Source organism: Pelophylax lessonae (genome assembly GCF_965119305.1).
Source record: "Pelophylax lessonae genome assembly, chromosome: 5".
Classification (NCBI taxonomy): Eukaryota; Metazoa; Chordata; class Amphibia; order Anura; family Ranidae; genus Pelophylax; species Pelophylax lessonae.
The window spans coordinates 278,163,908-278,235,996 of record NC_138772.1 but is presented as its reverse complement, the minus strand read 5'-3'; positions in this window follow the sequence as shown (position 1 = coordinate 278,235,996).

Sequence of the window (72,089 nt, the reverse complement as noted above, 5' to 3'; positions counted from 1 at the left end):
ATTCCCAAGGATACGGACAGGGTAGGGCACAGGATCCCAGGACCACATCAAATGGTTAACAGGAGTAGCAGGTAAATGAGCGGCTTCAAGCTGCATCCATATTGGGCGTGGTTCTTTAGAGTGAAAATGAATCAAGTGGGTAAGTTGAGCAGCGTAAAAGTACTTTATCAGGTCGGGGACCCCCAGACCCCCTCACAATTTCGGTGGGAAGAGAGTTTAAGGAAAGAAAATTGCTTAATGTATGGCCAGCTTTACAGTCCCGATGCTAGGCGGCATGTGGCCAGACTTGTCAGCCCACACCTGACAAGGAAGAAGGAAGGAGCTGGGAGGCTGCCTAACAAATAAATTGTTAATTCAGTTTCTTGACTGGTTTATTCTCCTATACACTGCACATATTTGTGGGCACAGTAAAGACCTCAGGTAGAATTGCCCCTGCTGAAGGATTAATTAATTTAGATATATAAAGGTACCTAAGGAATTCATCTTCCTACACTCAGGCTAAGCTATAAACAATAAGAAAAGAGCTTTTAAAAAATATAAAAATGAAGGAACACTATCATTGTTTAATTATTACAAAGAATATAACAGAATATGTAAATAGGAAATCAAGGACGCAAAAATTCAAAATGAACGACAGATTGCAAAAGATATTAGGACAAACCCCCAAAAAATTCTTCAAATATATTAATAGTAAAAAGGTCAGGTCTGAGCATGTAGGCTCTTTACAAAATAATCTGGAGTGGGTGACTGGGGACAAAGAGAAGGCACATTTATTAAATGCTTTCTTCAGCTCTGTGTATACAAGGGAGCATGGGGGAGCTCATGACCATAGTGATGATGGTATTGACACCGCCCCAAATGATCCACAATAGCTCAAAAGTGATATGGTCCAGAAATATTTAGACAGACTAAAGGTGGATAAAGCACCTGGACCAGATGGCATCCTAAAAGAATTGAGCTCTGTCATTTCAAAGACTTTGTTTCTAATTTTTAGGGACTTGTTAAGGACTGGAATAGTATCATTGCATTGGTGTAGGGCCAATGTGGTGCCTATATTTAAAAAGGGATCAAAGTCTTTGCCAAGTAACTATAGACCTGTTAGTTTAACTTCTATAGTCGGGAAGATACTGGAGAATTTAACAAAAGACCACATAGGTGAGTTCTTGCTGGAAATAAATATTTTAAGTAACAGACAGCATGGGTTCATGAAAGACATAAGTTGTCAAACAAACCTGATTTCTTTTTATGAGGAGGTAAGTAAAACCTTGGATAGAGAGGTGGCTGTGGACGTAGTATACTTGGATTTTGAAAAAGAGTTTGACACAGTTCCCCACACACGGCTAATGTGTAAGATAAAGTCTACAGGCTTGGAAAGATCAGTTTGTAAATGGATAGAAAACTGGCTAAAAGAATTCAGAGAGTAGTGGTTGATGATTCTTACTCTGAATAGTCTAAGGTTATCAGTGGTGTACCCCAAGGTTCAATGTTGGGACCCTTACTTTTTAATATCTTTATAAAGATACAGGATCTGGGATTAAAAGTACCATTTCAGTCTTTGCAGATGACACCAAGCTATGCAGTGGAATTACTTCCTTACAGGATGTCTCCAACTTACAAGCAGACCTCAATGCCCTGTTTCATTGGGCAACTCTGTGGCAAATGAGGTTTAATGTTGATAAATGTAAAGTTATGCACTTGTAGGCTAAGAATATGCATGCATCATACATACTAGGGGGAGTAGAACTGGGGGAATCTATAGCGGAGAAGGATCTGGGTGTTCTGGTAGATCCTAAGCTTATTAATAGCATGCAATGCCAAGCTGCGGTTTCCAAAGCAAGCAAAGTCCTTGTATTAACAGAGGCATGGACTCCAGAGAGAGAGATATAATTTAGCTCAGGTATAAATAATTAGTAAGACCTCATCTGGAATATACAGTTCAGTTTTGGGCACCAGTTCTCAAAAAGGATATCAGGCAGTGGCGGAACTACCAGGGTCGCAACAGTCTGTAGATCTGAGGGGGGCATGCAAGGAGAATAAAAATAGCATTTTTGCTTGCACAAGATTAGATGATAGAAATCAGCAGAGCTTCCCCTCATTTCAGATCTTCCCCTCAGATCTACAGCAACTGCATTTCCAAGTTGAAGTGCACAGTGGATTTGCCTTTAGTAAATCAACACCCATGTCATTTGGTCAATGGCAAAAAATGTCCTGAGACTCTAGAGGTAGGGCTTCTCTCTATAAACCCGAGATCAATGAAATCTATCAAAAAAGGTATAATTAGGTGTTTAATGGTGGCAGGTAGAGCTTTCATTTCAAGATATTGGAAATCCCCAACAATACAGGAATGGGTAGTGGAAATTAATCATATAATGCAGATGGAAGAGCTAGTAGCCACAGCAAACAAAAATGACTTAAAACAGAGTTCCACCCAAAAGTGGAACTTCAGTTTCAGAGCGGCTCCAGCAGACGTCCTCTGACGAAACGCGTAGGGCGGGTCCATTGCGTCATTACGTCACTTCCGGTCTCGGACTTGGGAGCCGTGGAACGCGGAAGCTTCCCGGCGTCTCTCTACACTGATCCGAGGCAGCTTCACCGTGAGTTTTTACTGCTTTCTGCATCGGTTTAACCTTGCATACTACTTGATGGGGCTCCCCTTTCTTTTCTTTCCGTGAGATTACCAGCCGGTGCCTTGCGGGACAAGGAGAGGACCCCACTAGCCACCCCTCTTGGGACCACTTCATGTGAACAGGTCGTATATACCTCACTTAGTGGTCACCTGGGGTACTACAACACCTACACTTCTAAGGAATACAGCACTTCAGTATTCACTTTGGTCACCTATATCCATCACTTCACCACCAGGGATTTATGTATTATATATTGTTTAAAAAATATAATAAACCTAAATAACACCAAAAAAAAGCTCTATTTGTTTCAAAATTTGATATAGAATTAATTGGAGTACAGTGTTGCATGCCTGAGTAATTGTCATTCAAAATGTGACAGTGCTTAAATCTGAAAAATGGCCCATGCTGGAAGGAGGTGAAACAGTCCAGACTTGAAGTGGTTAAGTAAACTGAATATATAAACATATTACAAAGAAGTTGAGAAACACTCCTCTGTAAACACATGCACTGCCAACACTATCATAGGTAACACCGGACTGTAAATACAGTTTATTAGCAAGGTGTTCCAATGTTTCCAGGTGAATGTTCATAATTGTCCTGCTGCATTCTCATGGTTGCTATGGGTAAGGAAATAAAACTTACGATAAGCCTAGCCTATCTAACAATTTTATGCTTGTTTCCGGTCATGTTTTTTACCCTCTACCTTTGATATTGTTATCTGGTACACAGCTTTTGGATCCAACATTAAAGTGTTACTAAACCAACAACAGTAAAATCAGTCTGTATATGCAGTAAAGCTTGCTTGTTATACTTACAGTGGCACCTAAGGGGTTAATCCTGCTCACTGTAAAAAGGCTGTTTGATCCTGTCTTCTTGGATTCTTCCCTTCTTTCACTGTCCCAAAACCATCCAATGATAAGACAGAGCCTTTGGAATCACTCTGCACATGCTCAGTTTGGTGTGTATTGCTAGAGAGTTGTTTTTTTGGGAGGGTGCATGGGATCAGCACTGTCCAGAGAGAGGGTCAGGGGTCCTTCAAGCGGAGTTCCGAGCACAAAAACAATATTTTTTTTTTTGTGCCCCTCCGCTAGGTATGCCTCACCTGAAAAGGAATTGGATAGTTATTTTTTTTTTTTTTGTTTACTTACCTTGCAATTGAAGATCGAAGATACTCACCTCAGAGTACTTACTCCCTCGGAGCCGTGGCTCACCCCGTCACTTCCTGCCTCGCTATGATTCCTGGGAGCTGAACGTCACAGCTCCCAGGAATCAATGCGACGGCACCGGCCCCGCTCGTCATTTCCGGGCGACGCCGGAAGTGACGAGAGGGGCCGGTGCGGCGCATTCTGGGACAAGAAGACGTGGAAGAAGACACAGAAGAGGACCGCGCCGGCTTCAGCTGCCCACAAAAGAGATGGAAACGCTGTGGAAGAAATTTTATAAGTAAGTATTTCTTCTATAAGGTAAGTGCGAACCGGGACAGATCAGAGGCTAGCCATTGTGGAATGTGCTAGCCCTGACTGTCCCGGGGGTATGTTTATTAAAATGACATCTGTGCCCGGAACTCCGCTTTCAGGCTCATAGCACAGTCAAAGGAGAATGAAAACTCCTCCTACAAGCTTTAACCAGACACAGATAGAAGTCACAAGACTGCTAATGAGTAAAGGTTTTTAGCAGTTTATATTTACTACAATATTTACATTTTCTTTGTACTGTGGGGGACCGGATATATTGAATGAAGGGTAATGGGTTTAGTAAGACTTAAAGCTTAAAACTGTTTGAAAACCAAACACCAACAATTAATTATTATAATTGCAAAATTATCAGGAAATATGCACTCCTACGATGAGCAATTTTCAGGTGAATATGTTTATGCAACATCTATTGCTGCTTTGTAGCCAGACGCAAAAAAAGTTTCAGGTATTCTTTTGTGAACATTTCAACCCTAAAAATCCTTTTGATCTGATGCAATTAGCTTCTGCTTATGCTCATGGTCACACCGGTGCGACTTGTCATGTGATTTGATCATTTCAAATTGCATAACAAGTTGCACTCTTTTGTCCACAATAAAAGCGGTCAAATCGGTGCGACTATGATTACATTGGCAGTCGCACCGATTTTGTAAGTCGTTTCTGCACTACTACGTTTTGTAAGTTCAGGTGCGACTTGCATAGATGACTTAGTCGCACAGATGACTTCCAGGTCGCACCTGAAATCGCACTGACATGCAACTTTGAAATTGTGCAGCTTCAAGTAAAGTCGCACAATTTCAAAGTCAGATTCAGTGTGACTGGAGACTAAAGGGAATCCTTTTATGCATACTGTGAACAAATAAACTAGACAAGAAAGCATTTCTAAACTACAGGTAGATAAATAATTTAGGTGGTACCTGCCGTCAAATCAGTGCTAGATAATTGTTAAAGTTAGACTTTAGTAATAAAATATTTCTCATAGTAATACTACTGCTAAAAAGACAGCAAAGATATTTCTGTTAAATCAGTTAAATTTGTTTTGTCAGTTATTGTGATGTGTTTAAGTGAAAATTTAAATCAACAGGACCCAGACTTATATTATTATTTCAGGTACTTATATAGCGCTGTCAATTTATGCAGTGCTTTACATATACATTTTTATCAGTCCCTACCCTCAAGGAGCTTACAATCTAAGGTCCCTAACTCCCATTCATACATACACATTAGTAGGGCCAATTTAAGCCCTGTACACATGCACAGATTGTTGGCCGATCGATCGGCCGTCTTTTGTCCAGTGTTGTTTGTTGGTTGAAATGTGCTCTAGACTTGCACTGGACTTTTGTTGGCCAACAAAAACCAACTTCAGAAGTGATGGTTGACTTTCCCTGTGTTTTTTCTTCTCTGAGCATGCCCAGTCTTGCTCATCTGATTTTTGTCTGTCGAAATCTGTACTGACTGAGGAACAATCGGCCGTTCTGTTGTTGGCCAACAAAAAGTTTATAGCATGCACACCAGATTTTTTTCGTCCGAAAAGTCGCAGTTGGTTGTCGGAAGCATCATACTAACAAGCCTACAATCGGCCGATCGGACTTTTGCCGACAATTTACGGCCAACAATCTGTGCATGTGTACAGGGCCAGAAGCCAATCAACCTACAAGCATGTCTTTGGAGTGTGGGAGGAAACCCACGCAGGAACTGGGAGAATATGCAAACTCCATTCAGGTAGTGTCGTGGTTGGGATTTGAACCAGCAACCCTTTTGCTGCTAGGCAAAAGTGCTAACCACTACACCACTGTGCCGCCCCAGTGATTCTTGTTATCTTCTGCTGCCCAATTCCAAAGTGAACACAGGAGGTCACTTTCTTGGTACAGGCACCATTTCCTTAATTAATACAAGGTGTTTTCTGATTTGACAAGGAGGGGATTGTGGCATCACTGTGGCGGCTCCACTGCCTATTGACCACAGGTGATCGCTCACTAAGCACTGCCACCATTCAAAGAACACCTTGTAATTTTTTTTTTTTTTTTCAGTGAATACAAGGCATTCTCTGATTTGAAAAGCTGGAGAGAAGGGCTGGATGACGTCATAAACTCCACCTCGTCCAGTTACACAATGCTTTGCATTGACTGATAAAAATGCAAAGCATTCTGTAAGTAGGTTCACCGACCCCGTTTTCACTATGCAGAGGGACAGCCACAGCACAGGACCCAGAAGACAGCAGTGATCGCTGCACTAGTGGTGCCTACTACAGGGATTCTCAGCTTCCACAGGGATCAGCCAGGTATAAAATATGTATACTTACATATGCAAAAAATTAACTATGCAAAAAATTATACCTGGAATTTAGCTTTAAAAAAATCATGGACTCCTATGTGCATTGCTATTGGTGTGTCAGTCCCTGTCCACTTTTATTCCACCCCCCTCCAAGTTTGGATGAGTGACTTGCATGGGGACAACATAACTAAATGAACACCTCATATATCCAATATATGTCATAATTGTGTTTACATGGACATATGTGTAGCACCCCTTAGTAGGCGACCCGTGTTAGGTTCATTTAGTTTTTGGCCTCCCTGTAATCAGGGAGAGCAGTAATTGTTTGTTAGTGTCTTTTCTGGTTCTGCTGGTGCAGAGTGAGTTACTTTTCCCTGCATTCCATTGAATTCCACTGAGATATAGTGGGTGAAAGAGCTTTGACCCTGGCCTACATATTCATGCCTCTTCAGCCCATCCTTGGTCAGGAGTGTAAGTGACCAGCAGGGGGCTGAGGGGGATATAAATAGTATGGGGCCTAGAACAGCTTCCTTTTGTTCCTGGCGGAGTAAGCCTGAAGGCTGAGGCAGCCCTGGGAAACTACCTGCAGTTTCAAAGAATTGTTTTTGGGGTCCTGGCTCCTGCTTGGGCTGGGGGGACCTCTGGCCTAGCCTCCTGAAAGCATGCAGAAAGCTCGTCCAATGCCCCCCTTTTCTCCAACCCTCCCTTTTACCTATGCCCCCCCCCCTTATCCCCTCTGACCCCCCCTCTCACCAACCCTCCCTCTCACCTATGTCCCCCCTTATCCCCTCTGACCCCCCCTCTCACCAACCCTCCCTCTCACCTATGTCCCCCCTCTAACCTATGCCCCCCCTTATCTCCAACCCTCCCTCTCACCTAAGCCCTAGTTCACACTGATGTGATGCGGGAAACGCACAAGATATGCTACATTTCCCTCCACCGCAAAGCAATCCCATTTTGTCCATGCGATCCGATTCCAGTGGATCTAAAAAAGGGTCCTGCACCTTTTTTGTGCTTGTGCGATGGGTTTCGAGCCATACAAAATGAATAGCTCAAATCGCACTGCACAGACATTGCATATGATTTGCACAGGAATGCGTGTGAGTCCAGGCTTAAAGGGTACGTTCACATTTCATAGTATGATACATGTTACACCCATATTCAGGGTGTAACATGTAACATGTTATTAAATGCACCAGATACCCCCCCCCTCCCCCAGGAACTACCACGGCACTGTTGAGCACTGTGGTAGTTCATTGAGCCTCAGTTCACACTAGATGCGGTGAGAATTCACAGCAAATTTTTCTGCGGATTCCGCACCGCATCAAAATCGCAACCCTGTCATGCAAAATGATTGGGGAGTGTATGTTCGGTTAACAACACCGCTAAATCTGTTTGCAAAATGTAGTGCAATGGGTGTGAATACCAATGCGATCCAATTCTGGTGCGGACAAAAAATTATCCTGCATGAGTTTAGTACGAATGCCTTGCGATTGTAGCCTTACAAATCTTTGGCTCAATTCGCACCCCAGAGACACCGCATGTAATTCTCACAGGAATGCTCGTACGAGGTATGAGCACACAGTTTACACACCAGGGTTGATTTACTAAAGGCAAATAGACTGTGTACTTTGCAAAGTGCTTTGTAAATGAGCAGAAGCTTTGCTGACTTCCATCATGCAATCATGTGCAAGCAAAAATGCTGTTTTTTTTTTCTTTTTATTTCCTTGCACATGATTTACTAAGCTTTGGAGCAGTTGCACTTTGCAAAGTGCACAGTCTATTTGCTTTTAGTAAATCAACCGCACAGAGTCTGCAAGAGCAATACATAGTACCCGCGATCTGCTGATCGTGGGTGCAATGCTTCGAAGGCTCCCAATAAAAAAAGAATAAATATACATTTTTTTTACCTGAAAAAGATGTGCATTTATAATTTTTTTGAAAAGGTGAACTTATCCTTTAAGGAGATGGAGGGGGGATATCTAGTGATCAGTTGGGAAAATTCAAAAAGGCAATAGAACTTTATCAGGGCTTTAAACTTAATAAGATTTTTTAGGAAACAGCATTCATCTGTTCACGGTGTTTATTAATAAAACTGTTCTCACTAGCACCGGCTTCTGTATACCCAACCTTGGCAAGAGCTTCAGGGCACTGGAAACACTCAGTTGCTTGGAGCTGAAAAGATTAATTGTACCATTCTGATCATTGCCAGCTGTGTTATATCCTATGCTATTACTGCTATTTTGCTTCTCTTGTGTCTGCATTACTAGGGCTTCCACATCCATATAATACTTTCAAAATTAACTGATTTTATTTGTTTTTTGCAGCATCCCTGCCAGGAATCTAAATTCACTTGTTCACATCAGCTTGTCATTTGCATTGTAAGGCCTCATGCACACAGGGCATTAAAAATAACGAGCTGCAAAGCCAGTACAGATGCCAAGAAAAAGCACCTGTAAAAACATGCTTTTAAAAGCGTTTGCATTGGCGTTTATGCGCGTTTAACTGCGTTAGCGTTTAGCAGCCCTCTTCTATTTTCCACTCCCAAATCCAATTACTGCAGCTTAAAAACACTTGACCTGGCTTAACGCTATATACAGTGTTTACCTGCATCAGGCGTTTTTACATGTCTTTATCAGTTTTGCACATCGAGAGACTGACATTTTTGCCCATTCCTCCTTGCAAAACAGCTCAAGCTCAGTGAGGTTGGATGGAGAGCATTTGTGAGCAGCAGTTTTTAGTTCTTTCCACAGATTCTCGATTGGATTCAGGTCTGGACTTTGACTTGGCCATTCTAACACCTGGATATGTTTATTTGTGAACCATTTCATTGTAGATTTTGCTTTGTGTTTTGGATCATTGTCTTGTTGGAAGACAAATCTCCGTCCCAGTCTCAGGTCTTTTGCAGACTCCATCAGGTTTTCTTCCAGAATGGTCCTGTATTTGGATCCATCCATCTTCCCATCAATTTTAACCATCTTCCCTGTCCTTGCTGAAGAAAAGCAGGCCCAAACCATGATGCTGCCACCACCATGTTTGACAGTGGGGATGGTGTGTTCAGGGTGATGAGCTGTGTTGCTTTTACGCCAAACATAACGTTTTGCATTGTTGCCAAAAAGATCGATTTTGGTTTCATCTGACCAGAGCACCTTCTTCCACATGTTTGGTGTGTCTCCCAGGTGGCTTGTGGCAAACTTTAAACAACACTTTTTATGGTTATCTTTAAGAAATGGCTTTCTTCTTGCCACTCTTCCATAAAGGCCAGATTTGTGCAGTATACGACTGATTGTTGTTGTAACGGACCGTTTCAGCAGACAAGGGGTTAAAATCCGTTTAGGCGATATGCCCCTTGCTGAGAGACAGGCACAGCTACTGCAGAACATCAAACTCCCAAACTGGATACAAAATAGCACTCCAACCTGGAACCTCACGAATAGCTGCTAGCAGACGAACAGAAAAAGCATACTTCAGCTTACACTCCTAGCAATCAGTCTCCAACAGCATACAGTGAGTCCCCCCAAGAACGAGACAAGGCTCCGTGTGAGGCTCAAGCAGTGGACTCTTTATTGAGGGCTACCTGCCCCTGTATTTATGCAGGTCTCCCACCTGGTGGACACTCCCCTAGGGGACCAAATGAAAGACTGTGACACAGGCAGACATGTATCACATTACAGACTCACAGAAGCAAAACATCCCCAGATAGCTCAGGTCTGCTCATTAACATGTTCATCAATAGTTTCAGACCCAACCAACTCAGTTAATCAGTAGACATTCCTCAGGAGGGGGCTGCTGGAAACCACCCCCCCCCCTCTCTGCAGCTAAAGCTAGTTTTCACAGCGACCTCTATCCTGGAGACAATGGAATATATAATTAGGTTTAGCTTCCAGGATAGAGGCAAGACTCCATTACACACATGGGGACCCGAATACAGTATTATGCTTTAAAATATATAAAGTTACTTTTTATACATTAAACATAGACATGTTACATATCCCCAGATAGCTCAGGTCTGAGTGCACATTATTAGGTGAATGGCACTCAGACCCCACGAATACAGTTTAATCGCCATGGAGTCAAAGTCTTTTAAAGTCTGGTCCATAGTTCAAAGGCAGCAGGCGGGCAACCAGGCTCCTCCAATGCAATGGGGCGAGATTGGTCTCGTCACATCTCTCCCCCTTTCCAAAAAGACTAACAGGGTACCTGACCTCCTGCTGGTCAGTGCCCTTGTTAGTCCAGCAGCCCACCCACAAAGCAGAAAAAACAGTACAGCCCACCCACAATAAATGGTCACTACACCTGGGTAGAGGAGAAACTTGTCCATGTCCAGGTGCCTCACCACGGCTGTGTAGGGGACTGGTAGGCTGCCTTGGTGGGTTGCTGAGTGGGCAGAGACCAGCGGTACTCTGTCCTGGTGCCAGCACTACCACCGGAGTAGTCTGGTTGGAGCCTGGTTGCTGGAGACGGACTGTCTCCCCCTTAGGTGCATAGCTCTGCTGCGGAATGGGGAGACCGGTTGTCTCCCCCTTGGATACACAGCTCTGTCGTGGGGGGGTAGGACCGCCCATCCCTACCCCCTGTGTGGTAAGTGCAGAGACCACGGTCCCATCTGCACCGGTGGGGGGCTTACAGTCTCCCCCTGGTACATTAAGCTGCCGCTGGGGAGAGGGGGTAACAAGCTCCTCTCCCGATAGAACACTCTGCCCATTAATGATCCGCTGCTGGGGAGAGGTGGTAACAATCTCCTCTCCCATACATACTTCCAGTCTTTGCGGAGGGAGACCGACTGTCTCTCCTCCCAATACAGAGTTCTGCTTCTGGGGAAAGGAGACTGGGCTCTCTATTCCCTGCTGGATACTCTGCCGCTGGGGACTGGAGACTGGGCTCCCAATTCCCGGCACATCACACTGCCGCTGGGGAATGGAGAATGGGCTCCCAATTCCCTGCTGTATCTCCCGCTGGGGAATGGAGACTGGGCTCCCAATTCCCAAAAAATCACACTGCCGCTGGGGAGGGAGGACACTGCTCTCCTCTCCCTGCACTTCACACTGCCTTCCTGGCATATCACTCTGCTGCTGGGGGGCAGGAACAACTACCTCTGCCCCCTGTAACTCAGCCAGCCGCTGGGGAGGGAGGATGCTGCTCTCCTCTCCCTGTACTTCACACTGCCATCCTGGCATATCACTTTGCTGCTGGGGGGCAGGAACAACTACCTCTGCCCCCTGTAACTCAGCCTGCCGCTGGGGAGGGAGGACGCTGCTCTCCTCTCCCTGCACTTTACACTGCCGCTGGGGAATGGAGACTGGGTTCCCAATTCCCTGTAGGACCGGTGGAGAGACCTCGGTCCCATCTCTACCGGCCACCTGGGGTTCTTCCCAATAAAACTTTACCATCTCGTCCCCTCTGAATGGGTCTGCCTCTGAATGGGTCTGGCCTTCTCATAGTATTGGAACAGCTGCTGGTAGCCCTGTTCTAGCTCCATCTCCCGGGTCACCAGGTGGACCAGGTCTTGCTCAATTTCGTGAGTGTCGTCCCAGTCATACCTGCTCTCCCTCCACTCTAAGAGATCACTGAACCGGGCTTGTGTAGGGCTCCCAAACTCCAGCTCTGAAAAAGACTCCCATAACAAGCCAGGACCATCAAACCCCTCTCCCTCTGGCTTGTCATGCTCGGCTGTCCAGGGCAGGTACTGTGCCCCATACCACCAGAGCGCCTGGTAGGCATCCTCCAGCCACATCTCCTGCCATACCCGGAGCTCCAATTACTTTACCCATTCCTCCAGGGGCTGCTCTCCCAGGAAGGGCATCCGCAGGGCTAGTCGCTTCTGCAGTCGCTGGTCTTCCTTGGGGAGTCTCTCGCCCCGCTGGTATTCCACCATACCCAGTGCCTGGTACCAGATGCCTTTACGGACTGCATCTCGGTCATCCATGGCACCCTCATCAAACTCCACTGCTGGTTCCATGCTGGTGCTGTCAGGGTCGCTGTACTGGGACATGCGTTGCCCTCAATTGTAAAATCCAGAGCAATGGTGTCTCCTGTAGCTGTCCTTCTGGCTGTAGGAACGATCCCGCCGCTTGCCACCAATTGTAATGGACCGTTTCAGCAGACAAGGGGTTAAAATCCGTTTAGGCGATATGCCCCTTTCTGAGAGACAGGCACAGCTACTGCAGAACATCAAACTCCCAAACTGGATACAAAATAGCACTCCAACCTGGAACCTCACGAATAGCTGCTAGCAGATGAACAGGAAAAGCATACATCAGCTTACACTCCTAGCAATCAGTCTCCAACAGCATACAGTGAGTCCCCCCAAGAACGAGACAAGGCTCCGTGTGAGGCTCAAGCAGTGGACTCTTTATTGAGGGCTACCTGCCCCTGTATTTATGCAGGTCTCCCACCTGGTGGACACTCCCCTAGGGGACCAAATGAAAGACTGTGACACAGGCAGACATGTATCACATTACAGACTCACAGAAGCAAAACATCCCCAGATAGCTCAGGTCTGCTCATTAACATGTTCATCAATAGTTTCAGACCCAACCAACTCAGTTAATCAGTAGACATTCAGGAGGGGGCTGCTGGAAACCATCCCCCCCTCTCTCTGCAGCTAAAGCTAGTTTTCACAGCGACCTCTATCCTGGAGACAATGGAATATATAATTAGGTTTAGCTTCCAGGATAGAGGCAAGACTCCATTACACACATGGGGACCCGAATACAGTATTATGCTTTAAAATATATAAAGTTACTTTTTATACATTAAACATAGACATGTTACATATCCCCAGATAGCTCAGGTCTGAGTGCACATTATTAGGTGAATGGCACTCAGACCCCACGAATACAGTTTAATCGCCATGGAGTCAAAGTCTTTTAAAGTCTGGTCCATAGTCCAAAGGCAGCAGGCGGGCAACCAGGCTCCTCCAATGCAATGGGGCGAGATTGGTCTCGTCACAGTTGTCCTATGGACAGAGTCTCCCACCTCAGCTGTAGATCTCTGCAGTTCATCCAGAGTGATCATGGGCCTCTTGGCTGCATCTCTGATCATTCTTCTCCTTGTATGAGCTGAAAGTTTAAAGGGACGGCCATGGTCTTCGTAGATTTGCAGTGGTCTGATACTCCTTCCATTTCAATATTATCGCTTGCACAGTGCTCCTTGGGATGTTTAAAGCTTGGGAAATCTTTTTGTATCCAAATCCGGCTTTAAACTTCTCCACAACAGTATCTCAGACCTGCCTGGTGTGTTCCTTGTTCTTCATGATGCCCTCTGCGCTTTAAACGGACCTCTGAGACTATCACAGTGCAGGTGCATTTATACGGAGACTTGATTACACACAGGTGGATTCTATTTATCATCATTAGTCATTTAGGTCAACATTGGATCAATCAGAGAATCTCACTGAACTTCTGGAGAGAGTTTGCTGCACTGAAAGTAAAGGGACTGAATAATTTTGCACGCCCAATTTTTCAGTTTTTTATTTGTTAACAAAGTTTGAAATATCCAATAAATTTCGTTCCACTTCATGATTGTGTCCCACTTGTTGATTCTTCACAAAAAATTACAGTTTTATATCTTTATGTTTGAAGCCTGAAATGTGGCAAAAGGTCGCAAAGTTCAAGGGGGTCAAAAACTTTCGCAAGGCACTGTATATTGTCTCTTCTGGCGGAGATTGCTCGGCTGGAGAATTTGCATAAAATTAATTTACAGGACTCGTTACTGGCAGAACTCACTAAAGTTAGATCTGATCTTAGATTGGCCCTGTTAGATAATCATGATAGGTATATCCTGAAATTAAAAGCATCCTCCTATTCCCAGAGAAACAAAGCAGGGAAATGGTTAGCCAGACAGTTGCATCAACAACGCACTAGAACCCGGATCTCCCAACTGGCTCATCACGCCAAAGGTACCTTGGCTATTAGCCCACATGACATAGCACAGAACTTTAGCGATTACTACTCCTCATTGTATAATTTGCGGGAGGACCCTGGTGTACATCAGCCCTCTCTAGAGGAAATTAACACTTTCTTGGACAAATTGAGGTTACCCGCAATAGATGCATCGACCCTAGAATTAGTAAATAGACCCTCAAGAAATCACCAAGGTAATTAAAGATCTTCCATCCCATAAAGCGCCAGGTGCAGACGGCCTGTCCTCAGAGTATTATAAAGCGTTCTCAGACATTCTCACTCCTCACTTGTCTAATTTTTTTAATGAGGCAGTCTCCACTGAGCAATTTCCCAAGGAAATTATGGAAGCTATTATTATTACTCTACCGAAACCGGGGAAAGACCCCACTCTCCCTCAACACTACCGGCCTATATCTTTACTAGATTCTGATGTGCAAATAGGCTCTCGGAAGTTACCCCGACTCTTATAAGTCCTGAACAGGTCGGCTTTGTTAAAGGCAGACAAGCACCGGACAGCACTAGGAGGATGATTAGTTTAATTCACCAGGCTGGGACCCGTCAATTGCCTTCCGTGCTCCTTAGTTTGGATGCGGAAAAGGCTTTTGATTGGGTCCATTGGCAGTACCTGGACAGAGTGTTATATAAATTCGGCATTTCAGGCCGGCTTTACTCTGCCATAATGACCTTATACAAAAACCCTTCTGCAAAGGTATTTACCTCTGGTTCTTTATCTAGATCTTTTGACCTTTTGACCTTTTGACCTTTCCAACGGCACCCAACAGGGCTGTCCGTTGTCCCCAATCCTATTCACTTTAGCCATCGAGCCGTTAGCGGCAGCTATTAGAGCAGACACTCTTATTAGAGGGATAACAATAGGTAACCAGGAGCACAAAATAGGGCTTTTTGCAGACGACGTTATTCTGTCGCTTTCCGATCCACAAACATCTCTCGCCCAAGTTCAACAAGTAATAGACACCTTTGGCCAAGTATCATACTACAAACTTAACGCAACCAAATGCCAAGCACTCCCACTTTATTTAACCCATTCAGATAACTTGGCCCATTTGAAAGCTCAATTCCCCTTTCAATGGGAACAAAGCACCATTTCCTCTCTAGGCATCCAGCTGACACCATCCACCTCTGAACTATATGAGGCTAATTTCCCGCCTCTACTCCGTAACATAGAACATGATATGAAGCAGATAAATAAAGCACAACTATCCTGGCTAGGTAAAATGGCTGCATTTAAGATGCAGCTTCTTCCCAAACTTATATTTTTTCTGCACCCTCCCAATATCACTACCATCTAGTTTCTTTGCGAAATGTAATACCCTTCTTAGGACCTTGATATGGTCTGGCAAAAGACAGAGAATAGCCCTTAAAACGCTGGTGAGCCAGAGAACCCGCGGAGGCGCGGGGCTCCCCAACATCCCCTTTTATCATACCGCCTCACTCCTTGACCAAATGCAATATTGGCTACAGGAACCACCGGACAAACTTTGGGTTTTCATGGAGAGATCCCTTCTAGTGCACCAGGATCTAGGGGCACTATTAGCTGTCTCATCCTTGTCCTCCTCGACCCACCGCATCCATCATCCTACTATTATGGCCACACTAACTGCCTGGCGATCCTTACTGTCCATTCGCCATCAGACCCTTGAAAGGCGTAATTTAGATATTCCATTGGGGGCTTGCAAATGGATCATTCCATCTTTCTCGATGTTAGATTGGAAAAAGAATGGCCACAACTATTGGCTCAGCGTTAAGGATAGCTCTCTCCCCGCAGACTGCTTTAAAACTGCACAAATTCGCCATTTTCACAAAACTAACAAACTCGCCTTCCAGTTATCCATCCCTGCTACGGCATGGGACTTCCTTAGGGGCCACACTATATCTGGCACACGGGGCATATCTTTTTTTTACAACTTGTATATGAATACCCAAGCACCTTCATTGGGCCCAAGTAGGACTAAATGGGAATCTGAATTCCAATTGACCTTTACAGATTCACAATGGCATAAGGACATCACGGTCAACTATAAATTGTCTAAATGTATTGATCATTGAGAACAATTTCTGAAAATATACCATGGATGGTACTTAACGCCTCATAGGCTATCTAAAATTTATCCCTCCTCCAGTGCGTTGTGTTGGAGACGGTGCAATAAGGTAGGAACACTGTATCATATCCTTTGGGATTGCACCTTTGTTCCACCCTTTTGGAAGGAAGTGGAGGTTTTGCTTGGAGTTTTTCTGGGCACGACCTTCTCTATCTGGCCGGCTTTGGCACTTTTGAACTTGGGAATAGATCTGATCCCTCTGAAGTACCAGACTATAGTACTCCACATCTTGTTTGCTGCTAGATTGACCATCACTCACCATTGGAAATCCCCTGAGTCACCAAAAATTCAGGAACTTCTTACTTCACGGGTAAACACACAATGTCATTTTGACAAGTTACTAGCTGTTAAAGATCATAGAATGACTATGATTTAGCAAACAATGGATTCACTGGTTAAAGCATCCTAATGCCGCTCCTGGTCTCAAGCCCAATTAGCCTGCTTTGATTTACTACCAAAGAGTATTCCCTTTTACTTTACCTTTCATGTATTCTCTGTTAGTGTCACAAATAACACCTTGTAGAACTATGTACATGTCAATCTAATATATGGTTGTCTGCGTATGTTTAGTTGTCAGAGGGTCTACCCCCAACTGGAAACAGTGTGTACCCATTTGGGGTGTTAAAGGGGGTTGGGGGTGGCCCTATTAGAGAATGGCCATCAGCGACCCCATCTTATAAGTATTAATGCTATTCGTATATTTGGATTGCTTAACCTCCTGCCGTCCGCGCTACAGCCTATATACGGCTGCAGCGCGGACTCGAATTTTCGGGAGGCCGTTTTTAAACGGCTTCCCAGTGACACGCCCCCCGCGCGCTCCCGCGAGCGCGCATCGGGGGGAATCTGTGTCGGCCGTGTCCCTTGGACACAGCCGATCACAGATCGTGGTGAATGGCCAATCACAGCGGCCATTCACCACGTGATCAAGCCGTCCAATGAGAGATGATCTCATATGTAAACATATGAGATCATCTCTCATCGCCGGCGCTCCTTCCTCACACAGAGCCTGCGTGTGAGGAAGGAGGGAGAGCTGCACAGCGCCGGGGACACAGAAAAAAGTAATCAGGGCACCGATCACCAGTGCCCTGATTACCAGAGGTACACCAAACACACCTTCAATGCCCACAGTGCCCACCATCAGTGCCCCCCATCAGTGCACACAATCAGTGCCCATAGTGCTGCCAGTCAGTGCCCATCAGTGCCTGCTCATCTAGGCACTGATGAGCACTGACTGGCAGCACTATGGGCACTGAGTGTGGGCACTGATGGTGCTGCTCATCAGTGCTGCCCATCAGTGCCACCCGCCAGTGCCCATCAGTGCCACCCGCCAGTGCCCATCAGTGCTGCCTGCCAGTGCCCATCAGTGCCGCCCGCCAGTGCCCATCAGTGCCGCCCGCCAGTGCCCATCAGTGCTGCCCGTCAGTGCCACCTCTCAGTGCCCGTCAGTGCCACCTCTCAGTGCCCAGCAGTGCCGCCTATCAGTGCTCATCAGTGCCGCCTATCAGTGCTCATCAGTGCGGCATATTAGTACCTCCTCATCAGTGCCACCTCATCAGTGCCCATAAGTGCCACCTCAGCAGTGCCCATAAGTACCACCTCATCAGTGCCCATCAGTGCAGCCTATCAGTGCCCATCAGTGCCGCCTCATCAGCGCACATCAGTGAAGGAGAAAAATTTATTTATTTTCAAAATTTACTCGCAAAAAATACGAAAAACTTTTTTTTTTCAAAATTTTCTGTCTTTTTTCTTTTTTTTTTATAAAAAATAAAAAACCCAGAGATGATTAAATGCCACCAAAAGAAAGCTCTATTTGTGTGAAAAAAATGATAAAAATTTTATATGGGTACAGTGTAGCATGACCGCGCAATTGTCATTCAAAGCGTGCGAGCACTGAAAGCTAAAAATTGGTCTGGATGGGAAGGGTGTTTAAGTGCACAGAAGGCAAGTAGTTAATGCTGTAATGGCTTATCTACATGGGCATGAAGTTAGATTACATAACTGCACCTATGTGCTACTGGCCATAATATCAATGTTTTATGAGTTTGCTTTCCTCTGTTATTATTGTGATTTCATTTCCCTGTTTGTTACTATTTGAAATAATCTTAATAAAAACTATTTAACAAGAAATGTATGAAGGCGACTGCCTGAAGAAAACATGCAAATTTCCACAATCATTGATGATATGGGTTGTATGTCAGGTAAAGGTACAGGGGACATGACAGTCATTAAATCTTCAATAAATGCACGCGTTTATATTGAGATTTTGGACACTTTTCTTATTCTGTCAATTGAAAGGATGTTTGGTGATGATGACATAATTTTTCAGGATGATAATGCATCATACTATAGGGCAAAAGCCGTGAAAACTTTCCTTCAAGAAAGATATATAATGTCAATGGCATTGCCTGCAGATAGTCTGGACTAGTGATAAGCCAAACACCCCCCTGTTCGGTTCACACAAGAACATCTCGAACAGGGGAAATGTTCTAGCGAACATGCAAACTCTATTAAAGATTATGGGACACGAACAAGAAAAATCAAAAGTCCTAATTTTAAAGGCTTAAATGCAAGTTATTGGCCCAAAAAAGTTTATGGGGACCTGGGTACTGCCTTGGGAGACATGAATCAATGCAAAAATTTTTTTTTAAAACAATCGTTTTTACAGGAGCAGGCCTTAATGTGCCTGTAAAGTGGCGCATTTGTGCAATGTATGGAGCTTCTGCAGCAATACTGACATTTCTAAAGGAAGAAAATGTCATTTAAACTTGCCGGCTCCCGGCAATACAGATAAAAAAATGAGAAAAGCAGCATGGGGTCCCCCCAGAATCCATACCAGGCCCCTCGGGTCTGGTATGGATTTTAAGGGAAACCCCACGCCAAAATGAAAAAAGAAAAATGGCATGAGGTTCCCCCTAAAATCCATACCAGACCCTTATCCAAGCACAAAGCTTGGCTGGCCAGGATGGGGGTGGGGGCGAGCGAGCACCCCCCCGAACCATACCAGGCCACATGCCCTCAACATGGAAGGGTGGGTGCTTTGGGGCAGGGGGGCTTTGCCCCCCCCCACCCCCAAAGCACCTTGCCCCCATGTTGATGGGGACAGGGGTCTCTTCCCCACAACCCTGGGCTGTGGTTGTGGGGGTCTGCAGGGGGGAGGCTTATCGGAATCTGGAAGCCCTGTTTAACAAGGGGGCCCACAGATCCCGGCCCTCCCCCCATGTGATTGAAAATTCAAAACTACAAAAAGTGTACAAAAAAAATAAAGACAAAAGGCAGTTTTGGACAAGTCCTTTATTAAAAAATAAAAATAAAAAAATAGTGTCCCCCGCTGATCAGTCGCCCGCCCACCTGCCCACCCGAAAAATAGAAAAAAAAAAGCTCCTGCTTCTTCGGACGCTTTCCGCGCTATGAGCTGTTTTGAGTTTGACAGCTCTTTTATAGGGATATGACGTCACAAGCCGTCCCACAATGCACAGCTCAAGTGCAGTGAATAAATTACTGATGCCGTGTAAATTATTCATTGCACCTGAGCAGTGCATTGTGGGGCGGCTTGTGACATCAGATCCCTATAAAAGAGGTGTCAAACTCAAAACAGCTCATAGCGCGGGAAGCGTCTGAAGAAGCAGGAGGGTCTTTTTTTTTTTCTATTTTTCGGGCGGGCGATTGATCATCAGGGACACAATTTTTTTATTTTTTAATAAAGGACTTGTCCAAAATTGGCTTTTGTCTTTATTTTTTTTGTACACTTTTTGGGTGAATGGGGGCCCCCTTGTTAAAGGGGGCTTCCAGATTCTGATAAGCCTCCCCCCGTGGACCCCCACAACCACAGCCCAGGGTTGTCGGGAAGAGACCCCTGTCCTCATCAACATGGGGGCAAGGTGCTTTGGGGTGGGGCGGGCAGAGCCTCCCTTCCCCAAAGCACCAACCCCCCATGTTGAGGGCATGTGGCCTGGTATGGTTCAGGGGGGTTGCTCACGCGCCCCCAACCCCATCGTGGCAAGCCAGTCTGTGTCTGGTATGGATTTTAGGGGGAACCCCACACCATTTTTTTTTAATTATGACGTGGGGTTCCCCTTAAAATTTATACCAGACCCAAGGGGCCTGGTATGGACTGGGGGGGACCTCACACCGTTTTTTTCAGCAATACTGACATAAACTGATATAAACTGAAGTGCTTATATATATATATATATATATATATAAACTTTGTGGTATACACTGCACTATCTGGTCTCAACAAACTGTAAAAAGCAAAAATCTCCCTCCCTACCAGCAATGTATTATTACCTATAGAATTCCACTTATAAATCACCTGCTGGCATTGGGATTCGAACCCACAACCTCACAATTGCAAGCCTGGTATACTACCACCTATGCCACCATCAAGCAGGCTTAGGCTGAACACACTCTCCCTGCCTAACTAACTAACTAACCTCTATCTCACCCTACACACAGTGGATGAGATAGAAGTTAGAGAGTGTGTTCACCCTAAGCAGGCTTGACGGTGGTGTAGGTGGTAGAATACCAGGCTTGCAATTGAGATGGTTGAGGTTTGAATCTCCTGGCCAGCTAGGTGATTTTATTGGAATTGGAATCAGAGGTCAGAGTCCATGATAATGCGGGAGCTTGAAGTTCCCACGAAGAAGCCCATTTATTCCTCATTCGACGAACGAGCGAACAGCCAATGTTCGAGTCGAACTTACGTTGGACTCAAACTCGAAGCTCATCCCTAGTCTGGACCTCAATCCAATTGAAAATCTATTGTGGAAATGAAAGAAAATGGTCCATGAAAATGCTCCAACCTGCAAAGCTAATCCGGCAATTGCAATAAAAAAAAGTTAGAGCCGGATTGATGAAGAATACTGTTTGTCAATACTTAAATCCATGCCTCAGAGAATTCAAGCTGTTATAAAAGCCAGAGCTGGTGCAACAAAGCACTAGTGGTGTACTGTAGTGTTTTTTATTTTAATAATTCCATAATATTCTCCTCAGAATTTTGTGAGTCCATATTTTTTTTCCTCTGCTTGATCTGTCAAAACAGTTGCAATTGATTACAGTTTTTCTTTTTTTTTAAAGTGTTTTCTTAACCACTTGCCAACCAGCCACTGTAGTTTTACTGCAGCAGGTCGACTCTGTCCCGCAAAACGACGTGATGCCAGGCACCCGCAAACACTCCCCGTGGAGACAGAATGGTGGTCTGTAGTAATGTCACTGGTCCCCCCAAAAGTGTCAAAAATGTCAGTTAGGTGTCTGATCTGTCACCGGCAACGTCGCAGTCCCGCAAAAAATCGCTGATCGCCGCAATTACTAGTAAAATAAAAAGAATTCCCCTAGTTTGTGGACGCGATAACTTTTGTGCAAACCAATTAATATACGCTTATTGGGATTTTTTTTAATCAAAAATATGTAGCAGAATACAAATTGGCCTAAAATGATGAAAAGATTTAATTTATCATTTTTTTTATTGGGAATGTTATATAGCACAAAGTAAAAAATATTGTTTTTTTTTTTCAGAATTGTCGATCTATTTTTGTTTATAGCACAACAAAAAAAATTGCAGAGGTGATCAAATACCACCAAAAGCAAGCTCTATTTGTGGGGAAAAAAGGACATCAGTTTTATTTGGGTACAGCATTGCACGACCGCACAATTGTCAGTTAAAGTAATGCAGTGCCGTATCGCAAAAAATGGCCTGGTCATTAAGGAGGTAAAACCTTCCGGTCCAGAAGTGGTTAAGCCAGAAGGTTGGAATGTTAAATGAAAATAGTTTTGAGGCATGTGCCAATTGGGGACCGCCTAATGTAGATATACTGGCCTCCCTGCACTGGATCTCGTACATGTATGTGAGCTGCTTTTTCCGGGTAGGGGGCGCACATGCACCACCCCAGCTGTGCTGCTGTTTGCTGCAGCAGAAGCTGAACAGCGGGTCCAAGCCAATGATTTATGGCTGGCACCAACTGATCATCTAAGTGAATAACCGCAGAGGGCTCTGTGTTAGTAAACAACACAGAGCTCTCTTCTGTCAGCGGTGATGTGCCCTATTTCTTCTCCCAGCAATGCAGGGAGTAAAATCCGGCACATTGATTAGTGAAAACATTACACAGCACATACAGTAAACATTGTTAGCACACAGTTAGCCATTTGATTGCCCCTAAATGTTAATCCCTTCCCAGCCAGTGTCATTAGTACAGTGACAGTTTATATTATTAGCACTGATCGCTGTATTAGTGTCACTGGTGATGTCAGTGGCAGTCCCCCCCCCCCAGCCAGGGCCGGCGCAACCACAAGGCGGACCAAGCGGCCGCTTGGGGCGGGCAGGTCCGCAGCCGGCGATGGGGCGGAAAAAATAACCTTTTTTTTTTTTTTTTTTTTTTAAACTACTTTATTATCCGGAGTTGCCGCAATTTACAATTAAATGTCCAGCGCTCGGGCAGACGTGGTGGCCGGTGGGCGGAGCAGTGCGCCCCGACCCGCCCATTCTGTGACAATAGCGAATGAGAATTCGCTATTGTCACACGGATCCTCCTCCTGGCCAATCAGGGAGCGGGTCCTCCCGCTTCCTGATTGGCCGAGAGGCAAACACCGTGCCATTGGACGAGGAGAAGGCGCCGCGGGAGAACTGAGCACTCGGAGACGCGGGGAGCCGGGGACTGAAGAGAAGCTGCGACTGCAAGACCGTCCATGAGGTAAGTGCATGGGTCTCGCGGGGGGATCGCTGGCACTCTGCAATTGGGGACAATGCTGTGGCTGGCTGGCACTCTGCAATTTGGGGCAATGCTGTGGCTGGCTGGCACTCTGCAATTTGGGGCAATGCTGTGGCTGGCTGGCACTCTGCAATTTGGGGCAATGCTGTGGCTTGGCTGGCACTCTGCAATTTGGGGCAATGCTGTGGCTGGCTGGCACTCTGCAATTTGGGGCAATGCTGTGGCTCGGCTGGCACTCTGCAATTGGGGGCAATGCTGTGGCTCGACTGGCACTCTGCAATTGGGGGCAATGCTGTGGCTGGCACTCTGCAATTGGGGGCAATGCTGTGGCTGGCACTCTGCAATTGGGGGCAATGCTGTGGCTGGCAGGGGCACTCTGCAATTGGGGGCAATGCTGTGGCTGGCACTCTGCAATTGGGGACAATGCTGTGGCTGGCACTCTGCAATTGGGGGCATTGCTGTGGCTGGCACTCTGCAATTGGGGACAATGCTGTGGCTGGCACTCTGCAATTGGGGGCAATGCTGTGGCTGGCACTCTGCAATTGGGGGCATTGCTGTGGCTGGCACTCTGCAATTGGGGGAAATGCTGTGGCTGGCACTCTGCAACTGGGGACAATGCTGTGGCTGGCACTCTGCAATTGGGGACAATGCTGTGGCTGGCACTCTGCAATTGGGGGCAATGCTGTGGCTGGCATTCTGCAATTGGGGGCATTGCTGTGGCTGGCACTCTGCAATTGGGGGCATTGCTGTGGCTCGGCTGGCACTCTGCAATTGGGGGCAATGCTGTGGCTGGCACTCTTCAATTGGGGGAAATGCTGTGGCTGGCAGTGGCACTCTGCAATTGGGGGCAATGCTGTGGCTGGCACTCTGCAATTGGGGGCATTGCTGTGGCTGGCACTCTGCAATTGGGGGCAATGCTGTGACTCGGCTGGCACTCTGCAATTGGGGGCAATGCTGTGGCCGGCACTCTGCAATTGGGGGCAATGCTGTGGCTGGCACTCTGCAATTGGGGGCAATGCTGTGGCTGGCACTCTGCAATCATTGGGGGCAATGCTGTGGCTGGCACTCTGCAATCATTGGGGTAAATGCTGTGGCTGGCACTCTGCAATCATTGGGGGCAATGCTGTGGCTGGCACTCTGCAATCATTGGGGGCAATGCTGTGGCTGGCACTCTGCAATGATTGGGGGGCAATGCTGTGGCTGGCACTCTGCAATCATTGGGGGCAATGCTGTGGCTGGCACTCTGCAATCATTGGGGGCAATGCTGTGGCTGGCACTCTGCAATCATTGAGGGCAATGCTGTGGCTGGCACTCTGCAATCATTAGGGGCAATGCTGTGGCTGGCACTCTGCAATCATTAGGGGCAATGCTGTGGCTGGCACTCTGAAATGATTGGGGGCAATGCTGTGGCTGGCACTCTGCAATCATTGGGGGCAATGCTGTGGCTGGCACTCTGCAATCATTGGGGGCAATGCTGTGGCTGGCACTCTGCAATCATTGGGGGCAATGCTGTGGCTGGCACTCTGCAATGATTAGGGGCAATGCTGTGGCTGGCACTCTGCAATGATTAGGGGCAATGCTGTGGCTGGCACTCTGCAATGATTGGGGGCAATGCTGTAGCTGGCACTCTGCAATGATTGGGGGAAATGCTGTGACTGGCACTCTGCAATGATTGTGGGCAATGCTGTGGTCACTGTGCATTGAAAGGGGGCACGCTGGTCTCTCTGCATTGAAAGGGGGGCACGCTGGTCACTGTGCATTGAAAGGGGGGCACGCAGTGCTGGTCACTGTGCATTGAAAGGGGGCATGCTGGTCACTGTGCATTGAAAGGGGGCACGCTGGTCTCTCTGCATTGAAAGGGGGGCATGCTGGTGGTCACTGTGCATTGAAAGGGGGCACGCTGGTCACTGTGCATTGAAAGGGGGCACGCTGGTCTCTCTGCATTGAAAGGGGGCACGCTGGTCTCTCTGCATTGAAAGGGGGCACGCTGGTCACTGTGCATTGAAAGGGGGCACGCTGGTCACTGTGCATTGAAAGGGGGGCATGCTGGTCTCTGGGCATTGAAAGGGGTCACGCTGGTCACTGTGCATTGAAAGGGGGCACGCTGAATAGGCCGTTTTAGTGTTGTACTGTTTGTGTGCAGTACTATTTCCTTCACTTCTACAAGTCTGTTTGCACTATTTCCTGCATTTTTGCTCATTGGTAAATGGTAATGTTAATTTAATGGTAATATTTTGCCTTGAATAGGCCATTTTAGTGTTGTACTGTTTGTGTGCAGTACTATTTCCTGCACTTCTACAAGTCTGTTTGCACTATTTCCTGCACTTATTGGTAAAAAATTTGTTTTGTATAACTTATTTTGTTAAACCGTTAATAAAAATGCACTTAACAAAAGCACAAATTAGTGTGTTTTTTTATATTAAAAAATCATTGAAAAACATTTTTGCAAGGGAGGTGGGTGGCCGTTGGGGGGGCGCCAAAATAGAGCTTCGCTTGTGTAGGCAGAAATCCTTGCACCGGCCCTGCCCCCAGCATCAGTTAGTGTGAGATTGCCCACCATACTATCACTGTCTCACTACAGGTCGCTGATTGATGACATTAGTAGTAAAAAAAAAAGAAATTCCAGTATATATACCATTGCTATAGATGCTATAACTTTCACACAAACCGGTTGATATACACTTATTGGGATTTTTTTTTTACCAGACATGAAGCAGAATACAAAAGAAATTAGAAATTAGATTTTTTACATTTTTTTATTGGATATGTTTTATAGCAGAAAGCAAAAAATATTGTTTTTTTTTTCAAAATGTTCGGTCTTTTTTTGTTAGTAGTACAAAAAATTAAAAAACCTAATCAAATACCACCAAAAGAAAGCTTAATATAAATTTAATTTGGGTACAGTGTCGCAAGACTATGCAATAACCAGTTAAAGTAGCGCAGTGCTGATAAGCAAAAAAATGCCCTTGTCAGGAAGGGGGTAACATCTTTTTGTAGCGCACCCCCTTAAGAGGCACAAGTAAAAATGGGATTTCCCAACCAGCACAGCCAGGCACACCAAATTTTCACAGGCAAACTTGAGTCAGAGAACAATCCAGTGCTTTGTTTTTGTTGTTTATTGAGAGATTAGAACTTGGATAGGGGTAGGGAAATTACGGGATGCCCACTTGACTTCAGCCAACTTAAGAGATGACTTTCCTATATACAGTCTATATACATTCCTTTTCTTCCTCCAGCACTAGCTTGCTTGCAGAACTACAGTTAGCACACTGTTTTGTGGATCTGACAAAGGCACTCAGATTTAGAAGTAATAGCCCTTTGCAGGCAGGCACCCAAGGCCCCATTTAAGTGTGTAGCAAAAAGTCAGAGTCCAGCTTATATCCCTGTGGCTACTGATCCCAGCACCACCTTTTCAGGCACTGCCAGCCCACCTGACTGCAGCTGCCCCTTTTACTAGCCCCCTACAAACAAAGTGGGAGTTCCCCTATTTTTGGGACTTTAAGGGCACTGATTGGGTATCAAGTAAAAACCATAATAGGGATTTTAGACATTTTTTAAAAACATCAATTTTATTAACCACTTTACAACCGGAGGATTTTAATGTCTTCCGTCCAGACCACTTTTTGTGCTTCGGCACTGTGCGACTTTAACTGACAATTGTGCGGTCATGCAATGTGGTACCCAAACTAAATTTACGTCCTTTTTTTCCCACAAACAGAGCTTTCTTTTGGTGGTATTTGATCACCTCTGCGCTTTTTATTTTTTGCGATATTAATAAAAAAAGAGCGAAAATTTTGCAAAAAAATGACATTTTCAACTTTGTCTTTTAAAAAATATCCAATATACTCAATTTATGTCATTTTTTTTGGCCAAAATATATTTAGCTACATGTCTTTGACAAAAAAAAATTCAATGAGCGTATTTTTATTGGTTTGCGCAAAAGTTATAGCGTCTACAAACTATGGTGTAAATACTGAAATTTTACGCAGCTTTAATTTCTGACTGCCTATCTCAATTCATGAAGTGCTAAAATGGCAGGGCAGTACAAGACCCCCCCAAATTACCACTTTTTGGAAAGTAGACATCCTAAGGAATGTTCTGAGAGGCATGTTGAGCTCATTGAATATTTCATTTTTTTGTCACAGGTGTTTGAAAAATGAATAAAAAAAAAAAAATTTTTTTTTTAACACAAAGTTGTCACTAAAAGATAAATTTCTCACACATGCCATGGGTATATGTGTAATTACACCCCAAAATATATTCTGCTGCTTCTCCTGAGTACAGGGATACCACATATGTGAGACTTTTTGGGAGCCTAGCTGTGTACGGGACCCCGAAAATCAATCTCCATCTTTAGGTTTTCTAATGGCGTAAATTTTTGATTTTACTCCTCACTACCCATCACAGTTTCGGAGGCCCTGAAATTTCAAGATAGCACAAAACCCCCCAAATGACCCCATTTTGCAAAGTAGACACCCCAAGCTATTTGCTGAGAGGCATGGTGAGTCCATGGAATATTTTATATTTTGCCACAAGTTTTGGGAAAATTACAATTTATTTATTTATTTTTTTTTTTAACACAAAGTTGTCACTAAAAGATAAATTTCTCACACATGACATGGGTATATGTGGAATGACACCCCAAAATACATTCTGCCGCTTCTCCTCAGTATGGGGATACCCCATGTGTGAGACTTTTTGGGAGCCTAGCTGTGTACGGGACCCCGAAAATGAATCTCCATCTTTAGGTTTTCTAATGGCGTAAATTGTTGATTTCACTCCTGACTACCCATCACAGTTTCGGAGGCCCTGAAATTTCAACATAGCACAAAACCCCCCCAAATGACCCCATTTTGCAAATTAGACACCCCAAGCTATTTGCTGAGAGGCATGGTGAGTCCATGGAATATTTTATATTTTGCCACAAGTTCCGGGAAATATATTATTATTATTTTTTTTTTTGTTTTTTTACACAAAGTTGTCACTAAATGATATATTGCTCACACATGCCATGGGTATATGTGAAATGACACCCCAAAATACATTCTGCTGCTTCTCCTGAGTACAGGGATACCACATGTGTGAGACTTTTTTGCAGTCTAGCCGAGTACAGGTCCTCGAAAGCCAACCCCCACTTTCAGGCTTTCCAAGGGCGTAAATTGTTGATTTCACTCCTGACTACCTATCACAGTTTCGGAGGCCATGAAATGCCAAGACAGCACAACCCCCCCCCCCCCCAAATGACCCCTTTTCGGAAAGTAGACACCCTAAGCTATTTGCAGAGAGGCATGTTGGGTGTTTTGCAGATCTCACTTTTTGTCACAAAGTTTTGGAAATTGAAAAAAGAGGAAAAAAAATGCATTTTCCTGTTTTTTCTTCATTTTCCAAAAAAAATGAGAGATGCAAAATACTCACCATGCCTCTCAGCAAATAGATTAGAGTGTCTACTTTGCAAAATGGGGTCATTTGGGGGGGTTTTGTGCCATCTTGGCGTTTCATGGCCTTCAAAAGTGTGATAGGTAGTAAGGAGTGAGATCAACAATTTACGCCCTTAGAAAGCCTGAAGGTGGGGAGTGGTTTTCCGGGTCCTGTACGCGGCTAGACTGCATAAAAGTCTCACACATGGGGTATCCTTGTACTCAGGAGAAGCAGCAGAATGTATTTTGGGGTGTCATTTCACATATACCCATGGCATGTGTGAGCATTATATCATTTACTGACAACTTTGTGTAAAAAAAAAAAAAAAAAATAATAATTTTCCTGAAACTTATGGCAAAATATAACATATTCCATGGACTCATCATGCCTCTCATCTAATAGCTTGGAGTGTCTACTTTGCAAAATGGGGTCATTTAGGGGGGTTTTGTGCCATTTTGGCATTTCATGGCCTTCAAAAGTGTGATAGGTAGTAAGGAGTGAGATCAACAATTTACGCCCTTAGAAAGCCAGAAGGTGCGGATAGGTTTTCCGGGTCCTGTATGCGGCTAGACTGACAAAAAGTCTCACACATGGGGTATCCCTGTACTCCGGAAAAGCAGCCGAATGTATTTTGGGGTGTCATTTCACATATACCCATGGCATGCGTGAGCAATATATTATTTAGTGACAACTTTGTGTAAAAAAAAAAAAAAACAAATTGTCATTTTCCTGAAACTTAGGGCAAAATATAAAATACTCCATGGACTCAATATGCCTCTCAGCAAATAGCTTTGGGTGTCTACTTTCCAAAAAGGGGTAATTTGGGGGGTGTTTGAACAGTCCTGGCATTTTATGCTCAATTTTAGCAACACATCACCCACTCTTCTAACCACTTGAAAACCAAGCCTTTTCTGTGAGTTTTTGTTTACATGAAAAAATATTTTTTTTTCACAAGAAAATTACTTTGAACCCCCAAACATTATATATTTTTTTAAAGCAGAGGCCCTACAGAACAAAATGGTGGATGTTGCAATTTTTTTTGTTACACGGTATTTGCGCACACATTTTCAAAACGCAATTTTTGCGTAAAAAAAACACTTTTTTTTATTTTTAATGCAGAAATACACTATATAATTCCAAATTGTTTGGTAAAATTTAAAAGATGATCTTATGCCGAGTTCATAGACACCTAACATGACATGCTTTAAAAATTGCGCAGGCCCGTGCCGCGGCAACAAACTACGTACGGTTTTAAAAGCCTTTAAAAGTCTTTACAGGTTACCACTTTGGACTTACAGAGGAGGTCTACCACAACAATTACTGCCCTCGACCTGGCGTTCACGGCGATACCTCACATGCATGCTGAAATTGCGGTTTACATATGACACTAGACCAACGCTTGTGCGCGCATTTGCGCGCAAGCACGGGGGGACAGGGGGGCTTGATTTTTTTTTTTTTTTTTTTAATTTGCTTTCTTATGTTATTTTGACACCTTTTCTTTCATTTTTTTTTTCTTTAATCATTTTTATTGTTATCACGGTGAATTTAAATTTCCTCTATGATAGCAATCTGTAGTGACAGGTACTCTTTTTAAAAAAAATTGGGGTCTTTTATACTCTAGATCTTTCCTCTGACCTTAACGCATCTGACCATACCAAAATTGGTGTGATAAAATACTTTCCCAATTTCCCAATGGCGCTGTTTATTTCTGGCGAAACAGAAGTCATGAAATGCTCGTAGCCTCCGGCATCTTAGGCCATAGAGATGATTGGAGCCATTCTCATCTCCAATCAGCTCTATGGTTAGATAATTGAACCACCGGCTGCACTCTCGGGTTAACCGGTGGGACAGGAGAGCCCGAGAAAAACCGTGGAAGGCAGCGGAAAGCGGCAGGAGGGGGGGGAGTCCCCTCCCACTGCATGTAAAAGCAGTCTAGCGGCCAATTATCCGCTAGGATTGCTTTTACATGTAAGCCGACCGCTTGCTGTAAAAAACGATACCAAGATGATGCCTAAATCTGCAGGCATCATCCTGGTATAACCACTCAAAGTCCAGCAACGTACCAGTACATTGCTGGTCTTTGTTTGGCAAATAGGTTTTTTTTTTTCATGCAGCCTGTGGGCTGAACGAAAAAAAAGAGAACCTATCAGAAATCAGCACAGGAATAATGCGTAGTATTGCTCATCATTAACCGCCCAAACAACCACCCACTGAATTTAATGATGGGTATACACGACACTATCCACGTATACCAAAATAGGATTTTAACTGCAGTGCTGAAATCAGAAAATCACCACAGCTGCTATCAGCAAAGGTATCCATATATGCTGAGCGCAAACGCTGTTTGTGTCAGAATATATAAAATCAATGCATGGTAGCCGACGAGTACCTGCAATGGCACTTTTCCACTGCAAGTACCGGCTAGTACCGGCTCGGCTCTACTCGGCCCTGCTTGGCCCGGTTTGCTTTTCCACTGCTGGTACCGCATGGTATAGGGTCGGAACGGTTCGGTACGGTACAGTATAGGTTTGCTTTTCCACTAAAGTAGTACTAAGTTAAGTGGGTGGGATAACAACGGGGTGGGTGGGATTCTCTGACCAATCAGTGGCTAGTAGTGACTGCATGCAAAGGATTGTGGGATATGGTACCAGTTTGGTACCTGTTGGAACCACAATCGAGTAGGTACTGTTTTTTCAGAGCCGTACCGTACCGTACCGTTCGGTTCCATGCAGTGGAAAAGCAAACCTATACTGTACCGTACCGAACCGTTCCGACCCTATACCATGCGGTACCAGCAGTGGAAAAGCACAAAAGGGTGCCGAACCGGTACGGTTCCATGCAGTGGAAAAGCGCCACAAGAGAAACAGGTCACAAAAGAATGAAAAAACAAACAAAGTACATTAAAAAAAAAGTACATTAGGAAGAGTAGGACATATAAAATGACTGACACAACAAAAGTTTTTGGATTCTCATCATTAACCGCCCAAACAACCACCCACTGAATTTAATGATGGGTATACACGGCACTATCCACGTATACCAAAATAGGATTTTAACTGCAGTGCTGAAATCAGAAAATCACCACAGCTGCTATCAGCAAAGGTATCCATGTATGCTGAGCGCATACACTGTTTGTGTCAGAATATATGAAATCAATGCGTGGTAGCCGACGAGTACCTGCAAGAGAAACAGGTCACAAAAGAATGAAAAACAAACAAAGTACATTAAAAGTACATAGGAAGTGTAGAAGAACATAAAAAATGACTGAGACGACAACTATTTTTGGCTTTTATGTATTTTTTTTTTTTTTTCTTCAAACGTCGAGTTCCAGGTTCCAGGTTCGGGTCTCTCAAAATGACGATAGCCATCGAACATCTTTTGAGACCCTGTGTAAATGTGCCCTAAACTGTGCCGTGCTGTACCCTATGCTAATAATCCACTAGTGTGTGGTAGCGACGGAAACAGTCACCGTGGCAAAGACCAGGTCGGTCAGGACAGTCGGGACAATAATTCCGGGTGTCACGCCTAAATCCGCGCTTGCTGCAGACACGGCATCTTTTTTGGGGGTATCGTTTGGTAGGGGTACTCGGGAGGTATTTCGGAAAATGTCTCTCATGCAGCCGGCTCACTGCATCTGGTTGGGGAAGTTGGGCAGGAGCACCAGCTGAATACAGAAGGGCTCTGATTATCTCTTCTTGGAATTGAAAGAAGGATAATGTTCCAGCAGACGCTTTGTATAAGACAAAAGCGTTGTAAACAGCCAATTGAAATAGGTATACAGACACTTTTTTGTACCAGCGTCTGGCCTTACGGGCAATTAAGTACGGTCCCATCATCTGGTCGTTGAAGTCCACCCCTCCCATTTTACGGTTATAGTCGTGGACACAGAGGGGTTTCTCAACAACAACACCGGTGACCGTAGTAATTTGGACTGCCGTGTCTGGGTGAATGCAGGACAGCACGTAAACGTTTCGTTTGTCCCTCCACTTCACTGCAAGCAATTCATCGCACCTCAAGCAGGCTCTCTCCCCCGAGCTCAGTGGGGCATTCACTAGCCGTTGGGGGAAGCCCCGGCGATTAGATCGCACGGTGCCACAAGCGCCAATTTGCAATTGATAGAGGTGTCTAAAAAGTGGCACGCTTGAATAGAAATTGTCCACGTACAAATGGTACCCCTTTCCGAATAAGGGTGACACCAAGTCCCAAACTATCTTGCCGCTGCTCCCTATGTAGCCTGGGCAGTCGGGGGGCTCCACAGTGCTATCTTTTCCCTCATAGACACGGAAATTAACTGTATAGCCTGTGGCCCTGTCACAAAGCTTATACAACTTGACCCCGTATCTGGCACGCTTGCTGGGGAGGTACTGTTTGATAGCAAGGCGACCAGTAAACTTAATCAGGGACTCGTCAACGCAGACATCTTGTTGGGGGGTAAACAAGGCTGCGAACCGCTGATTGAAGTGGTCTATGAGGGGCCGAATTTTGTGGAGCCGATCATATTCAGGGTCTCCCCGAGGACGACAGAGTTCATTGTCGTTGAAATGCATGAACCGAAATATTTGTTGGTATCGAGCCCTGGACATAACAGCAGAGAACACGTACATTTGATGAATTGGGTCAGTGGACCAATATAACCACAATTCATTCTTTCTTGTAATGCCCGTGTTGAAGGAAAGGCCCAGATAGGTTTTAAACTCCTGAATCGTAATAGGATTCCAGGCGAATGGTCTGGCAAGGGGTGAATTTGGGTTGGCGGCGATGAATTGTTGAGCGTACAAATTTGATTGGTCCACAATAGATCTGAAAAGATCTTCAGTGAAAAACAGCTCAAAAAAGTTTATGGGATTAAAACCAGCTGTTTCCACTTGGATTCCGGGTTGGGCGGTGAATGGGGGAAGTACTGGCGCTGTGGAATCTGTGGGCTGCCAATTAGGATATGCCAGCGCTTCAGGGAGGACACTATGGGCTCTACGGGCCTGTCTTCGGATACGCGGTGGCTGCGGGCCACTACTCGTGCTAGCCACCGCACCAGCTTCAACTGCACTCAGGTGACTCGCCACGTCACCAGGTGATACTGCAGTGCTGGTTGAAGGTCCAGTGTGTACTAGGCCGCTCGTGCTTGCCAGTTCACGAGAAGTGTGAGCGGCACTAGTACTGGCACTCTGCTGCATACCAGAAACCTCCAGTTCTTGCAAGTCAACAACTCCAGAATGGGGTCGGGTACGCCTGACCCTAGCAGGGACCCCTCTGTCGGAGCTATCTGTCAGGGAGCCGCTGCTGTCATCTGGTTCGTATACGGACCCTGATTCTGACAGTGAGGCTTCCCCATCGCTCTCACGTGCCGCGGTCAGCATTTCGTAGACCTCTTCACCACTGTACCAACGTTTTGTCATTTTAGTAACTAAATTTACCGGTACAGTAGTGCAAATACTAGGTAATAAAAGCACCTGGTTGTCGAGGACTATTTGGTCACTACAAAAAAAAACTGCTAGTGCTAACAGAGATCAGGCCTGACTCTGCTAACGCAGCGGTTTTGTGTGATGTGTTTTTTGGAAGTGTCAGTAATCTATTGATTACTACACTTGCCTGGGTAAGGTGGGCTGGGCAGGGGGGCTAAACGCAGGTGCTAGCAGGAATCAGTGCTGATTGTGCAAACACTGCGTTTGGGGAACACTAAATTATGAGGACGCTAGTATAGTTCTGATCAGATCAGATATTGATCTGTTCAAACACTATACTAGTAACGGTGGTGTGTGTGTGTTAGTGTACTTGACTCTAACTGACGCTAAGTAACGGTGGTGTAGTGGGACCCTGACGCTAACTAGCTAGCCTAAGTTATGTCACCCGTGACGATAATACAGTGATCGGTAATCACTGTATATAGTGAACACTGTGACAGGGAAGTGAAGGGGTTAAACTGGGGGAGATCAAGGGGTTAAACCTTTATAGAGGATAGATGGCGGGTGGCCTAAACCTATTCGGGCCTAGCGCAAGCGCAAATTAGGGTCACCAGTGACACTAAATACAGTGATCAGTAGTTATCTGATATACTGTAAATATTAGTGCACTGTTTTATATGGAGTGAAGGGGTTAACTGGGGAAGATCAAGCGGTTAAAAGTTTATTAGGGAATAGGTGGCGGGTGCCCTAACCCTATATGGGCTTAGCGCAAGCGCAAATTAGGGTCACTAGTGACACTAAATACAGTGATCAGTATTTACCTATATACTGTATTTAGTGCACAGAGTAATAGGTAGTGAAGGGGTTAACTGGGGCTGATCAAGGGGTAAAAACTTTATTAGGGGATAGGTGGCGGGTACCCTAACCCTATTTGGGCCTAACGCAGGCGCAAACTACGCTCACAAGTGACACTTATACAGTGATCAGTAAAATATCTGTATACCACTGTATATAGTGTTCACTGTGAGGGGTTTGGGGGTGATCAGGGGGTGATCAGAGGTGATGAAGGGGTTAAATGTGCCTATGTGAGGTGTGTCAGTGTAGTATTGGTGGAAACTCACGTTTTTGGTGTGTCTCTGTCTCTCTCCTGGAACCGAAAGGACTTCAGGAGGGACAGTGACATCACTTCCCCTGTCTGTGTTTACATTGCACAGACAGGGGACAGATTGCCATTGGTGGGGACCGATCTACAGACACTGACCAAAAATCATTGGTCAGTATCTGATGATTATAGTGAAAAAACTATCAGCGCAAGACTAAGTGAAATTCAAATGTGTATAAATGTGCTAGAATAAATCAATATATAAATCCGGCTGCATACACAAATTGTGTCCACACCTCACAACAAAAACATAAAAATCAAAAAACGTGCTGCGCCAGAAGTGCACAAAAATAATAAGTGATTAATGAATCAACAAGTGTTATCAACAAAATATAGTGTCCATCATATGTGCTCTGATGAAACATAAATGTTCATATAAAGTGCTCCAAAGTAATGATTAGTATATCCAGGTGATGACAGGACAGCCTCAATCCCTTGTGAATCAAGCAGGAACCACCAGTGTGTGAACTCCCTCCACCAGTAAGATTGGCCTCTCACCTTGATACCAGACCCAAACGGGCCAGCATGAGCATATCAGGGGATAAACAGACTATCACAGGTAACCTCTCCAGCCTTCACCTCCGGGGGTCGCCAGGACATAAAATAAAGATAAAGCAAAGATCTAGTGCTCTCTGAATGTAAATAATGAGCTTTTATTGAGCATAAAGGGGTAACTCACATTTGTTGGGCACTCAGCCGTGCCTGCTGTTATGGCATTCAGTGTTAGAGAGTAGCACCCGAGCGATCGGCGTCAGGCACGCAGGCTCCGCCTCCCTATACGCGTTACGCCTGGAGCGTGGGCTCCGTTTGGCTTCTTCGGTAGGGGTGAAGTTTGCGTGTCCAGCCTCGCCTATTTACCAATGCTGCTAACGGTGGATTGGCCAGCGGTCACATGTCCTCCTCACTCTGAGCTATGCACAGGACACCGGAACCAAAAGATACACTTCCTGTGATCTTCGGTGTCACTAGCTATTATATCGAGGGGGCAATTTGAAACATATATAGATCTACTAAATCACTACCAGAGACCGCGTGACTGCGCCGCCATCCCCCGGGTGTTTCTCCTAAAATCATCGCATAAAAACATCTTTATTACATAAAATCGCATCATAAAATCGCATTAAATCAAATTATTGCCATAATGTTAAAAACTCACAAAATATATTATTGGTAAAAGTGGAATACCTCTAATATATTGCTAATTCTATAAAATGACACAAAAAAAAAATATTTTATGTATATAAAAATATATAAAAATTAAAAATCTGTATAAAAACTATGACAAATGTCTATATATTAAATGATGAATATTGAGTGAATCTACAGATATTTCAGGGAGGGGGGGCTATCTATCACTAATGAAGCAGTTGAGGTCAAAATCCTTATTTAACCCCCTGGGTGCCAATACTTTCGTCTCATACACCCAGAAGGACTCTCTTCTGCTTAATTGTCGAATGTAGTTTCCCCCCCTCCAATGTGGCTGGACATGTTCAATTCCCCAAAACTTTAGAGAATGAGGGTTTCTATCATGGACTTCTCTAAAGTGCTTGGAGACGCTGTGTGACACCTCACCCTTTTTTATATTTTTGATGTGTTCTCCTATTCTTACGTTCAGGGGTCGTGATGTGCGACCCACATATTGGAGTCCACAGCCACACTCCATCATGTAGACCACCCCAATGGTGGTACATGTAATTAAATCTTTAATATGGTATTCGTTGCCTGTGCTGTTAGATTTAAACGATTTTCTTTTCTTTATGTTTTTCCTCGTTTGTCGACAGACACCGCATTTCCCACATGCAAAAAATCCGGATAGAAACTGGAAAACAGTATTTTTCATACGCTTAGGGGGATCTACCACTCCCGGTGCTAACCTATCTTTCAACACAGGTGCTCGCCTGTATATGAAACCAGGTTTCTCCGGAAGGTGGGGTCCTAAAACTTTATCTTGTTTGAGGACACTCCAGTGTTTTTTAATGATGCGTTCAACTTGCTTGTGTTGAGCATTATAATCAAGCACAAGCTTAAAATTATTGTTCACCTCCCTTGGTGGTGTCCTCTTGTTTTCCAAAAGTTCAGTTCTATTTAATAATGCTACTTGTTGTAAATCAGAATTCACTTTCTCCATGTTGTATCCCTTTGCCTGAAATCGTTCCACTAGTACTTTGGACTGTGTAATAAAGTCATTGTCATTTGAGCAATTTCTTTTAATCCTGATAAGTTGTCCCCTCGGAATGTTAAATAGCCAATTTTTATGGTGACAACTATCCATAGGTAAATAGGAGTTGCGGTCGGTGGGTATAAAAAAATTTTTTGTATGTAAACGACCATCTTTTATAAAAATCTCCAAATCTAGGAAATTCAATTTCTCCTTGCTCTCAGTCCATGTAAGTGCGATATTCTTGTTATTAAAATTCATTCTGGTTTTAAAAAAATTAAAAGATAAAATGTCTCCTTCCCAGATAATAATCAAATCATCAATGAATCTTTTATAGAAGATTAATTCTGGGGGTCTGTTCACTAAAATCTCCTCCTCCTCCCATTGGGCCATAAATAAATTAGCTACGCTGGGGGCAAATCTTGCCCCCATAGCTACGCCTTTGGTTTGTAAAAAATATTCTCCCGCATACCAAAAATAATTGTGATTGAGGCAAAATTCCAAACTTTCTAAAAGAAATTCTACATGTTCCCCATCTAAATCTGATTCATCTAAGGCCCATGCCGCTGCCTCCATTGCAGCCTCATGGCCGATGATAGTGTAAAGAGAACCTACATCCGCCGTAGCAAGGATGCAGTTCTCTGATATGGGTAAATCCTGTAGCAATTGTATCACATTTTTGGTATCTTTGATATATGCTTGTGTTCGGGTAACCAATGGTTGTAAATAAAAATCGATATATTGGCCCAATCTTGAACTGAGGGAGTCAATGCCATTTATAATGGGCCTCCCCGGAGGTTTCTCTACACATTTGTGAACTTTAGGGAGGAAATAAATAATAGGGGTTCTACAGGCAATGGGATTCAAATAAAGTGCTTCTTTCTTATTTAAAATAGCATTAGTCAATCCATTTTTGATAAGTTTCTCCAATTCTTTCTTGTAATCATTCACCGGATTGTGTCGTAATCGGGAATATGTGTTCTGATCTGAGAGTTGTCTCCTCATCTCATTATCATAGTATTCTGTGCTCATGACAACGATACCCCCGCCTTTGTCAGCTGGTCGTATCACCACTTTTTTGTTTTTCTCTAGGCTGGCTATGCCGTTTTGGATCCACTGTGGATCTTGCATTTTTCTGACTTTCAAGTGTTCAACATCATGAGCTACCAGATTTTTGAACACTTCCATATATTTGTTATCTTTGTTTGGCGGGTTAAACACCGATTTATTTTTCAAAGTGGAGTGATGTGTTCTCTCACTCACATTGGGTCGGTTGTCCGGTTTGGCCAGAAAATACTTTTTTTGAGTTAGCCTTCTCATATATTTCTGTAGATTCACATAGGTGTCGAATTTGCTTAGGTTCTTCACCGGGGCAAATTTCAACCCTTTATCCAAGACTTTCATCTCTTCTTTACTAAGGGGTATTCCACTGATGTTAAATACACCCGCACCTATTGGCTCTTGCTTAACCCGCCAAACAAAGATAACAAATATATGGAAGTGTTCAAAAATCTGGTAGCTCATGATGTTGAACACTTGAAAGTCAGAAAAATGCAAGATCCACAGTGGATCCAAAACGGCATAGCCAGCCTAGAGAAAAACAAAAAAGTGGTGATACGACCAGCTGACAAAGGCGGGGGTATCGTTGTCATGAGCACAGAATACTATGATAATGAGATGAGGAGACAACTCTCAGATCAGAACACATATTCCCGATTACGACACAATCCGGTGAATGATTACAAGAAAGAATTGGAGAAACTTATCAAAAATGGATTGACTAATGCTATTTTAAATAAGAAAGAAGCACTTTATTTGAATCCCATTGCCTGTAGAACCCCTATTATTTATTTCCTCCCTAAAGTTCACAAATGTGTAGAGAAACCTCCGGGGAGGCCCATTATAAATGGCATTGACTCCCTCAGTTCAAGATTGGGCCAATATATCGATTTTTATTTACAACCATTGGTTACCCGAACACAAGCATATATCAAAGATACCAAAAATGTGATACAATTGCTACAGGATTTACCCATATCAGAGAACTGCATCCTTGCTACGGCGGATGTAGGTTCTCTTTACACTATCATCGGCCATGAGGCTGCAATGGAGGCAGCGGCATGGGCCTTAGATGAATCAGATTTAGATGGGGAACATGTAGAATTTCTTTTAGAAAGTTTGGAATTTTGCCTCAATCACAATTATTTTTGGTATGCGGGAGAATATTTTTTACAAACCAAAGGCGTAGCTATGGGGGCAAGATTTGCCCCCAGCGTAGCTAATTTATTTATGGCCCAATGGGAGGAGGAGGAGATTTTAGTGAACAGACCCCCAGAATTAATCTTCTATAAAAGATTCATTGATGATTTGATTATTATCTGGGAAGGAGACATTTTATCTTTTAATTTTTTTAAAACCAGAATGAATTTTAATAACAAGAATATCGCACTTACATGGACTGAGAGCAAGGAGAAATTGAATTTCCTAGATTTGGAGATTTTTATAAAAGATGGTCGTTTACATACAAAAAATTTTTTTAAACCCACCGACCGCAACTCCTATTTACCTATGGATAGTTGTCACCATAAAAATTGGCTATTTAACATTCCGAGGGGACAACTTATCAGGATTAAAAGAAATTGCTCAAATGACAATGACTTTATTACACAGTCCAAAGTACTAGTGGAACGATTTCAGGCAAAGGGATACAACATGGAGAAAGTGAATTCTGATTTACAACAAGTAGCATTATTAAATAGAACTGAACTTTTGGAAAACAAGAGGACACCACCAAGGGAGGTGAACAATAATTTTAAGCTTGTGCTTGATTATAATGCTCAACACAAGCAAGTTGAACGCATCATTAAAAAACACTGGAGTGTCCTCAAACAAGATAAAGTTTTAGGACCCCACCTTCCGGAGAAACCTGGTTTCATATACAGGCGAGCACCTGTGTTGAAAGATAGGTTAGCACCGGGAGTGGTAGATCCCCCTAAGCGTATGAAAAATACTGTTTTCCAGTTTCTATCCGGATTTTTTGCATGTGGGAAATGCGGTGTCTGTTGACAAACGAGGAAAAACATAAAGAAAAGAAAATCGTTTAAATCTAACAGCACAGGCAACGAATACCATATTAAAGATTTAATTACATGTACCACCATTGGGGTGGTCTACATGATGGAGTGTGGCTGTGGACTCCAATATGTGGGTCGCACATCACGACCCCTGAACGTAAGAATAGGAGAACACATCAAAAATATAAAAAAGGGTGAGGTGTCACACAGCGTCTCCAAGCACTTTAGAGAAGTCCATGATAGAAACCCTCATTCTCTAAAGTTTTGGGGAATTGAACATGTCCAGCCACATTGGAGGGGGGGAAACTACATTCGACAATTAAGCAGAAGAGAGTCCTTCTGGGTGTATGAGACGAAAGTATTGGCACCCAGGGGGTTAAATAAGGATTTTGACCTCAACTGCTTCATTAGTGATAGATAGCCCCCCCTCCCTGAAATATCTGTAGATTCACTCAATATTCATCATTTAATATATAGACATTTGTCATAGTTTTTATACAGATTTTTAATTTTTATATATTTTTATATACATAAAATATTTTTTTTTTGTGTCATTTTATAGAATTAGCAATATATTAGAGGTATTCCACTTTTACCAATAATATATTTTGTGAGTTTTTAACATTATGGCAATAATTTGATTTAATGCGATTTTATGATGCGATTTTATGTAATAAAGATGTTTTTATGCGATGATTTTAGGAGAAACACCCGGGGGATGGCGGCGCAGTCACGCGGTCTCTGGTAGTGATTTAGTAGATCTATATATGTTTCAAATTGCCCCCTCGATATAATAGCTAGTGACACCGAAGATCACAGGAAGTGTATCTTTTGGTTCCGGTGTCCTGTGCATAGCTCAGAGTGAGGAGGACATGTGACCGCTGGCCAATCCACCGTTAGCAGCATTGGTAAATAGGCGAGGCTGGACACGCAAACTTCACCCCTACCGAAGAAGCCAAACGGAGCCCACGCTCCAGGCGTAACGCGTATAGGGAGGCGGAGCCTGCGTGCCTGACGCCGATCGCTCGGGTGCTACTCTCTAACACTGAATGCCATAACAGCAGGCACGGCTGAGTGCCCAACAAATGTGAGTTACCCCTTTATGCTCAATAAAAGCTCATTATTTACATTCAGAGAGCACTAGATCTTTGCTTTATCTTTATTTTATGTCCTGGCGACCCCCGGAGGTGAAGGCTGGAGAGGTTACCTGTGATAGTCTGTTTATCCCCTGATATGCTCATGCTGGCCCGTTTGGGTCTGGTATCAAGGTGAGAGGCCAATCTTACTGGTGGAGGGAGTTCACACACTGGTGGTTCCTGCTTGATTCACAAGGGATTGAGGCTGTCCTGTCATCACCTGGATATACTAATCATTACTTTGGAGCACTTTATATGAACATTTATGTTTCATCAGAGCACATATGATGGACACTATATTTTGTTGATAACACTTGTTGATTCATTAATCACTTATTATTTTTGTGCACTTCTGGCGCAGCACGTTTTTTGAGTATCTGATGATTGATCGGTTCCCTACCGAATGCCATCGGGATCGGGACCCGCGGCGCGCGGGAGCGCGCTCTGGAGCCGCGATCGCGCATCACGTTAATACTACGTGGCTGAGCGGTATCGTGCCGCACTGCCGCAGTAGTATTACCGCGCGCGGTCCTAAAGTGGTTAATACATCACTAAATAAAAAAAACATACAGTTTAAGCAACATGGTAAGAACAGTCTTTTGAATGCACCAACTTTAAATTACATTGATGTGATATGACTTCCTTTCGTTTCGGAAATTGAATATCTCCTTCATCAGGAGTGCCAGAGGTAAGTTTCATATCCAAACAAAAGGTGCTATGGCTAAACATTCCATGTTTTAATAAAAACAAAGTTTTACAGTTATGCTGATCCGCTCAATTATCAAGGTAATGTAAATGAAATGGAAGGCTGAAGGTGTCGCAAGGAAGCGCCATAGAGCACTGTACCCAAGAGAGGAAGGTAGGGAAAAATAAGGCCTGAAAATATTATTAATCCTGTTGTACACTCATAAGGGACACAACATCTCTCCTCCATTTTAAACCTGGATAAACTCATTCAGGCCTCAGTGTTCCCTACCTTACTCTCTTTGGTACAGTTCTCTATGGTGCTTCCTTGCGCCACCTTCGGCCTTCTACTTCATTTATATTACCTTGATGATTAAGTGGATCTTTTTTTGGATATGAAACTTATCTCTTGTGCCTCTGATGAAGGAGATATTTAATCTCTGAAACACGTTCGTTGAAGGAAGTCATATCACATCAATGTCATTCTCACAGTTGGTGCATTCAAACAACGGTTCATACCATGCTGTTTATATGTTTTTTATTCAGTGATGTATTAATAAAATTGATGTTTTTAAAAAAAATCTATAAAATTCCAGATTATGGTTTTCACTTGATACCAAATCAGTGCCCTTAAAGTCCCAAAAATAGGGGAATACACCTTTGTTTGTATGTTGAATTTAGGGATGTGACACGTAACGGAATTCAATCACTTTTGTCTCTATAGTTTCACTAGCCCCTCTGGGTACTTCTCCACAGTCCTACCCCACACTCTCTCTCTCCATAGTCTCCAAGACTGCTTACTTACCAGCCCACCCAGCTGACTCCTCAAGCGATCTCCTGGATGTGCTGACTCTCTCCTGCTGTCCTCTCCTTGCTCCTGTGCCTCCAGGAAGGATACCTCCATGTGTTGTAAAGGGTTCCTCTGGCACCCCAGGCCCGAGCCCCCCCTAGACTAGGGGGCACCCTCAAGGGCCACCAACAGCTTCCTCAGAACTCCATCTCCCTCATCCACCCGACTACCCCTGCTGGCATGACCCATGAGTATTTATGAGGTACTGCTTCCTGCCAGTCCACTTTGCTGGGAATTGGCTGGGGCCCACATCAATAATCCAAGCAGCTCATCCTATACTCCACTGTCCACTTCTAGAAGCATCTCCAAGGTTCCAGACAGCAGGGGAGTTACCAGAGGTGCTGCTTGCTGATTCACCCAGCCTTCCTGAGTCACTCAGCCCTGACCCAGATGCAACCCAAGCCTGGCTCTCAGCCAGGCTAAACTTTCCTACACCACAACTAACCTATTTACATCTAGCGCTCTAGAGGGTCCTACAAGGAGGTAAAATCTTCTGGAGCTTAAGTGGTAAAACTATATCCGACTCAAATAATAATCTATACACATCCACTATTTAATGATTCTGTACTGTATTTTTCATGAAAGTTAACACCCTCTGTGAGCTCCCAAAAGAAAAAAAATGTATCCTGTTCCCTTAAACCATGTATAACAGCACAATGCATGTGCTGCATCATTTGGCCCCCTGTATAACCTAAAACGAAAAAACCTGGCTGATCCTGCCTGGCTATGCCCTCCCCCCTATAAACTGACCACGGTTTATCATGGCTGCTAAGCCTTGACATCATAGTCAGTTTACGTGCCTCCGTCATCCACAGCTCTCCTCTCTGCTCTCCCCTGTTCTCTCCCCCTTCCCCTCCCTGCCTGTCAGCTCCGTCTACTCACAAGCCCTCCCCTCCTGCTGCTATCATAACACAATAACCTTGCTACAATCCACTCTGCTATATTAAATAACCTCTTTTCAGAACACTGATTGGCACTCACGTGACTGGCCGCCTCTCTCCTCCTTCTGGCTGATGTCAGGAAGGGTGTCTCAGCCCCGCCCGCTTTGCTGTCAGTCGGGCAGTCATGTGAGCGCCGATCGGCGCTCTGAAATGATGTACAAAGCGTCATTTTTATAAAAAAAAAAACACGTGCACCGGGGGCTTTATTTAACCACTTAATGACCGCTCGCTGCAGCCGATCAGCGGGTCCAGCGGCCGTGATTTATGCCGGGCACCCGCGATCGCTCCTCATGGAGGCAGAAAGGCGGTCTGCCATTGTAAACACAGCAGACCGCTGTTTTGTCAGTTATGAACACAGGGATCCTGTGTTCCTCTTATTTAGGAACACAAGTCTCTGTTTTAATGCAGAAAGCCCATCTCCCCCCCCCCCACAGTTAGAAAGTACCTTCTAGGGACACATTTAACCCTTTGATTGCCCCTGGTGTTAACCCCTTCCCTGCCAGTGTCATTAGTACAGTAACAGTGCATATTTATAGCACTGATTACTGTAGTAATGTCACTGGTCCCCCCAAAAGTGTCAAAAATGTCAGTAAGGTGTCCAATATGTCTGCTGCAATGTCGCAGTCCCGCTAAAAATCGCTGATCGCCACCATTACTAGTAAATAAATAAAAATGCCATAAATCTTTCCCCTAGTTTGTAGACGGCTATAACTTTTGTGCAAACCAATCAATATACACTTATTGGGATTTTTTTTACCAAAAATATGTGGCAGAATACAAATTGGCCTAAAATAATGAAAATATTTTTTTTTTATTTATTTTTTTTATTGGGAATGTTATATAGCAGAAAGTAAAAAATATTGTTTTTTTTTTCAGAATAATCACACAGGTGATCAAATATCACCAAAAGAAAGCTCTATTTGTGGGAAAAAAGGACATCAATTTTGTTTTGGTACAGCGTCGCACGACCTTACTTTTGTCAGTTAAAGTAATGCAGTACTGTATCGCAAAAATGGCCTGGTCATTAAGGGGGTAAAACCTTCCGGTCCAGAAGTGGTTAATGTAGCAGAGGGGATTGTAGCAAGGGTATGGAGTGGTTTAACAACCACTTTAATTTCTGTTTGTTTGGAACAAACAGTGCATGTTAGTTGGGGTCCTGTGCAATGCTCTATGCACGCTACAAATTCCATAGTTCATAGACTCCAGTTCCATCTGAGCAAAAGAGGGTGGCTACATTCCTACTTATAATTGGACCATGGAGAAGGAATGTAATCACCTGAAAACAAAAAAGTCGGACCACAGCACGAATTTGGAGATTTGGAGGGGGCCGAGAGCAATATGTGTTGGAGATACAACAACTTTAAAGCTTAGCCTATTACCGATTAACTGCAGTTCACAAATAGGACAGTAGATGTCGCTAATGCTAAGTGATATGCTATGCATTTTCTATGATGTGTTGTATTTCCTGTACACTGTACTGAACTTGTTGGTTATCTCTTCCTGTCTGTTGTTCTTATTACAATGAGGTGATATCTTTGCTTTCTGTGTTATGTTCCAATAAAGAAGCCAGTTCCTGTTTACTCCACAATGTCTGATCTGAATGGACTCCGCTGCACCCAGTGATCGCACTCTGCAACAGGTTATAAGCCCAGGATCCGGATAAAGGTCGACATAAGGAAGCTTTCCAGTGACATCTCCTATAGACAAGTAAGACGGTTTATATATAAAGGAGGGAAAAATGTCTGGAAACTCAGAACTTAAACTCTCAGTGACCAAGCTGAACAATGACAATTATCAGTTATGGAAGTTTAAAGTGGAAATGCTATTATCTAGAGATGACTTGTGGGAGGTTACCACTACAGAGAGGCCACAGGACAATAATCAGGACTGGGACAAGAAAAACAGACAGGCACGGGCCACCGTAAGCTTACTAGTGGAGGATGATCAGCTCATACATATACGCCATGAGGACACAGCGAAAGGCATGTGGGACATACTAAAAAGACTGCATGAAAGATCCAGTTTAAACAGCAAGCTGTTTCTACTGCGGAAACTTTACAGAATGAGACTTAGCAGAGAACAGGACATTCAGGAGCACATAAACGCAATGCTGGAAGTGATTGCGCAACTCAGAACAATCGGGGAGAATATAACAGACAGCCACGCAGCAGCCATGTTGTTATGCAGTTTGCCCGATACATATACTGCACTGTTCAATGCACTAGAGACACGACCTGAGACAGATCTGACGCTAGCATTAGTAAAAACCAGGCTCATAGATGAGTATCAGAGAAGAAAGGAATTAGTGCATGACTCCACAGAAACCGACACCAGAACTGCTCTTAAAGCTACAGACACAAGGTTACACAGGAAAGAGACCAGAGTGTGTTTCAAATGCCACAAACAGGGACACAAAGAAAGACTGTACTATATGGAAAGCAGAGCAAATAAGACGGCGTCCTTCTTATGCTAAACAAAAGGTCAAAGCCACAATCAATGATCCATGGGAAGGAAACTGGAATGCCACATTTAAAGCGACAGGCAACAATAAACGTCAAGGCTGGTGCATCGATTCGGGGGCAACCAGTCACATGACGAGTGATAGAAGTTTTTTCACAGAATTTGATCTGAACAACAAAGAAACTATTTATCTTGCAGATGGAAGCAAAATACATGCAGAAGGATATGGGCATGGAACCCTTGTATGCCCTGATGATGCGGGACACAACCTAGCCATACCAGTGAAAGATGTGCTTTATGTCCCTAATCTAGAAGGAGGACTCTTATCTGTGAAGTGTCTAACAGGACTCACTGTAACATTCCAAGGTGACAAGTGTTCAATCCTAAACGTCAACCAGACAGTAGCAAGTGCCAAGCTGGATGATCATCTATATCACCTCGACACAGTGAAGGAAAAGGTGAGACTATGTACACACAAGCACAATGACTGTATACATATATGGCACAGACGTCTAGGTCACAGACACCCAGAATGCATACAGGAACTACAGAGGAGGAATCTGACAAGGGATATAACAATATCCCCTTGTCCAGTTACTGTTAAGTGTGAATGTTGCATTAAATCCAAAGCTACAAGAGCAACACTTCCCAAAGTCAGTCAGAAGAGAGCTTCAAGACCACTCGACTTAGTTCACAGTGACGTGTGTGGTCCCCTAAACCCACCTACACCTGGAGGCAAAAGGTACATAGTGACTTTCATAGATGACTATTCAAGATACACAGTCACCTACCTACTGCAACACAAGAGTGAAGTTTTTGACAAATTACAAGACTATATAATAAAGACCAGTAACAAGTTTCAGAGGAAGCCTCTCATACTTCGGAGTGACAATGGAGGTGAATTCACAGGATATAAGATACAAGAGTACTTAAAACAGAATGGAATAGAACATCAAAAGACAGTCCCATATACACCAGAACAAAATGGAGTAGCTGAAAGAAAGAACAGAACTCTGACTGAAATGATCAGATGTATGCTGACAGACTCTGGACTACCAAAAAAATACTGAGGTGAAGCAGCTATGACAGCTACATATTTGCAGAACAGACTTCTTTCCAGAACAATAGAGAAAACTCCATATGAACTTTGGCACAATGAGAAGCCAAATGTAAAACACCTAAGAGTTTTTGGATGCAAAGCATTCATCTACATACCTGAAGAAAAACGCACCAAACTCAAAAAACAGAGCTTTTGAAGGTATCTTCGTTGGATACAGTGACAATGTCAAAGGTTACAGAATCTTAAATCCCAAAACAGACAAGGTTACCATTAGCAACAGCATAACTTTTGTTGAAGATTTCAGAGACAATGTAATGACTACAGTAGAAGGAAAAATAGAAGAGAAAACTGACATTGACCATGACCAGCCCATCTCTGTAACTCCTGAACAAACAGTTGAAGTGAATGCAGATTCTACCAGTACTGAAGAGCAGACACAAGAAGGCTCAGACACAAAACTGAGACGTTCAACAAGAGAAAACAGAGGTAAACCACCTGCACGTCTCTCATAAAAAGCAAGTACTGCCAGTATCAACGAACCTGCAACCTGGGAAGAAATATCTCAGCTTTCAGAACAAGAAGCAAGTAAATGGATAAAGGCTGCTGATGAAGAGATAAAATCCATGCATGACACTAAAACATGGACACTTACAGAGCTACCACCCGGAAGGAAAGCCATAGGCTGTAAATTGACTTTTAAAGTGAAATACAATGCAGATGGCACAATTGAGCGATACAAAGCAAGACTAGTAGCCAAGGGCTATTCTCAAAAATATGGAGAGGACTATGATGAGACATTTGCACTAGTAGTCAAGCACACTACAATACGGACTTTACTGACAATAGCCGTCACAAGGAAAATGCAAATGGAGTAAAGCAGACCCCTGCTTATACACAAAGAAATTGGCAGACAGATGGGTCTATATGCTTATTTATGTGGATGATATCCTGATTTGCTTTGAGCAAGAAGGGGATGAAGCAGAAATCCTAGAAAAATGTAATCAGAACTTCAACACCAAAGATCTTGGCAGCATAAAGAATTACCTCGGCATCCAGATCGAAAGAGAGGAAGATGGCAGCTTTCTTCTGAACCAAAGACACAAAATACAAGAAATAATTGAAACATTTGGAATGGAAGACGCCAAACCAGTAAAGTCTCCTATGGAAACCAACTACCTAAAGGAGATGAATTGCCAAGATATCCCATTACCTACTAATACTCAATACAGGAAGGCAATAGGGAAATTGCTGTATCTCACCACTGCTACAAGGCCGGACATTGCAGCAACTGTTGGCAGTAAGGTTTCAATGCCAATTTAAAAGGACTGGAATGCTGTAATGCGAATCATTCGCTATCTTAAAGGGACTTCGCACTACAAGCTAAAGTTACCAGCAAGTCATGAAAGCACCTTAACAGGATATGTGGATGCTGATTGGGCAGGAGACACCAGTGACAGGAAATCTACCAGTGGATACTTATTTTTTCTGTCAGGAGGTGCCATCAGTTGGACTAGTAAAAAGCAACTCTGTTTCACTGTCGTCTACTGAAGCAGAATACGTTGCTGCAGCGCAAGCAAGCCAAGAAGTTATAAGGCTGAGACAGCTATTAATAGATTTGGGTCTACCACAGTTGGGACCAACAGAAATCTATGAGGACAATCAAGGATGCCTCGCACTTGCGCGCATGGAAGGAGTTAATTCAAGAACCAAGCACATTGATGTGAAGTTCCACTTTCTTAGGGATCTTCAAGAGCAAGGTCTTCTTGAGTTACTTTATTGCCCACCTGAGGATATGACAGCAGATATCCTTACAAAGCCTCTGAGCGCTGAAAGGCACTCAAGGCTTACAAAGAAGATGGGTTTAATAGACTAATGCCTCGTACACACGTACCGATCGTCGGCCGACCGATCGGCCGTCTTTTGTCCAGGGCTGTCCTGTCCGCTGAAAAGTGCAAAAGACTGCACAAGAATTTTGTCCGCCGACTGCAGAAGTGATGTCATGTGATGGTTAACTTTCCCTGTGTTTTTTTTCTCTGAGCATGCCCAGTCTTGCAAATCTGCTGATTGTCGGCCGAATTATGTACTGACTGGCGAACAATCGGCCGTTCTGGTGTTGGCCAACAAAAATTTTAATGCCTGCACGACAGATTCTTTTCGGCCGAAAGTGCGCTGTCGGCTGTCGGAAGCATCATACTAACAAGCCTACAATCGGCCGATCGGTCGTCGGCCGAATCTTTACGGCCGACAATCGGTACGTGTGTACGGGGCTTTAGCCTTAGCTGTTGAGAAGGGGTGTTGGAGATACAACAACTTTAAAGCGTAGCCTATTACCGATTAACTGCAGTTCACAAATAGGACAGTAGATGTCGCTAATGCTAAGTGATATGCTATGCATTTTCTATGATGTGCTGTATTTCCTGTACACTGTACTGAACTTGTTGGTTATCTCTTCCTGTCTGTTGTTCTTATTACAATGAGGTGATATCTTTGCTTTCTGTGTTATGTTCCAATAAAGAAGCCAGTTCCTGTTTACTCCACAATGTCTGATCTGAATGGACTTCGATGCACCCAGTGATCGCACTCTGCAACAATATGAAGGTACTTTTGAAAGTTAAGAATACATATGTAGCACTGCCCCCTTAAAAGCTGCTGTTTTTTTACACTTTTGGATTCCCCTGGGTTACCCATAGCAACTGCATGCAGAATCTTAACACTTTACTTTCTTGGCTCAGTCAATGAACAGTCTAGGGGTTGTTGTTTTTGTTGTTTTATTTGATATTGGGATGGGAGAAGGGATGAGTGGGATACTCCAACACTTGAACTATTCACAATGCTTAGGACTTCTATCTAAAAAGCGGCCAGACCGCAGCTTCATCCTGCCACAAGATGAATCTGAGGTAATGTTCCTTTAAGTACTTATCTTCAGAGCACACACCTAGTACCCCCTTTCTATACTCCAGCTGACACCCGTCCTCTGACTACTCTACTCCAGAGTGGCCCCCTTCCTGGTCAGGCCCTTAGGCATGATCCTCTGTACTCACAATACTGCTTTCCAGGTTCTCCAGTGCCTCAACTCCTTCAGTCAGCTCTCCTGGACCTCTGGGTTCAGCTCCACAATTCTGGCTCACCAGGCTAAATGCCTGTGACCATACACCAACTTCTGCAGAAGGGGAGGCAGCTGCCACCCTCCTTCCAGGACTCTGCTAACCAGCCAAAGACCTTGAGCACATGTGCCCCTGGCTTTATATACTACACCCCACAATGTCTGAGACAGCAGTCTGTGCCAATCACTGGGGCTGTATCAAAGCCTGTGTGTCCATTGGTCAGGTTTTCTCCACTGTGCAATGTTCCTCCCCATTGGACCAGTGGGGACACTCCCTCAGACCACATAAATCACACACTGAGCACTTTGAGCAGACCTAACTGACAGATCCTTCTCCCTGTTAAGCAGAGAGAATATAGAATTTACCTGCTGCTCCTCTGATATGCAGCAATGTTGCCAACCGTCCATATATTTACGGACAGCCTGTAAAAAAAAGGGCACTTTTCTCCTGCCCATAAATGCCGTAGCAGGAGAAAAGTGCCCGGTAAAAAGATGGCTGCGGCGAGACAGATTAACTGCGCATGCGCAGCGTGCGCCTCTCGGTCACTCAGTCTCATCTCAATCCCCGCCTGTGCCCTGCCCACATGGCCCGCCCATAATTTTCCCACCAGTGCCGGCGCTACCGCCCCCAGCCTATAAATAGCCCAGGACCGAGCGGGTGGAGCTGGAGGGCCGCGCGCGAGCAAGGAAGGAGCCTGGAGGACAGACTGGCCAGCCCAGGGCAGCACTGCAGCAGCCATCTCATCACCCACCCCGGCGTCCCCACGAGGATCCATCCGGCACATCCATCCACTCCATCTCCAGTGAGTACTCCTCGCTCCCCACCTCAGCCCTGAGCCCAGGCCCCACTCAGTCAGTCAGTCAACTCCACTCTAGTCTAGTCACTGTCTAGTCCAGGCAGAGCCAGCAGGTTGGGGAAAGCCCTGAGCCCAGGCCCCACTCAGTCAGTCAGTCCACTCTAGTCACTGTCTAGTCCAGTCAGACTCAGAGCCAGCAGGTTGGGGTGGGTCAGGTCAGCTCAGGTGCAGTGTGTCAGTGTGGTGGTGGTTTGAGTAGGTTCAGTTCAAGTTGGGGGCAATAGGGGGGTGACTGACCATGGTGTGGGGCTGGGGGGTGCCTGCCTGGCCATGGGTGACTGACCGTGACTGGACTGGTGGCTGCGTGCAGCAGACTGACTGGCACTGCGGAGCAGCAGACACACACAGACAAGAGAGAGTCAGTGAAGACTGTACTGTGTGTGCTGTGCTGTCTGCTGTGAGGAGAGAGCTCAGCAGAGCAGACTGGCTGAGCAGATTCACTTTTGTGCTCCAAAAATACACTAGAGGAGAAGAGAGAGAGAGAGACTTAGCCAGAGAGGCCCCCTCACCAGTCACCCACACTCCTGGAAAGTCAGCCAGTCACTCAGGCAGAGACAGACAGTGCAGATAGTGCTTTTGTTGGTCCTAAAAATGAAATTGTCTTGGTTTAGTCAGCAATTATTTAAAAGAGATGATGACATGATGGCACCTATCTCTTCTATTGCTGACTAAACCAAGACAATTTCATTTTTAGGACCAACAAAAGCACATTTTTTTCATAGTGCAAAGCAGCCACACAGACAAATGCAAAGTGAGTGACTCATAACAGGGAGGCAAAACTTCAATCCTAAGATTACATTTAAGTACTACTACTCTGGCTCTGCTAGTGCTACTAGGAGTATTACCTAAATAATACTTTAGGATTGCAGTTTTGCCTGTTATGTTATATAGACTGAGTCACTCACTTTTCATTTGTGCACCCACTATCTGTGAAAAAAAAAACTTGCATGTGCTGGTCTTGTATGATCTGGAGGATATTAGACTGCTTATCTTTCTTTTTATTTTGGCCTGAGAAAGCTCCCAGCTCAGCATGCCATGTGTCAAATCTATCATTTTATATGTTAGGAACTATTATTCCCTCTTTTCACCACCTGTATCCTGTCCATATCCTCTGACCGCCACCTGTATCCTGTCCGTATGCTCTGACCGCCACCTGTATCCTGTCCGTAGCTTCTGACAGCCACCTGTATCCTGTCCGCATCCTCTGACCACTACCTTTATCCTGTCCGCATCCTCTGACCCCCGCCAGTACCAATTCTACATCCTCTGACCACCTCCTGTATCCTGTGCGCATCCTCTGACCATCTCTTGTATCCTGTGCGCATCCTCTGACCATCTCTTGTATCACGTTTGCAATCTCTGACCATCTCTTGTCTTTTATCATGTCTGTAGTTTCTGAGGGGGAGTCTGGAAAGGAATCAAGGGTGAGAGCGGGGATGGAGATTTCGGGAGAAGTCAGACGTGTGGAGTGTGGAGAGGAGACTATGGGATAAAACCAGAGCCACCATCCTGGAGCCGTCTGACTGAGCCCTGCATGGTGCAACTGAGAGGAGGTCAGTGACAGCGCCGCCAGGCCAGTCTGGGGGGGTCACTGATGTAAGGGGGGAGTGAACACTATAATGTAAGTGGGCAATGATATAATGGTTCCCCCTTATATCAGTAACCCCCCCTTACCATAGCATATTCCCTCTGCGGAAGGTGGTCTCTGGTCACCAGAGCCCCCCCCCCCCACACCAGAGTTCCCAGCATTCCCCTTTATATCAGAGTCTGCAGGATTTTCCCTTACAGTGCAAGGGGGAACTCTGTGAACCCTGATGTAATGGGGAACTCTGATGTGAGGGGCAATGCTGCAGACCTTGATGTAAGTGGGAACTCTAAAGTAAAGGAGAATGCAGTGGATTCTGATATAAGGTGGCCTCTGGTGACCAGAGCCCCCCCCCTCCCCTTACATCAGAGTTCCCCCCTTAGATCATGATCTGCAGCATTCCCCTTTACGTCAGAGTTCCCTTGCACTGTAAGTGGGAATCCTGCACACTCTGATATATGGGGGAACTCTGCGCTGGCTGGGTTATATTAACCCGACCTTCATGTAAATAGAAAAATATGTTTTTTTTACTTTTGTTTAATGTAAACACTTTGCTAAAAGCACTAGCTTCATGTTTATAATTTAAATATTAATATTTGCACTGTTTAGCACTGAAAACAGACATTTTAAGTACTTTTTTGCAGTGTCAGTAAAAAATGTGGCTCTGTCAATAAATTTCTTGATTTTTTGCCAGTAAAATATTTGGTGCCGTTTGTAAATTTTGGCGTCCTGCCAGTAAATTTCACTTCGGGGGGTTGGCAAAACTGATAGGCAGACAGAGCCAAAAACTATACTCACTCTCTAGCACCTATCTAGGAGGGTGCTACACATACTCGAGTATTTTTTTTTAAATTTTAAACCAAAGTTTAGAGTCACATTAAAATCCAGCTGCTTGCCTGCCGATGCTGCAGTATATTTTAAAAAGGTCTTTTGGCAGTTATCTAGTATCAGAGGGGTTGAAAAAGTATTTTCCAAAGTTAAGAGTACTTACAAATGCTAAAACATCTTTTATGAAAGAGTTGCTTTTTAGGGCCCTGTGTCAGTAAATGTTATAGAAGTATCACAAATCTGTTTCTAAGAACTATTTGGAAAATGAATTGCTGACAGAGGAAAAATATTTTACCACAGCACAGTGCTGCCTCAGTTCTGTTCTTAGAGAGATTTGACTATTCATAGCTAAAAGCTGCTGGCATGGAAAGACTGAAATGTGGAGATGAAATGCTCTGCTAGCTGCCACATCGCTCCAATAAAGTGGAACTGTAATTTCTAATTTCCATGTAATAGCAAGACAGCTGAGCACTCTCATTTTAAATTGCTAAATCAGCAAGCTGTATTTATGAATTTCAGAGAAGATGATACTTTTGTGCTTTATCGAAGGTCTTGATAATGTGCCAAAGAGTTCAAAAATGTCATTGACTCTTGCCACTTTCTACACCTTTCACTCGTGGCACAGGGTTACGCTTTATCCATTTCTTGTACATTGCAGATTTTAATGTGATTGCTGGTTTTAAAGACAAGGCCAGAATAAAGCTTTCTGGATTTTATTACATCTAAAACAAGAGTGCTCAGGTCACTTTTTCCAATGTGGAAAATCTTCGATTACTTAAAGTGGTTCAAAAGGTTCTTTATTTTTTTTCTTTAACAACTTCAATACTGGGAACTTTCACCCCCTTCCTGCACAGGCCAATTTTCAGCTTTTAGCGCTGTCGCATTTGAAATGACAATTGCGCAGTCATGCAGTGCTGTACCCAAATGACATTTTTATCAATTTTTTTCACACAAATAGGGCTTCCTTTTGGTGGTATTTAATCACCACTGGTTTTTTTTATTTTTTTGCTAAAAAAAAAAAACGAAAAAAAGGCGAAATTTTTTGTAGCAAAGTGAAGAAATCGCTTCCAGCAATAGTTAAGGCTGGCATACTATTCCTTTAAGTTTGTTGCTTATAGTGGGTTTCTCCTGAAAGAGTGACGAGTTGGATTGTGGGAGATGTGGTCCAGAGGAGGACGAAGACTGTGGAAAATGGGTTGGATTGAACTATACTCCCAGGGAGCTGCAGGTTCTGCAGAGAAATATGGGAGAGTGGATAAATAAGGGGCGGGGCCGGATGTTCGCTCTCTTGCCTAGGTGACCGCGTGAGGTGTGGAGGAGCGGGTGAACGGCTGCAGAGAGCAGAGTGAGCAGAGGCTGTGGCCTTGTGTGGAGACACCTTGGAGAGGTGGCAGATGTCAGAGGAGTGACTGATCTAGTGCGGAGACACCTTGGAGAGGTGGCAGACACCATGGAGGAGTAACCGGCCTGGTGCGAAGGACTGCCAGAGAGGAGGCTGTAGGATTGGGTGAGAGACATCTAATTATAGTGAGCTCAGCAGCTCATGTACAGAGTAAAAGGGCCTGTGACGCAGCACAGAGACAGGAAGAACCTCAATATAGCAGAGCAAGTGCTATGGGACACTTTTGAGCTCCTATATAGTGTGTGGCGATCCGGGAGGCCGCATTTGTATTTATACAGCATTTTATACTGATTTCATTTTAGACAGAATCTGGATCACAAATACCCCCCTTTCTCTTTGGATTACAAATATCATTCATTGAATGATTAGGGCCCCTACTGCCGGCAAAGATTAACAGGGCCTTGCCAGTAAGAGACTAATTTAATCCGTAGATAGAGGGCCCCCTATAGGTGACAGAGTGCACTCTTTCAGGTTATATTTAAGATTAAAATGTATTCCATTGAGATATAGATACAGTATATGCAGCTGAGTTAGTTAGATCTATTGTTTAATCTACAATTAATATAGAGTCGGATGTCTGATTGTCACTCTCATACATTTATAAGAGAAATTGCATCGTTGCAGCATTCAAATCCATATACTTCTTCAGTTAGATGTTGTTACTTTATGCATAGCCTGTACTATTGTTATATGAGATTCTGAGTTTTGGGCTTTCTTAGTAATTCTGAGACTTGAAGGTTCAGAATCTCACTTTTGCTCTTTATGCCTATATTTCCTGTGTGTTGAAGATATATCTGCTAATTTCCTTCTCAAGACAGTAAACTGATATATTTATATTCAAGTTTCATTGTTGTTTTTCCGAACTATTATGTCAGAACCAATAGTGTCTAGCGGGTTGGAGGTGCCTCAGGGTCAAAGAAGTGTGGAGGAAACTAACCTGAGGGGGTCGTGCTACATTTTGAAAAACAACATTTTTTTCTTAGGTTTCTGTTAGAAAATTTTGTAAATAAGTATTTTTTCTCCTTCACTGATGTGTGCTAATGAGGCGGCACTAATGGGAATGGATAGGCTGTACTGATGGGCACTGATAGGCTGAACTTGAACTGATGAGGCAGCACTGATGAGGAGGCACTAATATACAGCACTGATATGCAGCACTGATAGATGGCACTGAAAGGCAGCACTGATTGGCATCACTGATGGGCACTGATTGGCATCACTGATGGGCACTGTTAGGGCTGCACTGCAGGGCACTGATGATCAGTGCCCTCATTATCTGTGCAGGTCTCCCCTATGAGGAAATGTCACCGATTGGCTCTTCTCTCACCACACTCTGTCAATGGGAGAGAGGAGAAGCTGATAACGGCATTCCTCTCTATACATGTATTCAGCTGTGATTGGACACAGCTGATCACATAGGTAAAGAGCTGCGTCATCGGCTTTTTACCAAGATTAGGGACACAGCGCTGCCAATTACCGCATTGCGCGCCCCACCGGCGGGCAAACGCGGTGAGTTTGGGACAACGTCATATGACTTTGTCCCAGAACAAGAGAGCACCCCGCCCACCATAATTTGTCTATATGGCAGGTGGGAGGTAGTTAAAATGATAAACACATCATACTTACCTGCTCTGTGCAATGGTTTTGCGCACAACAATCTCAATCCTTCTCTTCTCGGGTCCCTCGTTGGTGCTTCTTGCCCCTCCCCCTTGCCCAGCACCTTCATAGCTATCTGCTTGCTCTGAGGACACTCATGCGTGCTCGTCTGTGGCTCAGTCCCGCTCCCTCCTCACTGGCTGTGATTTACAGCAGTGGGAACCAATGGCTCCCGCTGCCATGTCTCAGCCAATAAGGACGGAGAGACCTGGGAGATCCATTGATTTAGTGCACATCACTGGATCGAGATGGGGCTCTGGTAAGTATTAGGGGGGCTATTGAGGAGCTGTGCTGTATACAAAGAAGGCATGAAGGGAAAAAAACCTTCACACTTTACAACCACTTTAAAATGACATCTGTCACATGAAAAATACGTAGAATTGCATATTAGTGATAATGCCAAAGCCTTTTCAGAGATACAAACTTTTCAACACAATAAGTGCATAAAATCCGACTTTAGCTATTGTTTAGGCATGCCATTTTTCATTTTGTAGGTAGCATAATAGTACACTGTATAATATGTAAGTTAAAAAAAATGTCTTCACCTTTCCTTCCCTGATTTCTTTGACAGACAGGAAAACACAAATAGAAATTGCAATTGAAAAAAAATAGGATTTATCTGGAGTAGCTGAATCAGTCTGGAGAACCATGGTTTTGGAAAATGTCCTTCATTGGACCTCGCCCAAGTGCAAAAAAGGCTTTTTACTTTTTTTATGTGAAAATGTTAGAGTATTATATAAGATAATGACAACTGGATCATGCAAACATAATAAGAATGAAATATGCCCTAAAATGCTAATTTCATCTACTACAGAATGCTGGGTCTACAAGGGAAATTTGACAACTACCTCAGCAGAAATCAATGGATCCCAAATTAAAGTGGAACTTTACTCTCTTTTTTTTTTGGTGGAAAAGGTTGTATAACGGTTTCTGGATACATTCATGCTTACAATAATACAGTAATGAAAGTCTTACCGTAAAATCCATTTCTCTGCTGTTCATAAACGGACACCACTCTTCATCTTCTTGACCGTAGGGTTATATTGCCCCCTACAACAGTAGGACGCTAGGCAGAGAAAAAGCTTGAACAAGCCTATGGGGCAGTCCCTGGGGGTATACTCCCACTTCCTGCTATATGTATTCAGTTTTGTAACAAGCAGTGTCAGAAGGAAAAAACCCAACTCCATAGAGGGGCGGTGCTGAATTCGTAAATGAATGTCAGAGAAACAAATTTTACGGTAAGACAAAAATCCCATTTTCTCTTTCGTTCATTGACGGACACAGCTCTCCATCTCCTTGAACGTAGGGACGTCCCAAAGCAGTGCCAAACATGAGGGGTGGGAACAGCAGAAAAAACAAACTTCCCCAAGGCTAAACTTAGCCAACCAGGTAACTTGGAGCTCAACTGTCAACAACTGGAGCTCATCTGAAAAAAAAAAAAACACCCTCAAAGAGGACAAGTCATCTAAACAGCAGCCTGCAAAACTTTGTGGCCCAAAAGAAGCATCCGCAGATCTCAACACATCCACTTTATAAAACTTTGTGAATGTAAGTACAGACGACCAGGTAGCCGTCTGCAAACCTGCATCACTGACGCCTGATGACGGAAGGCCCAGGAGGCACTAAGCGCCTGAGTAGAGTGCGCCTTGACAGGGAAAGGAGGAACCTGACCCTTAATAGAATAAGCCTGAACCACAGCCTGTCTGATCCATCTTGAAATGGTCGCAGCAGAAGCAGCCAGCCCTTTGCGAGGTCCATCCGTAGGACAAATAGTGAGTCTGATTTACTAAAAAACTCCATAGCTGCCAGATACACCCTTATTACCTAAACCACATCCAGGGAGTGCAAAGCAACTTCCTTAGAATGCTTAAGCGTGGGACACAGGGAGGGCAACACAATATCTTCATTCAGATGAAAGTCCGAGACGACCTTCGGAAGGCACAACGAACATGGACGCAGAACCACCTTATCCCTGTGAACCACCAGTTAAGGTGAATGACAAGACAACACTGCCATTTCAGATGCGTCAAAGTAATGGCCACCAAAAAGGCCACCTTCTGAGACAACACAAGCAGGGGAATCTCCCGAATATTTTCAAAGGGAGGCTTCTGGAGAACTGACAACATCTCATTGAGGTCCCACGGGGGCAATGGAGACCGCACTGGAGAAACCAAGTGTCCCACACCCTGGAGAAAAGTACGCACCAAGGAGTGTATGGCCAACGAGCTTTGAAGGAAAACTGTCAAGGCCGAGATCTGGCCTTTAATAATACTCAAGGCCAGACGGTTCCCCACTCCTCATTGGAGGAAGCCAAGATCCGAGCCACCGAAAAGGAACGAGGGTGAACCTGGTGGGATTCACACCACGCAATGTACGTCCTGCACGTACGATGGTAAATCTTCCTAGAAGTAGATTTTCTAGCTTTCAACAGCATAAGAATCACAGAGTCAGACAACCCTCTGTCCTTCAGCACCTGGCTTTCAACAGCCAAGCCATCAAAGCCAGCGACTATAAATCAGGATGGAAGATTGGCCCTTGGAACAGCAGATCTTCCCTGAGAGGGAGTCTCCAAGGAGCATTGGCAACCAGCTGTCCCCTATCAGTGTACCAAGACCGGCGAGGCCAGTCTGGAGCCATTAGGATGACTGGAATCGGAGGAAGAGGAGAAAAGGCGTAAATCAGACGATACTGACTCCAAGGAGCCATCAAAGCATCTGTAGCGACGGCTAGAGAATCCTGAGACCATGCCACAAACCTCTAAACATTCCTGTTGAGGTGAAAGGCCAACAGATCCACCTACGGAGTACCCCACCGGAGACACAACTGATGAAACACCTCTGGATGAAGAGACTATTCTTCTGGTCTAACGCCTGTTGACTGAGATAGTCCACTTGCCAACTTTTTGGAATGAATCTTTCTGCTCACCTCAGAATGCCGGCTACTTCCTGAGCTGCCAGGACACTTCTTTTGCCCCCTTGGTGTACTGACTAGGCAGAAAAAAACTGAATACCTATATCAGGAAGTGGGAGTATACCCCCAGGAACTGCCCCATAGGCGTGTTCAAGCTTTTTCTCTGCCTACTGTCCTCCTCCTGTAGGGGGCAGTATAACCCTACGGTCAAGAAGATGAAGAGCTGTATCCGTCAATGAACGAAAGAGAAATTAATATTTTTTATCCTTATTCTGCTAGAATTGGAAAATAGATAGGAGAGTATTTAATATTTATTTGTTTTAATTGTCTTTTATGTTTCTTAGGTTACTTTCTGGTTTCCAGGCCTAGAATAGACTGATCAATGGCTGCAGCTGTTTGGCTGCAGTCGCTGATCAAGGAAAATTTTTTAATCGAAGTTGATCAAAACTATGACTTCTGTTGAGGAGGAGAGCCCACACACTAATCACAATTTCACTAGTCCCTGCTAAACCGGCCAAATTTCGATCAGCACATGGCCAACTTTAGACTTTCAATGGTACTTAACTCTTTCAATCAGCTTTGACTATGTTTAACCACTTGCCGACCGCCGCACGCCGATCTACGTCGGCGATCAGCCCCTCACAGGCAAAGTGACGTAGGGCTACGTCACTAGCTTGCGAGGGTCTAGGGAGCGAGCGCGCGCCGCCGGAGGCGCGCTCCCGCTCCCGCGTGGTCACGGACCCCCCCGCGCGTGTGACCGGCGGACCCGATGTCCGCCGGCCACTCTGCGATCGGCGGGGGAGAGGGAGAAAGTCAGGCAGCTTGTGTAAACAAGCTGCCTGTCATTCTCCTCGCTGTATGAGAGCTGATCATATGGATCTACTATGTAGATCTGTTGATCACTCTGCATACAGCTGAAGCCACAGCCAATCAGTTAGAATCACGCCCCTAGGGACACACACAGCCCCTCCCTCTCAAATAAAGTTAACCCCTTCACTAACAGTGTATTTTTACAGTAACAGTGCATATATATAGCACTGATTACTGTAGAAATGTCACTGGTAACCCCAAAAGTGTCAAAAATGTCAGTCAAGGGTCCGATCTGTCCGCCGCAATGTCGCAGTACCGCAAAAAAAAATCGCAGATAGCCGCCATTACGCGTTAAAAAAAAAAACAACAAAAATGACAAAAATCTTTCCCTTAGTCAGTAAACGCAATAACTTTTGCGCAAACCAATCAAAATACGCTTTTTGCGATTTTTTTTACCAAACATAGGTAGCATAAAACAAATTGGCTGAAAATGTTAAAAAATTTAGATTTTTACATTTTTTTTGGGGGGAATTTCATATAAAAAAAAGGGAAAAATATTGCTATTTTTGCAAAATTGACGCTCTTTTTTTGTTTATAGCGCGTGATCAAAAAATCGCACAGGTGATAAAATACCGCCAAAAGAAAGCTCTATTTGTGGGAAAAAAAGGACGCCAAATTCGTTTAGGTACAGCGTCGCACGACCGCGCAATTGTCCGTTAAAGTCACGCAGTGCCGAATCGCAAAATAACCCCTGGTCGTTTAGCAGCCAAATCCTCCGGGGCTTAAGTGGTTAATGCTTATGCTGCTGGTGTTTGTAAATAGATAGGAAGGAATATTTAGAGCCGGTTCACACTGGGGCAGCTTTAACCACCTCCCACCCGGGCCATTGTAAATATACGGCCGGGTGGGAGTCTCCTCCTTCTGATCGGACGTTCCGGAACGTCCTTCAGAAGGAGAGAGATCGCGCTGCCGCGGGCACGCGCAGCGGCGCAATCTCGATGTGTCTGTGTCCCACGGACACAGAGCAACGTCATTCGGCAGGAGGGCCCTGTGATTGGCCCTCCTGATCACATGACGGCTGTGTCCAATCACAGCCGTCATGTAATGTAAATAGAGCCGTTGTAACGGCTTCGATCTCTTCTCCTCCTGACAGATCCTGTCAGTGAGGAGAAGAGGGATGATCAGTGCTGCAGCGGGGGTGATCAGTGAGTATTTCTAATTACTCACTGATCACAGGGGGGGTCTGTGCTGGTAATCAGAACATTGATTACCAGTGCATCCCTGGGGGGGGGGAGGGGTGCCAGTAAGCCACCAGGGATGCCCACCCATGACCACCAGGGATGCCCACCATGGCCACCAGGGATGGCAAGCAGGGCTCAGAGAGCCCCCCAGTGCCCTCCCTATCAGTGTTGCCCACCAATGTCATCTATCAGTGCTGCCCACCAGTGCCGTTATTGCCATCTATCAGTGCCGCCCACCAGTGCCCATTATTGCCCACCAGTGCTGCCTATCAGTGCCCATCAGTGCCCCCCATCAGTGCCGATCAGTGCCACCCATCAGTGCCGATCATTGCCGCCCAACAGTGCCACCTATCAGTGCCCATCAGTGCCACCAATCAGTGCCCATCAGTGCTGCCTATCAGTGCCCATCAGCGCTGCCTATTAGTGCCCACCAATGCTGCACATCAGTGCTATCTATCAGTGCCACATATCAGTGCCCATCAGTGCTGCATATCAGTGCTACCTATCAGTGCCCATCAGTGCTGCATATCAGTGCCACCCCATCAGTGTCTCCTCATCAGTGCCTGTCAATGCGGCATCATCAGTGCTCATCAGTGCAGGAAAAAACATACCGGTATCTATTTACAAAATTTTATAACCTAAACAAAAAAACTTTTTTTTTCTTTCAAACTTTTCGGTCTTTTTTTATTTGTGCACCAAAAAAGAAAAAACCTGACGGTGATCAAATACCACCAAAAGAAAGCTCTATTTGTGGGGAAAAATGACACAAATTTGGTTTAGGTACAGTGTTGCATGACCGCGCAATTGTCATTCAAATTGCAACAGCGCTAAAAGCTGAAAATTGGTCTGGGAAGGAAGGGGGTTTAAGTGCCCAGTATTGAGGTGGTTAAAGCTGCCCGACTCTGAAGCCGCCCCCTGCAGCATGGCTTGCAAACGACTTCTTTAATATGAGTCAATGCAAGCCACTCCGAAGTCGCCCCCAAGTACTGCAGGAACCTATTTCTAAGTCGGAGCGACTTGAGTCGCTCTGATTAGAACGGTTCCATTGCACTGAATGGAGCGTGACTTGTCAGGTGACTAAGTCGCCTGACAAGTCGCCCCAGTGTGAACCGGCTCTAAATTTACTTGTTTTAAACTTTTTTGTTAATTACATTTCTTCAGTTATTTCCTAGTTTCCAGGAATAGGCATATGATGTCATACATCCCAGGAGAGGGCAGAAGGGGTTTTCTAAGCTAAGAACACCCTCCTGCCAGCATGCCTAAGTTAAGGACAGATGGATCCCAGGAAGTAATTTTGTGGCCATCCGCTTGCTTTTCTTCACCTGAAACGGAATTGGATAGTTAGGATTTTTTTTTTTCTACTTACCTTGTAATTTTAGAAAGAAATACTCACCTATCCTCCACTTCCTTCCTCGGCGGCCGCGGCCTGCGCCGTCACTTCCCAGTTTGCAATGATTCCTGGGAGCTGAACGTCATCGCTCCCAGGAATCAATGCGATGGCACCGGCCCCGCCCGTCACTTCGGGTGCGACCGCCGCACCGGAAGTGACGAGAGGGGCCGGTGCAGGCCCATTCTGGGAGAAGAAGACACGGAAGAGGACGCAGAAGAGGATCGCGCTGGCTTCAGCTGCCCACAACAGATGGCAACGCTGGAGAAGAAATTTTAAAAGAGAGTATTTCTTCTTGCAGGTAAGTGCTAACCGGGACAGATCAGAGGCTAGCCATTGTGGAATGTACTAGCCCTGACTGTCCTGGGGGTATGTTCATTGAACTTTTTTTTTTTGTGGCTGGAACTCCGCTTTAAAATGGTTGTAAATGATCACCTTGTAAAACAACCCACTTAGTATAAAAGAGAAATAAAAGGGAAAACATTTCTGTATAGATGAAAAATAATATATATATATAAATACCTTTTTTACCCTTTTTATACTTGATCAGGTTCCCTGTGTTCTCAGCTGCATTAGAGCTGGGGGGAGGAGAAGCAACAGCACACAGATCTTCCCAGTAAATGGCTGTGCAGGAGGGGCATGTCAGGACAAGTCTAATCATTAGAGGAGAGCACACTGAGTTGCCAGCATAGATAGAGACCTGACCACGGTGTGTTCTCCTGCTTAGTGTGGTCAGTTTTTAATAGGAAAGCAGAGGGACTGGCAGGAACACCACAGATTTCACACAAAGGAAGCAATACAAAGAGAACAGGATACTTTCTCATACAAGTACATGGTACAGCAGGCACATATCAGGAATATGAAATGTTGGGGTAACAAACACTTTAAGATGGCAACCGCCAGAAATGCTGGGGGGTTCATTGTGATTTCTCAGCAAAATAAAGCATGGATGGATGAGTGAGTGTGCTTTTAATATTAAAAGTGAATAAAATGGCATTTTTGTTTTGTGGTGCTCAGATGCAGTGTAGTTCCACTTTAGGCTGGCCATACACTGTTAGAATTGCGAAATTCACATGAATCAAATATTAAACAATAGTATCTACTTCCTGAACTGCCATGCTGTCTCAGATGACACAATCATGTAACTGCTGGTGCCTATGCGGTTCTTTTTTTCTTGTTTTTAACACAGATCAGTCCCTGCTGTATCCTCCCACCTTGTGATTACTGCAAAGTAGTGATGTGGCTGTTTTAATCCCAGAGTTAAAGAGACTGGGGAAATTCTTCCTACTGCCTGCAGCACACAGGCCCAGCTGGAGTCACTGTATTAATATTGTGACAACTGGGGGTACAAGCTGTCAGAATGCAATAGCCAAACAACAAAAACATAAGCGCTCTATAGGCTGAGAAGAGGAGGGCATATGCAGGAGTAAGTTCTGGTTAAAATGTCCATAAAGTTCAAGCATGGGCTGATTGCTAGACAAATGAGAAATACTGGCTGTAGAAGGCTGCAGACTTTGTAAGAGCTAGAAGGGACTCTGTGGAAATATACAATAAAAGAGAAAGGAGACAAGAGTTCAAGTGCAGAATAAAAGATGCATTTAACAACAGACAAATGCAAAGTCACAGGATTGGCATGTCCATCCTGTGAGTTTGCATTAGTCTGTTGTTATTAAACGCATCTTTTATACTGCACTTAGATGGCGCTGCTCTCCTTTCTCTTTAGAATGCAATAGCCAGCATGAGAAATTCATCCATCCTTGTTGTTTAGCGTGGATGAAGGAATCAAGTGATTTCTTTTGTTAAGTCTAAAGTGCTGAATGAAAGAAATGACATGTATTTGATCTGCTATAGTGTAAGCCTTTAGCGCCTTTTGGGATGTCCCAGGTGATTCTGTACCAACACAGGTTTCAATGAAGCTTCCAGGCAGCACATCTGTGTACACAAAGGCTAAGTTCACACATGTCTGGCTGCGGTCTGCAGTCCAGAGTCCGGTGCGGTTTTGTTCACCAGTTCAGGTGCAAAGTTTTATTTGAATTCGCACCTAAACCGGACCAAAAATCGCACACAGCCCTTTTTAGAAACTGACGGCAGCCGCACCGGACATGTGTGAACTGGCTCCTTCGAAAGCTGTTCACATTCACATGTTATGTGAATCGGATGCAGTTAAAAACATCCGATTTGCATATATGTGAACCAAGCCTTAACTTTCTTTAAGCAAGAGCAAAAAGTTGCCATTTCACAGGGATTTTGCACAAGCACCAACCAAGTACATGGCTCAAAGTGGTGTACAGAGCTCAAAGTTGGTACAAGCTCCTGCAGTTGCTAGGAAATGCTTTGTGCTTCACTGACCTGCAACATTTTGCGCATTCTTTCTGGCATACATTTTGCTGCACTGCCTCTGCTGGTAGAGTGATTGAACTGCAGGTAGATAGAAGCAAAACCAATGCAGGTACTGGATACTCTCCTGTAGCCACTGCCAGTGTAAACATAGCCTTTTAGTGGGCATTGGTTGAAACTTACGCCTGATACACACTAAGAGTTTTTTTTTTTTCCATGAACCGACAGGTTGAACTAAAAACAACTGTCTGCTTCGGTTGGAGCTGCTGTACTAGCGATCCGAAGTTAGCACAGCGATCTCCGCTGCTGAGCTGTTGTGTTCTGACAGGGGCTCCTGCTTATGTGTCTGAGCCAATAAGGAGGGAGAGAGCCTCTCGTGCACATCTCTGAATCGAGATCAGGCTCAGGTATAGAGACACATATGTGACTGCATAGGGCTGCACAGTTAAAGGGGCTGTCACTGAATTTGATTGACAATGCCAATGGCTCCCACTGCTATCAATCTGTCCAATGAGATGAGAGCCAACAGCTGAAGCTGCTGGGCTCGTGCACGGCACTGGAACAAATGAGCTAAGAAAAGGGGGGTCTGGGGGGGCGCTGCAACAAAGAAGGTTCTTCACCTTAATGCATAGAATGCATTAAGCTGAAAAACTTTGAGACCTTACAATCCCTTTAAGAAAAAGGGGCAAATAAAGATCTTAGAAGGGAACTGAAATTGAGCATGCTCAGAAGAGTACTCTAGCTGGTCTACACAGTCTCAGCCTGCAATGGGGAAAACTGAAGACAGGATAAACCAGGTATATTTCACTCTACACAAAAGAGACAATTGAGTACTGTCTGTGATAGTTTTTTTATTTGCACTAACATACAATTTTTCAGGACAAGCTTTCGGGGTATGTCCCCTTCTTCAAGATCCAAGCAGTACTGACTCTACACAAAACAAATGCTTCAGTAGCTTTGTGAGTGTGTACACTGTTCTATAGCATGTTGAGAATTTTTCATATTCTGGGTTTAATGACTCTTTAATGCAGTGAATGCATTAAGGTAAAAAGCCTTCTGCCTTTAGAACCACATTAATGCACATACAGTATGCTAAGTAATGTGTGTTACACTGACAAAGTATTTATTACCTCTCACAGAGATCACAGTAATTCTCCGGATCATGTTTTCCTGTGCTTTTCTCTCCTGAAGAATGGACACCTCTTTGTTCAGGTATCATACCGGATCAGTATCTACTTCCTGAACGACTATGCTGGCTCAGAGATGACACACTCCTAAATCCTAGAGCCTATGAAGTTCTTTGATGTTTTTCCAAATGTCTGACAAAGACCAGTCTCTGTAGCCCCACACTTTGTGAATTACAATGCAGTTTAAATCCTATTGGAAAGGAAATTGGAAATGGAAACTGTGGAAATGCATCCGTCTGCCTGCAGCACACTGATGACATGACCTCAGCTCAGGCAAAGTCACTAGCCTGGATTTCTAAGACTACTTTTCCAGGTCTCCGTCCCCTATACGCGTGGCGTCTTATGCTTTCGCATCACTACTTCCTCAATAGGGGACGGAGACCTGGACGGACGAGCGGCGACCCACCAGCACGGCTCCCGACAGCTACTGTTTTTGGCGTGTACGGTCCGCACAAGCCCATTGTGCTGTTTCATGTGAGTGCAATTCTACTTTGAATGTGAATCAATTAAAGGATAATAGCAGTGTACACTTAGATGCCTCATTATCTTTATTCATATATCATGTCCATGGATTGGTGAGAGATCGATCCAGGAAGTGGCATTTTTTGAGGATTCAATGCTGGTTTAATGCTTCAGTGAGGTGAGAGGCCATCTGGTGGCTAAACGGTGGTGGTGTCACTTTCACTTTTATATGGAAACATCTATCAAGCACTTTATTGAATTTTAAACCACGGTTATATTTATATTTTAGTGGACTTTTATGCACTTTACTTTGAATGCACTTTATTGACATTATATATTGCACCTAAGAGGAATATATATTGCACTGTAAGCGAGTTTATTGATTTATATGATGCACATTGTCACTTTATTTGATTTTATATAGCGCTGTATAAATATTTGTCTATAGTTCATTTCTCCCGTTAGTGAAGGAGGTTCTATATAGCTGCTGAACTTTCTTTATGTGTCCCAAATTATTGGGTCTTAACACTATACCACTTTATATTTAATTGCGCTGATTTACCTTTTTGCACAACACCGACATATGCAACTGCTTACCAGAAATACATTTAAAGCGGAGTTCCACCCTGGAATTTTTTTTTTTTTTTAAAAATACCCCCAGGACAGTCAGGGCTAGTGCATTCCACAATGGCTAGCCTCTGATCTGTCCCGGGTTGCACTTACCTGTTAAGACAAATACTTACCTTGAAAACGTCTTGTCCAGCGCTGCCATCTCAGATGTGGGCAGCTTGAAGCCAGCGAGATCCTCTTTGGCATCCTCTTTTGCCTTCTTCGGTCCAACGATGCCCTGCGCCGGCCCCGCCGTCACTTTCGGTGCGCGCGCGTCATCCCTCCACAGCTTCTGGGCATGCCCAGAAGCTGTTTAGAAGGGGATGACGCGCGCGCCCCGGTACTGACGTCGGGGCCGGTGCAGGCGCAATGATTCCTGGGAGCGATGACGTTCAGCTCCCAGGATTTATTGCAGAGCCAGGAAGTGGCGACGGGCCGCGGCCGAGGAAGGAGGAAGAAGGAAGTAAGGTAAGTATATTTTCTTCGCTACGAGGTAAGTTAAAAAAAAAAAAAAAAATGCGATTATCCATTTCTTTTTCAGGTGACCCGGAGCGAGAAGATGGAGGTAAGTATAAAATTAGGGTGGAACTCCACTTTAAGTAATGCAGACAGCAAGTGCTGATCCCATCAGGAACCCAGACATGCAGGTCCCGGCAGATGTAAGCTCAATGAAGTACAGACAGCTGATAATCCCCTCGGGGACATAAACCACAGGTCCCGGCTAAAGGAAGATACTAGGTCCACGAATTCCCCAGAAGCATCAGATCATATGTTCACATATAAGAAATAAAGTTCCCCATAGCATAAAACCATAAACGTGACATAGTGCACTATGTCACTAAACTCAAATAATCTGAAACTGGTTTCTTGAACATGACAAAGAGTTCACTGTATTCCAATGGCCTCCATAGTAACCAGATCATAATCCAATAGAGCACCTTTGGGATGTAGTAGATGGATGTGGAGCCAACAAATCTGCAGCAACTGCGTGATGCTATCATGTCAATATGGACCAAAATCTTTGAGGAATGTTTCCAACACCTTGTTGAATCTATGCCACTGATGTGGAAATGTAACAAACGACCAGGCAATACATTTCCAAAAGAAAAGGAGGTTTTAATAACAGCTGCAACTGGGAAAAAAATTCATTATTTGTTCCAAGAAAGAGAGGCACGCAAGCCTTCTTCTACCAATTTTTGACCATAAAATTACATGTGGTACACTAAGATTGATTGTCAAAACATACGTCAATATATATAAAAAAAAATAATGGACATCTGCAGTTCAGACAGATGTCTGGGACTGTCCGAACTTTATTCAAGTAAACTTGTGACTATCCTAAAAAAAAATACCAGCAATGAAGCAGAGAGATTATCTAGAGATCACATTTTAGAAATTAAGATTTTCTATATTACCAATGACTAATAACTATTGCTTTAATATTGAATTAACAATACTATTGATAATACCACTACTATAATAATAAATCATAACACAAATCTTTATAATTAATGATAATAATAATGATATTAAAAGCATAATCAACTTAATATGAAATACATAGGTTAATTTGAAATTCTACAATATATTTTCCCCCTGTTGAGGCATAAGCCTCAAAGCAATTACAATACAGATCACCCATCATGCTCTTCAGAGACTCATGTACCTGACACTTATCACATAAATAGTACAAAAAATAATCAGTCCCATCAAAAACACACTGTATCTTCTTCTTTAGCTGCAAAGTCTTCTCCATAGGTGGCACGGAAGACATAGGCCTCTTTCACACGGTCCGCATTCCGTTGCGGACCGTGCTCTGCTCAGCGGGGATCAATACGCCGATCCCCGCTGAGCCGGCAGATGACAGCTCCGTCTCCGCACACAGTGCGGAGAGGGAGCTGTCAGAGCCCCGCTGCTCTCTATGAGGAATCGGATGAGAGTGGACCGCTTGTCCGCTCTCATCCGACCCCATCCGATCGGATCCCCAGGATGGATAGAAAATAGGGTTTCCATCCGTCCGGATTTCACGGACAGGATTAGATGCGGATTGCAGCGGGTGTCAGCGGACATGTCACTGCTGACATCCGCTGCTCCATAGGGCTGAATGGGGCATCCGATCAAATCCGCCTAAAAAACTAACAGGCGGATCTGATCAGAACGCCCGTGTGAAAGAGCCCATAGGTGTCAATCTCAGTGGCATCATGATCATCTTTGCTACAAAAGACAACAGTTACTCAACAACAGCATCTCAGTACATCAAGGATAACACAGAAGAGGAGCAATCAGTTTAGCTAGTGAATAAAAGCCAAGTATGTGGTTTCAGGGACCATTCAGCAGACTCAGTCCTAAAAGGCTCTGCATTTTCCTGCGTAGGTCTTTCAGCCATGGGAGTCCGAATGAGGGGGGCAAGTGCCCCCCCCCCCCCCTGGAATCTCAACCTCCCCTTTAAAGTGGTTGTTAAGCCACTTTATACTATCCTTTCTGGTCTGTTTAATAATCCTGTGTGCCCCGGTGTATGTATTTTAAAAAAAAAGCTGTTCTTTACCAGTTTTCAGAGCGCCGATTGCCACTCATGTGACTCACCAGCTCTCTCCTCTCCCTGTCTGACAGCTACCTGCAGCGGGCGGGGCTGAGGAATCCCCGCTGACGTCAGTCGAGAGGGGAGGAGGAAATATTTGCAAGTCGCGGCTCGCGCGGTGACTGACATCAGCAGACACGCGGGCCACTGTCCTCATACCCAGACCCCGGTGCTATCATTCCAGGAGAGGGGGAGCTGGGGGGAATTAAATTGATGAGATTTGTGGCCCCGTGCACAGACGTCACAGCACCTACTGATGTCATATGCACGCACGCGCCGCCTGCACGGACCCAAAACAGAGAGGGTCAGCTTTGCTTTTGCATCAGGTTTCTCAAATCTTTGAATGCCTGTGCTTTATGTGATAATGACTTACCCCCCCCCCCCCCCCATTACATTGTTAAAAAGGGACGAAGCATGGCTTACCTTAAAATGATGCCCCCCCCCCACCCTGGAAAAAGTTCTGCGGATGCCCATGCTTTCAGCATAGCTATGTGCTTGATGTTTCTGGAGAGATCTCCTTCTTCATCATCATTTGCTGGTCCGGTATGATAGCACAAGCTGCTTTTAATGGTGTAAATTCAGTGCATACCTGTTCTGCAAAGATACAAGTCTCAGATTTATCAGTTCCTCCTTTATGGCATGAAATCCTTCCTTTGCAGCAATAATATTTGTAACAAGTTGCATCATGTCTTCTGCGATCATCCAAAATTTGTCTGGATATAAAATACACTTCAAAAATTATTGTAGTGAAAAATACATAGAGATAAATAAAACATGGATACAATAGACCTCTGGCAAGCATTTCAGGGCAACCTAAAAAGCAATGGCTCCTACTGTACATTATCATTTTATTTAATAACTTAATTAAGTGCATTCTTTATACTTCTACAACATACACTAACATAATATACATGTATCTATGTAGTTTTATCATAATACAATACTCTTAGAATATGCCTCCACATTATCAGTATAAATCCCTTGAAGTACATGTTTTGAGTACAAAGTATTTTATATAGATTATTCTTTTACATTTTATTTCCTAGCTCCCAACCTATACTATTTCCCATACTATACAGTAAATGTACAGTTCATATCATTTCTTAACCTTGACTCCACATACCAGTCACTATTACACTGGTCATGTCATACTGTCAATATACAGATATTTAATTTGCTTTAATTCTGTAGTATTTCCACAAAGTCTGCTTAGCCCAAAACCATTTCCCTTTTTGTCCATCCCTGCACACAGTGGCGTACTTAGAGCATTTGGCACCCGGGGCGGATCCTATATCTGGCACCCCCCCCTGACTTTAAAATGTAAAAACACCCACAAAAAAATGTAATGTTTTCAAGAATATTTTTTACACAAATTTCACAGCCCCCCATCACAGTGCCCCTTGCAGTCTGCCCCCCGTCTCTCTAATCACAGTTTCCCCTTTTGTACTCTCTGCCTCCCCTGCACAGTCCTACCTTCAGCATAGATAGATAGCTAATATTAGCAATGTGTTTAAGTTTGAGTAAGAGAGTGGAGACTTGCTAAGGGAGATGGTCAGAGACTACAGACATGATACAGGAGATGGTCAGAGACTGAGGACATGATACAGGAGATGGTCAGAGACTGCAGACATGATACAGGAGATGCTCAGAGACTGCAGACATTATACCGGAGATGCTCAGAGACTGCAGACATG